Below are 72089 nucleotides of genomic sequence, written 5' to 3'. Positions count from 1 at the left end.
ATATCAATGGTATATCTGAGGTAGTTATCAAAGAAGTATCCAGTATTTTTAAGGGTGCCAGTACTTTAAGTAGGTGCCTGTGTCTCATGCCCTACACCAGGTACTTAGCGAACAGAGATCAATAAAATACTATCCCAAAGGCTTAAGAAGCTCCTAGTCTTCCAAGTCTCACACCCACTGAGCGGGTTCTGAACCGCGAGTAAAACTCTGTGCCTCCCGAAAGGTGATGAGGGCCTCTGAATCCAAAGAGGCAAGGACCTGCTATGGGAAACAGGCTCTAAGAAAAACAGGACTCTCTAGAAAATATAAAGGGGGTAGCAAAAGGCTAAGACAAACAGCTAGACAGAGAAAACAAGCATTCCTCTGAGAAGTCACTGTCAGCTGGCCCGTAAGCCTCACACACGAGTCTCCACCAGGCTGGAAAGAATGAGCCCCTGTCTCTTACTCCTCCTTCCTCCTCTCTGTCATCCCCACACACAGAGAAAGAGGAAAAGAGCGGAAGGCGGAGGAGCAGGGCAACCTTCACGCTAATCAGGCTGAGTTCCTGACTTCCCTCTGCTCCCGTGATGTAACGCTGGGTAGCTAAGAACTCTACTGAGGGCGATGCCTGGGGTCTAAGGCAGCAAGAACAGTTGCTGCTATGTTAGGAAATTGACCAGGCGGTGCGGGGAACCCAGCCATATCCACGTCCAGCACATAGGACGAAAAAACAGTGGCACTCACTACGAAATGATTCAGAATAGAACATTTGCTGACTTTCATCCTGAGATGACTGTGCATGGTGAGGCTGCACCTTCTCTAAGTTAGTAGTATACTTGCCTTTGATATGCACTTCAGCTATCTTAGCTCTCTTTTGCTTACAGAGGCATCCATCATCAGAGTCTGAGTCGATCACCATGTAGCTGAGTGATGAGACAGGGAAAAACAAAAGAGAAGCATGAATGCAACATTCTTCTTTTCATGGCATTTTCTACCTTTGCTCCAATGAGCATAATCACTTTGAAATGACTTGTTGGTTTCCCACAGTAACTCTGTTCCCCTTCTCTGGAACTACTCAATTGTTATTCCTGATTTTCCATCTTTCCAGTCTTCGTACCAAACCTTTCCATCTGTCTCAATCCTTTCAAAAGGAGGAATGTGTCAAGTACGGAGAGAGTGAAGTGGGCTGTCAGACGGTATGTGTTCAAATAGTTTTGGCGCAGGGGGAAATTGATTAAGGAAAGGTCTAGTTAATTGCCGTTTCTCTTTATCCACGTTGAGATCCCCCTGCCACAGATACAGAGAGGCAGCCTCGGCAGGGAGATTTCTCCTGGGCGCCACTCTTTGCAGCCCGAAGCCAGCACCGCCCTCTCTAATTGACGGACTGCTCTGGCAGGAGTCCAACTCAGCAGTATCCCTGTGCCACCCAGGATGCTGGTGGTGAGCACGCCTCTGGGACCATCGTTCTCAGCTGGCCCAGGTATTTGGGTCAGAGGTTCCAGAAGGCTGAAATTCTCCACCTTTCTGTATTTCCCAAACAGTGTACGATAAGTGTGATATACCTTTACGATGAGACAGAAAACTACTTAAAACACTGCTAGAGGACTTGTCTGCACCCGTTACAGGCACAAATCCATTCATCCATTTCCACCATATTCACCACTTTCAAGCTGCCAAGTCGATGGGCCTTTGCTCTCCTGTTAACCATTCATTCCATCCTTAAAATTCTCTCTTTTCTTGATTTCTGGGATACTGTTTGGTTTTGGTTCTCTTCTCACCTTTTTTGCCCACTCCTTCTCACTCAGTTCTCTTCCTCACTCATTCCCAGGCTTTATCCACACCCCTTTCATGCCAATCCAATTAATTCCTAAGGATTGGGTAAACATTATCCATCCGCCAGCCCAACATTGCTTTTGACTTCTCGCTCCACAGTGCCAGCTTCCTACCTGGATATCCTGTGGGGAGGGCCGGTTTTTAGTCAGTCTCCACAGGTACAGCCTCACCAACTGTTTTATTGATGGTGTCTATTCGAACCAGTCAGGCAGCCATCCTGACTAATCCCTGTCTGTATCTATTGGCTGTAAATGTTTTGAATATCAGCCCTGCCTAATAGGCCCCTCAATTTCAGCATACCCAAAACTGAACTCATCACCTTCCTCCCCAAATCCACCCTTCCTACAATATCCCATATATAGAAGCCTCCTGGGACTGGACCAAGATCTGTGGGCACTCCTGGGAGACCCGTTGAAATGGATTTTCTTTACATATTTGTTCAACATCTACCTAGTGGAGGCAGGAAGAAACCAATTTTTCTACTTAAAATTTGGATACTTTTAAATTTATTATCAAACAAGGGCTCTATAATGTATAATATTGTAAACCAGAATATTTCTAAGGATCCATGACATACCATTTAAAATGTAAGGGGCAGTGATGGAAATTCTGCATCTTTGACTGTGGTGATGGTTACACTACCATATACGTTTGTCAAAACTCATCAAACTGTATACCCAAAAAGGGTTAATTTTCCTGTATGTTAAGTCATTCCTCAATAAACCTAACTGTAAAAGTATAAATAATAAAACTGATAGTTTCTAACAGATAGCTTTATACAATGCATTATTCAGTTCTAGAATTTCAGCTAACTGCAACTGCAGACTTTAAATCACTTTCACACATTGGTGCCAAGCTTGGTGGCTTGCATGCTGCAAAAATAATCAACAGAGATAAATCAGAACTAGCTAGAAAAACATTTTCCCACTTGACAGCACTATTTCGCCTTGGGTGGGTGGGTGGGGGACAGGAATGATCAATTCATATTTCTACAGGAATTCAAGGAGTTGATGTGGAAACCACAGTTATTTCAGTTTTATTCCAGGAATTTTTTTTTTTTCTTAGCACTTCCTATAGTTTGGCACCTGGGCAACACCCCTTCATCTAGCAGAGGGCTCCTAAATAGGAAAAGTAGTAGACAATGCTGACAGTTAGGTTAGGGCCGGATCACAGAGGACTTTAACTACTGGGCTTACCAGTTTGATTTCCCTATGATAAGCAACTTGAATAGACAATTAATATGATCAAAGCAGTGTCTCAGGAGATTAATCTGGAAGTGGGATACAGACTGGATCAGAGGAGGAAGAAATCAGGGTTAGGAGCCCACTTTAAAAACTCTTGTACGGGGGCTTCCCTGGTGGCGCAGTGGTTAAGAATCCACCCGCCAATGCAAGGGACATGGGTTCGAGCCCTGGTCCAGGAAGATCCCACATGCTGCGGAGCAACTAAGCCCATGCGCCACAACTACCGAGCCTGCGCTCTAGAGCCTGTGAGCCACAACTGTTGAAGCCCGCGCAGCTAGAGCCCGTGCTCCGCAACAAGAGAAGCCACCGCCACGAGAAGCTTGCGCACCGCAACAAAGCGTAGCCTGCGCTCGCTGCAACTGGAGAAAGCCCGCGCACAGCAACGAAGACCCAACGCAGCCAAAAATAAATAAATAAAATAAATAAATTTATTAAAAAAAAAAAGAAAAAAGCTCCACACAGATACAAGAGTAAAAACTGATAAAGGCCTTAGTAGTGGAGACTGGAAGTTAAGGGATGGTTCAGAGAGACATTTTGAAGAAGAAACTGACCAATTAAATAATGGGCCAAGGATAAGAAATCTAATATTTTGAACCCAGTTGTGAGACCAAACACCCATTATGACCCTGAACATAGGATTCACAGAGAAAATGTGATGTTTATTCTTAAGTCATCTTACCAGGAACATCATTCCTTAAAAACGTCAAATTTCACTAATTCTCCTACCCACCTGATGTTCCCTTTCTGCACGTTCAGTCCAGACACAACTGAAACAGAGAAAGAAAGAGGGCATCAGAAAGCATCTGAAGCATGATCAAATCTGGTTACCCATGTCTTTAACTCCCTAAAACCAAAGTCCATAAATTAGAGCTGGTCAAAATTTATGGGGGACCCTTACATCTCCCATGAGAGAGAAGAAATAAAAGTAAGGAGACCTTGAATGAAAAAAGTAAAGGAAGCAAATTGGAAAAAAAGCACAAAGAACTTCCTCTGCTCCTCACAGTAGGGAAATAAACTTTGCTTTGCCAATCTAGAACGAGACCTAGAGGAGACAAACCTAGGACAGCTTACACCAAATGTCCCAAATCACATTTTAGTCATCTCTACGGAGACATGGCTAAATTATGCTTTAAATTGTAAATTACTGCTTTGAGGGGACTCTACTTACAGTAATCAAGTTCTTCATCACTGCTTGAGTCCACAGTAAGAATGGAACTGAAAAATAAAATACATTCTGTTTTAAAGGAAGGCTACTAACGTCATAAGCAACCAAATGTCAAAAACCTCAAATGAAAAGAACCATCAATCAGAGTTTCTGAAATGCAAAAAGGTTTTAAGGGCTTATGAAATGAAGATCACAATAGGGGAGGAGAAGAAAAATTAGAAGGCACAAGCTGCTCAGTCCGTACTGCACAAGAATGTTAGTTGAGTATCATTAGCTATCAGTGAGAAGCCTGTTTTCTGCCAAGTGGTATATTTCTATTTAAAGATATGAAAGTGAATTCTGAGAAAGGGACCACGGGGGAAAGGACTTGAGGATGCAGAGTTTACAGTTAAAAATCAAAAGGGCAAAAGAGCAAGGGGGACACCTTTTGGGGCTTTGCTGCTTGAAGAGGGTCTACTGATCGGGACTGCTACCTGAGTAAATGGACAAATGCTGAAGTCCGTTTCTTGGGGAGCAAACAGAGCGTGATTTCAAAGCTGCAACTGCTCCCTGCAGTGAACCTTGGTGTTGGGCCGCTTGCTTCTCTGCCTCGCAATTTGCCAGAGGCCCTAGTACTCATCCTACCCCCACCGGCGGCAGGCTAGTTGGCCTGTTGTTGTAGCTTGGCAGTATGGTCGGCCCTCCGTATCCACGGGTTCCACATTTGCTCATTCAATCAACGTCAGATGGAAAACATTCAGGAAAAAAAAAAAATCGGCAAGTTCCAAAAAGCAAAACCTAAATTTGCTGCATGCTGGCAACTATTTACAGAGCATTTCCATTGTATTAGGTATTATAAGTCATCTAGAGATGACTTAAAGTATACAGGAGGATGTACATAGGTTATATGCAATTACTACACCATTTTATATAAGAGACTTGAGCATCCAGGATTTTGGTATCCGAGAGGGGTCCTGGAACCAATCTCCCACGGATACTGAGGGAAAACTGTACTATCTGAGGTGACACCAAAACACATTGCAGCTGGGGATCCTTTTTTTTTTTAAATTTATTTATTTAATTTTTGGCTGCGTTGGGCCTTCGTCGCTGCACGCGGGCTTCGTCTAGTTGCGGCGAGTGGGGGCTACTCTTCGTTGTGGTGTGCGGGCTTCTCATTGCGGTGGCTTCTCTTGTTGAGGAGCATGGGCTCTAGGCACATGGGCTTCAGTAGTTGTGGCACGTGGGCTCAGTAGTTGTGGCTCACGGGCTTAGTTGCTCCGCGGCATGTGGGATCTGCCCGGATCAGGGATCGAACCCGTGTCCCCTGCATTGGCAGGCAGATTCTGCGCCACTGCGCCACCAGGGAAGCCCGCAGCTGGGGATCCTTTAGCTCACCAGGTAGCAGCTGACTGAACACTGTCAGCTATCTTGACTGGACTCAAGATCCAGCTCAGAAAAGTCATACTGCGATAAGCATCACTTCCATGCTGGAGCCAGGCTCCAGTTGTAGGACCTACCCATAGGTAATCTTATCATGAATTACTGTGACAATAGAGCTAACAGAGGAAACCAAAGTGCTGAAGAAAGCCTTATAATAGCTATAAGGCTTTACATATATTTATATGGTTTTATACACATAAGGTTTTACATAACATTTATAAGGTTTTACATATAAAAAGTTAGCCTTACCCACTTCTTGTGGACTTTTATTTTGGCCTTGAGGTTGATTACTGGATTGCTTATATACCTTTTATATACATTCTTTCAAGACACATGCTGGCTCACCCCCTTGATTAAGTTTCCTATTCATTTATTGATCACTGTACACTGGACTTATTCAGTAGTAGGCTTCAAGTCCCTTTCTTTTTTTTAATCAAGAAAGAAAACTCTTGGTTTCCTAGGTATGGGTCAAAACGTGACCTTGGTTATTTGAAACCTATTATCAATATATCGCACTATATATAAACTAAAACGTGGTTCATACTTCATTTATCTTTTTACATATTTTTGTGTTACACGCACACACTTTTTTTTTTTTTTTTAGAGGTCAGGCAAAAGGAATCAGGGATTGGAAACATGACACAAAAAGTTACACAACAGAGAGTCCCACTCTAATCCCGAAAGAGAAAATATCGAATTCCAGCCTGGCTAGTAACCAACAGGAAAAGTGAAAAGGTCCGAGGACAGCACTAAGGAAGAAATAGGAGGTCAAAAAGAAGGCAGACTTTAGACACCCTTCTCAAGTAAAGTTTACGACCAGGAATACAAGTCCCTAGACAGTGTTTCAAGACTCATGTCACTGATTTTTTTTTAATTTTTTATAAAATAAATTTATTTATTTATTTGTTTGTTTTTGGCTGCGTTGGGTCTTCGTTGCTTAACCAGAACTCTATCATGAAAGGACTAAGAAATCATATTAGGGGACTTCCCTGGTGGCACAGTGGTTAAGAATCCGCCTGCCAATGCAGGGGACACGGGTTTGAGCCCTGGTCTGGGAAGATCCCACATGCCACGGAGCAACTAAGCCCGTGCGCCACCACTACTGAGCCTGCGCTCTAGAGTCCGCGAGCCACAACTACTGAGCCCGCACACTACAACTACTGAAGCCCACGCACCTAGAGCCCATGCTCTGCAACAAGAGAAGCCACCTCAATGAGAAGCCCGTGCACCGCAACAAAGGGTAGCCCCTGCTCGCCACAACTAGGGAAAGCCCACACGCAGCAACGAAGACCCAACATAGTCATAAATTAATTAATTAATTAATTTTAAAAGAATGTAACATGGCCAACACAGATTTTTTCATTTTTTCCTTTCATCCTGTTCCTTTACAGTCTTACCCATCTCAGTCAATGGCACCACCATCCAACCAGAAATGCAAATCAAAAATTTAGGAGTCATCCTTGATTTTGCTCTCTCTCAACTCTCATGTCCAATCCAACAGCAAGACCTTTTGGCTCTACTTCTAGAGTGTATTTCATCTAACCTGATACATTATTATATGTACCTCTAAGAAAGGAAAAAACACTACTAAATGATGACATGCTATCAAACATACGATGCATCCCAATCTCAGAAATGTTAAAATGTGGGTAGTCTCTGAACTGATAATATATCCTACATTCATCCAAATCTCTCCAACTTCACTATCACCACTCTACTCTAAACCACCATCACTTCTCACCTAGATTTCTGTAAATGCAATTCTTAGGCCTCAGCTGTAAAAGAACCATTTATCTCATAGGGCTATTGTGAAAATTAAACAAGATCCTACAGGATCATGTACTTCTCCCCCATCATGGCATTTATCACACTATACTGTCATTGCCTGTTTACATGCTTCTATCTCCCATTCCAGACAGTAAGCTAGGCAAGGATTTGGAAGTGTATCTGTTTCATACTGTTCAGTACAAAGCCAGTACTTAATAAATATTTGTTGAATAAATGAATGAATCTCAAAAAGTGGTTCCCAGGACCCCTTTCATTATTTTCCACCCTCCCACCCACACCCCCATAGAACCTTGTTTTTGTTTTTTGTTTTTCTTTTAATTTTTATTTTTTTATTTATTTATTTATGGCCATGTTGGGTCTTCGTTTCTGTGCGAGGGCTTTCTCTAGTTGCAGCAAGCGGGGGCCACTCTTCATCGCGGTGCACGGGCCTCTCACTATCGTGGCCTCTCTTGTTGCAGAGCACAGGCTCCAGACACGCAGGCTCAGTAATTGTGGCTCACGGGCCCAGCTGCTCCGTGGCATGTGGGATCTTCCCAGACCAGGGCTCGAACCCGTGTCCCCTGCATCGGCAGGCAGACTCTCAAGCACTGCGCCACCAGGGAAGCCCAGAACCTTGTTTTTAAAGGATTTTTTTGCCCATTAGATCTCACTAAGTAATATTTTTCTCCACTTAAAAATTTAATTACACATATATGCCCATCTATGTGACAGTCTGAGGTACAGAGTCAGCCCAAAGTAAAAACAAACAAACAACTAACAATATTGTCTGCATTAATGAAAATACAGTGCCCGGATCCTGAGACATAATGGTCCTGACTTGCAACAAGTGCGGGTGGAGAGACTGGCAGTTCGTTGTCCAACCTCAAGAGCAATCTCCAAGCAGAAGTCCAGCATCTGGGCTTTGCATCTGTAGCTTCAGGAATTCAGGTTTCTCAATTCTTCATCAAATGTTAGAGGAGTGACTCCTATTAACCAAGTTTGCAAGGGGCTGACTTATAACGCAGAATATACCTGCTTACTTCTCAGGAGAACTAATGCCAACCAAGTGCCCTGGGCACTCCCTATGTGGGGCAAGTGACTGAGGGTCATTGAGAGAGCTCGGACTTTACCTTGTGCATTTTTGATCACATATACATTACTTTGATCCTTTAGTTGAATGCTGCAAATAGCATCTTTGTGCATTTAATTACTTTCATAAATTGGATTTTCCTAGGATTGATTTCCAGAAGTCAAATTACTCAGTCAAAAGTATGACCAATTTTATAGCTCTTGGTACATTTCCCTAATTGTTACCAAAGCGTTGTACTAGTTTACAGTGTCAGGAATATTACTATAATAGGACTAAATATTTAAAATGTGCTAATTTAAGAGGTAAATCATTCTTAAATTAGCATTTCTTTTTATTACTTCTTAAGATGTATGTTTTCCAAACGTTTGCTGCATTCTTTTGCTAATCTTCCCCACTTTACTGACTATCATGAAATAATGTTTACCAGACAGTTTTGTGACTGATTAAAACACACTAAAAAGAGGAGTAAGGAAGAGGAACACTTTGTCCCTGTTCTTCCAACAGTCCCACTCCCCAGCGATAAACAATGTTTCGTATTTATTCTTTTAGAAAGTTCTTAAGCATAAAGCACATACCAGCACAAGTCAAGTGCACAAAGCTTTTCTTCTTATAAATGGTATTATGCTATATGGATTGTTCTACAGGTTGCAGTTTTTGACTTTATATACCTTAGTATTTCCCCTATCAGCACATATAGCTCTTATCACTTTGTTCTGGATGAACCGTAATTTATTCAAATACACCCTTCGGGCATTTAAACTCCTTCCAAATTTGTGCTATTACAAACAGTGTTGCAATGAACATCCTCGTATGCATTTCTCTGTGCGCTAGTAATTAATCATACATCCTTCATCCACAGAACTGAACAAAGACCAAAACAACCTGTGTATGTCTGTATATGATCTAATGAGCATGAGTTACAGGGAGAAGGGACAAGGGGGAAAGGAAGGAGAAGGGGAAAAGGAGTCAAGAGAAAATAAGAGTGAACTACAAAAAGAACATGTATGATGCAACCACATTTTTGCACTTATGTATATGTGAGTATATGTATACAGAAATTAAATAAAATTGTCCTAAAAATGAAAGAAAAAGTCCTAGTAGTGAAATTACTGGGCCAAAGGACATGGGCATTTAAAATTTTGACATTGCCAGATTGCCCTCCAAAAAAGGTTGCACCAATTTATAGTCCCACCATGACTGTATGAAATTTCCCTACAAATTTGCCAACACTGGGTATTATCAAAATTTTTTTTTAATCTTTGCCAATCTGATATATGAAAAATGGTATCTCACTCATTTAAAATTCTTTCATTTCTTTAAATAAAATTAAAAGTTGAATAAATTTTAATGTCTATGGGCCATTTGTATTTTTTTCCCTGAGAACTACCTTCTAAAACTTTTGCTCATTTTCTGCTTGTTCACCTTTTTTAATTGTTGCTTTTATTTAGTTAGTTTTTGGCTACACCACGTGGCTTGCGGGATCTCAGTTCCCCGATCAGGGATTGAACCCCAGCCGTGGCAGTGAAAGCCCGGAATCCTAACCGCTAGGCCACCTGGGAACTCCCTAATTGTTGCTTTTAAAAGTTCTTTGTAGATTAAGGAAGATAGCCTTTTATCATAAGTAATACAAATATTTTTCCAGTTTGTTGTCATTTTTATGCTTTTGTTAGATATCAAATTTAGAAAGACCTTCTCCACTCCAAAATTACTGGAAATGAAATCCAGCTATATTTTCTAGCATTTTTAATGGTTTCATTTTTTTATTTTTTTTAATAAATTTATTTATTTTATTTATTTATTTTTCGCTGTGTTGAGTCTTCATTGCTGTGCGCGGGCTTTCTCTGTTGCAGCGAGCAGGGGCTACTCTTCATTGCGGTGTGCGGGCTTCTCATTGCAGTGGCTTCTCTTGTTACGGAGCACAGGCTCTAGAGCGCAGGCTTAGTAGTTGTGGCTCACGGGCTTAGTTGCTCCGTGGCATGTGGGATCTTCCCGGACCAGGGCTCAAACCCGTGTCCCCTGCATTGGCAGGCGGATTCTCAACCACTGCGCCACCAGGGAAGCCCCATTTTTTTATTTTTAAATATTTTATCCAAGTGTAATTTATTTTGGTATAAGGAGTGATGAGGTAAGAATCCAATTCTTATTGTTTCCCGAATGGTCAACCAATTATCTTCAAATTATTTTTCAATGAATCTATCTTTTCCCCACTGATTTGAAATGTCATTTTTTTCATCATGAACTAAAGTTTCATATGTATTTGGGTCTATTTCCAGACTCTCTATTCTATGGTCTCTACTTTCTCCCATACCAGACACTTGTCTGTATGCTTATCTTACCTGTGAAGGAGGAAAACAGAGCAGTGTTCTGGGAGAATGAAGACTTGGAGGAGATGAGGCAACTATCTTAAAATGCCTATCCCAGAGAAGAAAAATACTTCACCTGTGTACCTCAAGAGGGCAGCACTGCGAACACTGGGAGTAACAAAAGGACAGATTTGAAATTCATCAGAATGAAGAACTTTCTAGAAATTACACATATTCAACACTGCATTGTGTTGCTTCATGAAGTTGTACACTCCTGGCCACTAAAAGAGCTGTTATACAGAGGATTCATGCATTGGAGAGAAGCTGGACTCCCATGATTCTAAGCTCTCTTTTCACAATTCTCATTTTATGACTAACCAAATTATACACTCTGTAGACTCTAAGTGACATAAACATACACTTTTTGAGAAAGTCGTTTTGCCAACAGAGTAAGACTAAACTAAGAGAAAAGAGAATTTTTCAAATCTCACCAATCATCATCCCGTATCTTCCAATGCACATCCTCTGCTTCAGACATGTCCACGTCTGTAGTCAGGACAAGGATATATGTTTGAAAGGAAACCAGAACCAGTTAGATGTTTCTACATTCTGCATTTACCTTTGAGCAGCTTCTTCACCCTAACTTAAAGCCAAAACTTTGCTCTATGAAATGAGAAGTATTTAAATTTGTTTATTGCCGATCTTTCTCCGACCTTGCCCCACCAAGGGTTCTTCGTTGATCCGTCAGAAAGCCCAAAGCCCATAGCGGCCCCTGATGTTAAGCCGCCTCAACCGCCATCTGTTACAGAGATGTGCAGGGAGGACAATCGTTCATTTATCAGCCCCCAGATCAATTTTCTCCCCATTGTAAGGCTTTAGCATGTACTACTCCGTCCCCGACCCAATGCTCTTCTGACCCCAAATGTATTCCCACGCCCCCCTACATCGCCACCGGCCCTCCCCTCTCCCCACATCTTCATTCCCCCTACTTCCGCCTCATGCCCCAAGGAAGTCTTCCATCAGGCTTTCACACGCTCCCCCCCCCACCCCGCCACCCCCGTACCCTCCACCACCTCCCTACTCCTGCTCGTAGCCAGTCTTACACAGACCAGGCCACACCCCGACACACACCTCAATCCAACTCACACTCTCCCCATCCCCCTACTCGCACGGGGAATCACGTCACCGTCCCCCCACGCCTCCACCTTCTGCCCCAGCAGGGCCTCAAACCCTCCGCTTACCATCACACTCCGCACTCCGCCTCCCCGCCTCCCCCGCCCCCCCACACCCCCCCCCCGCCAGCTTTGCACCAATCAAGCCTAGACCCCTCTTCCCTCTTGCACATCAGACCTCAACACCTCCACTCACCCCCCCCCCCACACACACACCCCTCCATCCCCTTGCTCCCGCCTCCTCTCCCCAGGAGGTCTTACACCAACAGGCCTAGACCCTTCCCCCACTCCCGCCTGGAACCAGTTTTGCACCACGAGGTCTAGGCCCCTCCCCCACCTCAGCGCCCCCAGCCAGCCTTGCACCAATCAAGTCTCGACTCCTCCACTCCCCCCCCCCCACTCTCGCCTTCTCTCCCCACGAGGTCTTACACCAACAGGCCTCGACCCCTCCCCACTCCTGGCAGCTTTGCACCATGTCCTAGACCCATCCCCCCACCTCACCTCCCAGCGCCCCCAGCCGGCCTTGCACCAATCAGGCCTTGACTCCTCCGCTCCCCCCTCCCATGCCCGTCTCTCGCCCCTAGCTGATCAGGCATCGACCACCCCCCCCCCACGCACACCCCTACCCACCCTCCACCTGCCCCTACTTCCACACGTTACTCCAACCTCTATCAGCCGGCTGGCCTTCCACCACTCAGGCCTAGAGTGCCCCCTACAACTGTACGCCACCTCCCAGGCCTCTACTCCCTCATGCACCAACTGGTATCTCTGCCCCCCATCCCCCACCTTTCTTTTGCGGAGTTAATATCACTAACACACACAAAAAAATTCCTTCTTCCAAAAGCTTTAAGTGGAAATGGGCAAAATATTTTGCCAAAATCTCAGTCTCAAGGCTCATGGACAGTGTCCAGAAGTCAGCTCAACTAGGACGAGGGTGAAGATGGTGAAGATTGTTTCCGCTTCGGTACTCTCCCTTCACCTACCTGCTTCTGCGGCCTCTGGCCCGATCGAATCGCCGCCGCTCTCCTCAGACTAGAAGTGGAATGTGTGCAAGGTCCCGAGCAACTGTGAAACACGTCAAACGCGAGCGCTTTTATAGAGCCCAGGCTCAGCGGGGGGGGGGGGGGGGGAGTAGGAACTGACGTATTCCCGCCCTCCCTGTACCCACCTATCAGAGTGCGGTAACCAGGAGATTTTGCGGCTATGAACTCAAACTTGGCGCCCAGTTATAGTGCTTCCGGAATCAAGCTTATCACTTCCACGAGGTATCGCTAATATTTCCGGAACGTACCATTTCACGCACAGGGTACAAGCTCATTTCTGTAGTTCGGCGATCCCTAAATTAATTTTTGGGGCGACAGGGAAAAACCGAGTCGAATCCTCCCGAACAAAGTTTCATCCTTGTGAGGACTTGGATAAGCGAGCCCCATTCCTTGCTTGAATTGTCCAACGAAGACCCTTAGCCTCCCTCCGAACGTTAGCCTCCCTCCAAACAACGCGGAGGCTCGGGAGGAGGGTGGGGGGAGGGGTCAGACCCCTTGATAAGAGTGAGGCAGCAACCCAAAAGTGCCAGGCAACACTGAACTATGATGTTTGCTTCCAGACCCCTCCAAACTCCGGAGATAAAGAGAAATTAGTTACTTGAAGCATTCTGGCACTCACTCCCGACACACCAAGCAAAACAAACGGGGGCAGCAAAGGCTTTCTAGATTGTGCCCGTTTCTCTGGCAAAAACCCATACGTCTCATAATTTAAGCATTTGGCCAACAGAATACATATAAAACGTCCCTGCATTTAAAAACATTAATGACATTGAGCTTATTTCATGCTAGGCTCTGTTCCAAGTGTTTTTATATGGATTTAATCCTTACGACACTTTAAAAAAGTAGGCAGTGTTAGCACTCTCATTTTACAGAGATCACACGGCTAAAAAGTGGCAGGGAGCTAGAATGCAAATTCCAGCAGCACTAGTTAGTCTTAAGCACCAAACTGCCTACATATAAAAAGGTACTTTCTGAGTTGATAGGGAATGGAATAAGAAGGGCTTATCATTATAACCTTATCACTTACAACAAACTTGCAAGTTTACCTCTACAAGCCTATTCCATAAAAATGGGGATTACATAACTGTGTGCCTCAGAGGTTTGGGCAAAGAATCTGAACATTAGCTGTAGTTAATATTAAGAGGCATGTGCTTCAAGTAAAGAGTGGGTTTAGGATTGGAATCAAATGGTAAGTTACACAAGTTTATTCAAGGTGCACAAGCAACTCCTTTAGACTGAAGGCAGGAGGAGCTGAAGTAGACTGGAAATAACTGATGCAGATTCCTAATAAACAGAAGAGGGTGGGGGTAAGAACTTATTTATGGGGACTTCCCTGGTGGTCCAGTGGTTAAGAATCCGCCTTCCAATGCAGAGGACGCATGTTCGATCCCTGGTAGGGGGACTAAGATCCCACATGCCGTGGGGCAACTAAACCTGCACGCCGCAACTCTAGAGCCCACGCACTCTAGAGCCCGCGCGCCACAACTAGAGAAGCCCATGCGCCACAACGAAAAGACCCCGCAAGCCACAACGAAAAGACCCCGCATGCCGCAACTAACACCCGATGCAGTCAAATAAACAGATATTAGGAAAAAAAAAAAAAAAAGAACTTATGACTAATCTACTGGACATCTTTCTTGCCCCATCTTCCAAGAAACAAACACTAACCCACATTAGGGCTTTGAGGGTCTCAATCCACAGAACTTGGGAGGTAAATTACCTAACATTTTATTGAAAAAAAAATTGGTTATATCTCTGAGAAAACAGGCAGCTAAACAGCCTGTTCTGGTCCCTGATGCATGGATATCCTCCTCCCTCATACTGGTGGTTGAGTTCAATCACCATACAGAGTGGGAAGGAATAGTCCACATAAAGAATGAGACTACAAGGGTAGATGAAGAAGCCAGAATGGTTATACGCTGAACAGGAACAAACACAAATGCGTGTGCTGGGAGTCTCAGGCTTTGTTAAGTCTTAATGGATCGTACACCAACCTGACCCATGCTCCACCACACTTGGCTGAGAAAACAAAACAATTCTTACTATCATAGCTGCACTGTAGGGAAATCTGGTCCTTTTGTTGTTTGGAGCTGTTCAAATATAGATTTCATCACTGGAGGACCCTATTATTCCATCCAATGCTCAATTTAACAGAACACAAAATACATCAGCCATATTAAGGGCAAATCATTCATTTATTGTTTAAAGATTGCAAGACAACATCTGAATTTCTGTAGCACAATGTAAATGTTTTACTTTTTTGATAAAGCAGAGTATAATAGAAAAAACAATTAGTCTCCAGTAATATCTATATCTCTATTCAGAATTAAGTCTTCCACAGACATGTTACCTGGAAACAAAAGCCTGTTACAATAAGCAAAGCTTCAACCAGAGCGGCTACTTTTCAGGCCAGGGAAAGGTTCATCCCTATAGGAGGATGATGTGCTATGTAAAATGGCTGCAAGGTCACAGCCTTGAGGGCGTTGGAAGTCTATTATCCTATTCCACATTAAGTAGTTTGGTGAACTTCAAACGTCCGTTCATCTGCAACCAAGCTGGCAACCTTTAACTGATTATTTCAAGCAGGTAAAAAATAAATTAAAAGAAATCCCTACACTCATGTTCCTTGATTTACACTGTTAAATCGTTCATTAACATGTAATTCTGGCCAAGAATTACATTTGAGACTCCTTGCTCAGATTTTGGTTAACAGTACAAATCTTTCAGAAATTCAAGTTCTTATTAATCAATAATTTGTCAGCTAGGATACATTCAGGCATCAGCTGCAACTACAGAATAGGTGCACTGCCTCAGCGCTTTGGAAAGACAGAATCTAGAACACTACTAGCAGACAAAATATCTGTTACTAGACAGCATATGTGCAGTACAGCAAGACAAAAACATATATTCATATGTTGGCTTGTTTAAGCCTCAAGCCCTCAATCCTTTGTTGAAATACAATAATTTCATTCCTATGGTTTTCAATACCAAAAACTCAACCTTCAGGAGGGCTAAAGTCTAATTTATACTCCAAACCAAGTAGTGCAGTTCGCTACTACTGAGGCTGATTCCATAAAGACTTCAAGACCACGTCCAGAAGACAAGTTATTATATATAATACCCTAGAAGGTCTGAAACATAATAATCATATACATAGCTGGTCCTCCAGAGCTTTTTACCTATAACATGTTTTTTGATGAAAGTTATTTAATGTACTGGAGATAACTGTGACTTACTAATCAAATATTTGAATACTTATACTTACCTGGGATTTCATTTCTGCTGAAAGAAAAAGGAAGAACAGGACTCACTTAAAAAAAAAAAAAACTTTAGAAGTGAAAGTAAAAATCTTATCACACACTATCACTTTTGGAAGCAGCATAGAGGGGCAGTCAACGGTAAAACACTGGTGAAATAGGTCAAAACTCTAGGCCAAAAATCCATTATTATTATCATCAGTGACAGTACCACAACTGTGCCCTTCATAACTAATAGTCACTCCTAAGAATCTTCATTTGGCACCAGATGATGTGTTTAAGAGAAACACTCTGGGAGGTTTTGAATCAGACTTGGTTTTTTGTTAGCCAAGTTACAGGAAAATTTTTAAAGTGGGGGGAAGGGAAGAAGGAAACGGACCAGAAAAAGAATTTAAGCCATAAATCAACAAAGCACTGATAGTTCCAAACATGTCAGACACTAAAATGACTGATATAGGCTCAAGTGGTTTATAAAACCTATAAAAAGACTACACCAGCAAAGTCCCCATTATCTATAGAGTTCAGAAACTAAAACAAGGAATATTTTAGCTTAAAACCTTATCTCAAGAGAATCATATACACTTCACATGAATAAAAATACCTGAAACCATTTTTAAAAGCTCCAATACCCAAAATAAAGAAAAAAATAAATTCAGAAGACTCAATCAACCCATGATAATCACAAAACGGCTGGGCAATCTCTATCTCCCCTCCACACTAACCATCCATCCCATGGAAGACCAAGGGAGATCAGACCTTCCAGACTTATGCAACACCTGGCTGCTGCAAAATTCTATGGAGACTCCTTGTGGAACAGCAGTTTCCCATCTCTTGTGTCTCTCCCTATCATGATCATGCAGGAAGCAAGTCTGGCTGTGCTATTTGTTATCATTGTCTGTCACCCATCTGTAACATGATATTGTACAGATAAGTACAAAGTAATGTATCTAGTTCCCTTTCCCCCAGAAGGTTGAGGCTCAGGTACAGGGGTAATTCTCCTGTGCACACAGTCATTATTTAGGCCGACTCAGTGACTTCAACAGGCTTAATCATGTGATCAGGTTTGTTGCCAGCTGCATAATGCTCCCACATCTGTAGATAGAGCCGCTCTAGTTCCATTGTGTATTGTTTGGTGTTGAACAGAGGGCTAGATATTCTCTGCTTCCAGACTTTGCCACGAATTCTCTTCAGGCTGAATAATAAAAAGAGATCCAAGTTTACAAATCAGAGCAGAAACTCAGAACTAGCCCCCATAAACACCTAGACACCTTTATGGTAAATTACATGACCAAACTTTCTCTTCTGATTGGCCCTCCCTTACCTCAATGCTAAAAAAGTGAAAGGTCACAGCTAACATAATGTTGAACACTTATAATGGAGTTCACCTCCACGTCTCCTGAAAAAACTGTTCTTTCCTAAATAAGCATATCCAAGAGACACCATGCTTTCTCCACTTCATCTTATTTCTACCTATAAAATAAAAATAAGACTTGGCAATGACACGTCTATTCCTACGTACTACTGTTTACCCTTTTAATAAGCAACTTAGCATGTGTCTATTAGAACCATAAATGTTCATAACCCTATGACCTATCAATAACACTTTTAAATCTATTCAACAGAAATATTCAAAGATGCAGACATACTTGACCATGCAAAGATGTTCACTGAAGCATCATTTACAATAGCTAAGGCACAAACATAAGACGGAAGTATTCATTTTATGAATGTTTTAATGAAATAGGAAAACACTCAAGGGGAAAAACTGCAGTATGTCTACTGCTTTAATTTTCCCCTTGTACATGAACTGAGTTGTTTATTTAGATATAAAAAAAAAAGGGTTCCTAATATCACCAAGACTATGGTTCTGTTCAGAAACAGGAAAAAAAAGCAATCAATTCTTCTGGGGAAAGAGGATAGAATTCTCTCTCTCCTCCTGTTGTGAATATATCATTTGTCATGAGACTATTCTTATACAGAGAGAATTATTACTTTAGAACCAGAAGCTGGAATACTCCTGTGCATTTTTAAAAACAATTAAAAAAAAGGTTATTCTAATGTTTTATTGTGCCGGAACTAGTAAAACAGCTATGCATATCTGTTGGCCTCAACCCAACCATGACCATATTAATGTTATCTTCCAAATAAAAATACCTTTGTGTTTTTTTTTTGAAGTTCTGTATGTCGGCTTCCCTGGTGGTGCAGTGGTTAAGAATCCGCCTGCCAATGCAGGGGACACGGGTTCGAGCCCTGGTCCAGGAAGATCCCACATGCCACGGAGGAACTAAGCCTGTGCGCCACAACTACTGAGCCTGCGCTCTAGAGCCTACAAGCCACAACTACTGAGCCCGTGTGCCACAACTACTGAAGCCTGTGCACCTAGAGCCCGTGCTCCGCAACAAGAGAAGCCACCGCAATGAGAAGCCCGCGCACCGCAACGAAGAGCAGCCCCAGCTCACCGCAACTAGAGAAAGCCCGCGCGCAGCAATGAAGACCCAAAGCGCCCAAAAATAAATAAATAAATAAAATAAATTTTTAAATAAATAAATAAATAAAGTTCTGTATATCAATAGAATGGTTAAACTGTGGTGCATCCATACACTGAAATACTACTCAGCAATAAAAGGGAATGAACTACTGATACGAGCCAACAACATGGATGAATCTCAAAACATTATCCTGAGTGAAAGAAGCCTTCAGAGTACATGCTGTATGATTCCATTTGTATAAGGTTCTAGAAAGGCAAGACTAAATAAATTATGGTGCAAAAAAAATTCAGAACAGTGGTTGTCTCTGAGGGTTGGTGAGGAGGACCAACTGAGAAGGGGTGTGAAGGAACTTTCTGGAGTGATGGTAATGTTCTACATGCTGTTGGAGGCCTGGGTTATAAAGGTATTTCTCAAAACTCACTTAAGATTTGTGTATTCCAGTTTGGGATTAGCAGGTACAAACTACTGTAGATAAAGTAAACAACAAGGTCCTACTGTACAGCACAGAGAACTATATTCAATATAATAAACCATAATGGAAAAGAATATGAAAAAGAATATACACGTGTATAATATATATATAATTATATATATAATGTATATAATTATATAAATATAATATATATAATATATATTATATATAATATATATATAATATATATTATATATAATCATATATATAATATATAATTATATATAATATATAATATATAATTATATATTATATATATAATATATATTATATTATATATAATATATAATTATATATTATATACATACATATATATATATATATATATATATAACTGAATCAACTTTGCTGTACACCAGAAATGCTGTAAATCAACTATACTTCAACGAAAAGTAAAATTCAATTAAAAAAAGATTTGTCTATACACTGTATATAAATTCTGCCTCAAAAGACAAAAGAAACAAATATTAAACTCTAATGATGGCCATTCTGAAGTATTTACAGAGAAGAATACTGATATCTGCAATTTACTTTAAATAAGATAGATTTCTAAATGGATATAGGAATAAACAGATGGAATCAATGTGATAAAAGTACAGTAAAATTATCAGTGGCGGAAGCTAGGTGGTAGGTATATAAGTGTTTATTATAAAATTGAACTTTTTCATAACAAAATGTTGGGAAAAAGTATTGTATGAAATCAACTAAGTTCCAAAAAAAAAAAAAATACACTAAATTATTTACTGTAGTTATCTCTGGGATGATGGACATAAATCTTAATTGTTTAATGCCTGGGCTCAAAGTTTTCACTAGTTTTTCTTAGCTGTATATGATGTTCAGGGGAGAAAATTTTGAAAATGATAAATAAATGCTTAACATACATCTGTTGAATGCTTACTATGTACCAAGAACTGTTGTTAAGTGCTGCACGTGAAATGCTTCTTTTCTATTTTTAAACATCCTTATTGGAGTATAATTGCTTCACAATGTTGTGTTAGTTTCTGCTGTATAACAAAGTGAATCAGCTATACGTATACATGTATCCCCATATCCCCTCCCTCTTGCGTTTCCCTCCCACCCTCCCTATCCCACCCCTCTAGGTGGTCACAAAGCATCGAGCTGATCTCCCCCTGTGCTATGCGGCTGCTTCCCACTAGCTATCTATTTTACATTTGGTAGTGTATCTATGTCAATGCTACTCTCTCACTTCGTCCCAGCTTACCCTTCCTTCCCCCTCCCCGTGTCCTCAAGTCCACTCTCTACGTCTGCATCTTTATTCCTGTCCTGTCCCTTAGGTTCTTCAGAACCTTTTTTTTTTAAGATTCCATATGTGTGTTAGCATACGGTATTTGTAGAATTTCTCTTTCTGACTTCACTCTGTATGACAGTCTCTAGGTCCATCCACCTCACTACAAATAACTCAATTTTGTTTCTTTTCATGGCTGAGTAATATTCCATTGTATATATGTGCCACATCTTCTTTACCCATTCATCTGTCAATGGACACCTAGGTTGCTTCCATGTCCTGGCTATTGTATATAGAGCTGCAGTGAACATTGTGGTACATGTCTCTTTTTGAATTATGGTTTTCTCAGGCTATATGCCCAGGAGTGGGATTGCTGGGTCATACAGTAGTTCTATTTTTAGTTTTTTAAGGAACCGCCATACTGTTCTCCATAGTGGCTGTATCAATTTACATTCCCACCAACAGTGCAAGAGGGTCCCCTTTTGTCCACACCCTCTCCAGCATTTACTGTTTGTAGATTTTTTGATGATGGCCATTCTGACCGGGAACACTTTTTTTTAATCCTCACATCTCTGCAAGGTAGGTACTATCATTCATCCCCATTTTGCAGATGGAAAAACCAAGGCACATAGAGACTAACTTGTCCAAAGTCACAAAGCTTGTGAGAGAGCCTGGATTCAAACCCAGGAAGTCTGACTCAAAGAGGGTGCTTCTTTAAACTTCTACATAATATGCTACTTGTCAGAAAACACAAAGAAAAAAAAAATCACACGTAATACCCAAAGAAAAATCTCATTTAAGAGATAAACACTATTTTATTGTATGGATAAAGCATCATTTATCTAAGCATCATCTCTCTAATTCCCACCCATTTGGGGGCATTTAAGTCGTGCCCAAATATTATTATAAGGATATTCTTAGGGTCAAAGGTCTAGCTTTTTTTTTTTTTTTTTTTTTTTAGGGCTCTGAAAGGACTACCAATTTACTCACCAATGTATGAAAAGGTCAGCACCTCAATGCTCCCTCATCATTGGTATCATATTAAAAATCTTGTATTTTATTGGTAAATAATGGGTATACCTCAATGTTATTTTAATTTATTTCTACTAGGGAATTCCCTGGTGGTCCAGTGGTTAGGACTCCACGCTTTCACTGCCGAGGGCGTGGGTTCAATCCCTGATCAGGGAACTAAAATCCCACAAGGCGGGTGGCAAGGCCAATAAATTAAAAAATAAATATTTATTTCTACTACAGAGGTTGAAACTTTCTTGTTAACCATTTGTATTTCTACTTTAGTCAGCTGTCATTTCTTTGCTTACTTTCCTATTAAGGGATTTAAAATGTAAATATTCTTCAGTCTTTATATAGCCAGGCTATTAATATTTGACATTAAGGAACAGATTTTTTTCCCTCTTGTTTGCCTTTTAATTTTCTTTTTTTTTTGATTGAAGTATAGCTAGTTTACATCTTTTAATTCTCTTGACTTACTTTTATTCAGCCACTTACTCTTTACATAGTGAAACCTAATGATCACTTCATTTATGAAAGTTTAAAAAGTTCTTCTCAGGACTCCCCTCGTGGTCCAGTGGTTAAGACTCCATGCTGCCACTGCAGGGAGCACAGGTTCGATCCCTGGTCGGGGAAGTAAGTTCCCGCACGCCGCGTGGCGCGGCCATAAAAATAAATAACAAGTTAAATTAAATTAAAAAATAAAATAATAAAAAGTCCTTCTCCCATCCAGAGAGCATACAACTAATTCATTTATTTTATATTACCCTTATTTTATGATTTCACTTCATAACACCTATATTCTCTCTAAATTTTTCTTGTTTCCTTCACCTCACCATATAATTTGTTCATGGAAAAGTTTACTTACTATTCTAGATCAGTTCCCAGTTTCACAGCTATGTCTTCATATTCTTGTCTATTTTTAGCAATAAGCTCAAGACAGCCTAAACAAGTGAGCTGGGAAGCTGCAACTCGGGAAGCAAGAGTCTCTCCTGCAATAAGAAAGATAACAACTGCACATCTGAGAATGCAAATAGCACACAGTTATTAATGTTGTTTATGTTAAATATCCACACAATGCAGATGAGGAGTGTCCAGACTTGAACAAGTCTCATTTTCAATCATCTTGCCCTAAATGTTGCTTCTAGTACAATACGATTTCACCTGGAAGTGTCTCTCCCAAGGAGATTTTAAAAAGAACAAGGAAGCAACTCACCTGGCATAGTCACCATGGGTGTCCCTGCCCAAAGGACATCCATCCCTGTGGTGTGTCCATTACAGAGTGGAGTGTCCAAGCAGACATCAGCCAGCTGGCCTCTCCGAACATGTTCCTCTTTAGGAGCAACAGGTGAAAAAATGATACGGTTCTGGGGAAGGCCCATATTTTGTGCGTACTGTTGAATATTAGGTTCTCCTACTGCTGGAAAACGCAACAGCCACAGTACACTATTGGGAACACGCTTCAGAATCTAAAATAGGGAAAACAAGAGCAAGTATTAATAGCAGCTCTGCCCTTCTCAAGAAAGGCTCCCATAAATTTCTAGTAATTCTACCATACTCTATTCTTTTCACCCAGATAAGCAGCCTACCGTGCACTTAAGTCTTTCTTTCACATAGATGAATTAGATCAACTGAATTATAGGTTCCTGTTCTGCTTAGCTGTCCCCAAAGACAGTTCAAAGAAAGAGGAGATTAATGCAAGAAGACACAAAACAAGTTACTAATTGGCAAAATCTGAGGCAGCTATGTCCTGTGGGAATTGATACTAGGAGTGGTTTTTGTCCATGAGATAGGAATTTTCCATTTCAAATTTTAAATCCCCCACCATGGTACAACAAATAAAGTTAGTTCACACTTGCCAAACTTTATTTGCCTAATCTAGATCAGGGGTCGGCAGACATTTTCTGTAAAGGACCAGAGAGCAAATACTTTTGCCTTTGACGCCAACGTGGACTGTGTCATAACTATTCAATTCTGCCCTTGTCACTGGAAAGTAGCCATAGACAATATGTAAGTAGGCATGGCTGTGTGTCAATAAAATTTTATTTACAAAAACAAGCAGCTGGGACTTCCCTGGTGGTCCAGTGGTTAGGACTCCGTGCTTCCACTGCAGGGGACTCAGGTTCGATCCCTGGTCAGGGAACTAAGATTCCGCATGCCACACTGCCAAAATAAAAAAAACAAACAAAAAAACAAGCAGTGGACTGGATTTGGCTCATCGGCCATAGTTTGCCAACCCGATTTAGACCTACATCTACTCAATGTATCATACAAGTTCACCATCCCGTCTCTGAAAGCCATGAGAACAGATGGATTTCAGAATTTAGAATATTTCAGATTTTTAAAAAGTAGTACAGTATATATAAATTACGTAACACTCTCAGCGGCAACTCCCTGCAAACCAACATATTAGTATCTCTGCATCAAGATGTAGGAATATTCATACTAAATGGAATAAAGAAAGAACCATAAATAGCCTAACATCAGTTCAGGCAGTGTGGCTGCCAACCAAATAAATTTACCACAAACTTATGAAGATGCTTTTGGTTTTCAGGTTTTTTGAAATGGGGAAGTGAAGATTAAGGGATAGTAAACCTGTACTCATCTGTTTCCTCTTCTCCACCCTCCCTCCTCCTTTAAAAAAAGAAAACAGACCAAAAAACCCAGGTATTAATCAGAAAAAAAGTCAACCAAGAATTATCTCCATTTTAGCTCTATGGAAAAAGAGGCAGATATGGATAGCAAAGTTTAGAACCTTCAGAGGTCCTGCTTATGCAAACTGGTATGATGAAATGGCTGAGAAGTAATGGCATAAGCCAACTCCTTCCTGGTTCTAACTCTACAATATTGCAAGAATGATGTAAAATGTGGATGAGTATACGTAACAGCTTTGCTATCAGCTTAGACCATGGGTTGGCAAACTATAGCCTATGAGCCAAATCTGGCATATTGCCTGTTTTTGTAAATAAAAACTTATTGGAACATACCTATACTCATTCATTTATATAATGAGTATGATGTTTTCTTGCTACAATGGCAGAATTGAGTAGGTGTGACAGAGTATGGACTGCAAAACCAAAAATATTTACCACCTGGCCTTTTAAGAAAAAGTTTGCTGATTCCTGCGTTTGAACACATAAATTTTAAAAGTTCATAATATGATATTTAGACACTTGAAGGACAAATCAAAAATTGCTGAAATCTACAGCTCTTTTGAAGATTATCACAATAATCTAGCACAATAGCTCCTGAATGGGAGGATTGGGGGGCAGCCTCAGCAAGACGACCTATATACAGAATCTTTACTAGAATCTCTAGACATTAATAATGAATCTACACACACTCACATTTGCCCACATCTGCAAAGTAGATGGGTCAATTTTATATAACTGATTAAAGTTACAGTACACAATGGCATCTTCTGGTAACCCGTACTGAGAACGTGTGGTTACAATAATGGTACGGGGAACCTCCTCTCCAGTGGCAGCCTTATTGTTGATCTAAAACAAGAAAAAATATACGATTATATTTAAAGTAAACATGGTCCGATATTTTCCTTTTCTTTTCAATATTTGTTTATTTATTTGGCTGCTTCAGGTCTTAGTTGCGGCACGCAGGATCTTCGTTGCACCATTGCAGCATGCGGGGTCTTTAGTTGCGGCATGCGGGATCTAGTTCCCTGACCAGGGATCGAACCCAGGTCCCCTGCATTGGGAGTGTGGAGTCTTAACCACTGGACCACCAGGGAAGTCCCCAATCTGATATTTTTCAATCAATAAACAATCCTTACGATGCAAAGTGGTATAACCATTAAAAGTCATGTCACTGAACTATAATGAGAATATATTCATGACACATTAAGTTAAAGGATAAAAGTTAGAGCATTATCTTAATTTGGGGGGGACTGCACTATGAAACATTTCACTCTAGCCAAAAAGTTCTCTTCAAAACCCTATTAGTCCAACAGCAAGCTTTTGCTCACTCTTTTCTCCATGTATGAAATATCCTTTTCTAAATCACACCCACCTTTCAAGACTAAACTTAAATTACTAAACAATCTCTACTAAGACTGCCTCTCCTCACATTGCTCAGCACTATTTCTGAGCATCTACATACACAATTACAGTCTTATCTTAAAATTCCCACACATCTGGGTACTGCCTTACCTTGTTATGCAACTATTCCAGGTGTGATAGACATCTCATACATTACGGGCATTGTGTTCTACACTCAAAATTCTTTGTACCTGTGCACTTCAAGAAGTATACTTTTTTTTCCTTAAGTCAAGCATGTCTGCCCTATTGTTTCAAAGGACAGTTCAGGCCCAATACACATTACGGGTGATTAATTCCTTTACCTGAATTCATTTCAAGCATTCTTTGTATAAACTGCTATACCACTAAAACTGTTAACTCCTAAAGAGGTCAGAGATCCTTGCCTTATGATCTCTTGACAGAGCTACATATTCACTTATTCAAGTATGCAATATATACTATTGGGTTGGCCAAAAAGTTCATTCGGATTTTTCATATGCGCTTACAAAAAAAAACCTGAAGGAACTTTTTGGCCAACCCAATATTTACTCAGCACGTACTTCAATATTGTGGCTAAGACACGGACCCTAAAGTAATTCAATTCAGTGGAGAATACATACAAACCCAGGGAATTATAATGTGTTGTGCTGGACGTAAAGATATATCCCAAATACTACAAGAACAGAGAATACAGGTACCAATGGAGCAGGGAAGGAGAGGTCAGGGATATGGACAGAAACAGATTCCTGGCGGAGTTGTCTGAACTGAAAGTCTTAAAGATGAGTAAGATTTAACTGGGGAAAGGATGAGTTACAGAAGCAAGACACTGTATGATGCCTACAGACAGTTCACCGTTGATAAGAGTAAAGCCACAGGCAGGGAATAACAAGGTATTAACACAGAAGACTCTCATTAAGTAACCTGCTGGCTGAATCCAAGAGACTTTTAAAATCAAACAAACCTATATAAGATGCCAATTTCCACTGAATTCATTTCCTCATCTATAAAACAGGAGTAATGATGCTTACCACCTAGAGTTATGAGATGTAAAGAAGATAAATGTATACTTGGTGGTAGATAGTATGTTCTATTATTCTCTTCTCACCTGGGTAGTTGCCAGTCCATTGCTAATACTGAATCCATTAATTGTTATCTGAATTTGTCCTCTGTTAATCATTTCAATAACTGCTTCTGCAATCGTATTCATAGGAATGACAGGCATATTAAGAGCTATATTACTGCTGTCTGCGTTGTCTCCTCCATCAGGACATTTCATCTTAAAATAATTACACAAAATACATCATTAGGGAAAAGATCCCAAATGCAGATAACAATTTCAATGACAGTATTGACCAGGTTCTGACCTTGACAATTTTCACATCTGGTAGACTATCAAGAAATGCTTTGAGGTCGATGCCATTCAGCACAATCCGATTGTCATAAATGTGCCCATTGGACTTAAAATCGATGACTGCTTTTTTCTAATCGAAAAAAAAGTTTCAGACATATCTTTTAGGATGCACAGGGACAGCAGCAAGGAAATAAATGACTACAGTTCTTTGCAATTCCCCTATAGTACTGTTTTTCTACCTACCTTCAGGTGAGGGAACATATTAGCATGATCACCAATAAAGAAAGTATGGGGCATATAAGCCAGTTTCTCAGAATACTGCTCAGCAACTTCAGCAGGTGAAGTTTCCTGATCAGTGATGATATAATCCATGAAAAGCGCGCCACTAGTCCCAGGGTACCCCAGCCACATTGCCTAAAAGAAAAAGAAAAATCAGACCAAAAACTGACTAGGAACCTTCAGCAAAATGGTCTAAAATTAAATAAGTAAACAAACAACAAAGGAGGGTGGACTTCTTTAGCCAAGAGCAATCAAGTAATATTTTAGACTAACCTTCTAAGTGCTAAACCGTTTTTCCAATTTACAAGACAGAACAACTGTTTACATCCAGCTATGAATTGCACGTCTCCATATACATGTACCTGTGGGCACTGTGTTCTCACTCAAAATTCTTTGTCCCTGTGCATTTTCAAGAACTACACTTCTTTTTCATTAACTCAAGCATGTCTGTCCTATTGTTTCAAAGGACAGTTAACCAAAGAGGGAAAAAACCTATCACTGTCTTCTTAGCCCAATAAACACTGTGAATAATTATCATTATTTCCTTTACCTGAATAGGAGCTGGCCTGAGAGCAAAGAGTTCATTTCGAGCACCCTTGGTATAACCATTCATATTTACAAGGATGTGTATACCATCTTGATGGATGCGATCAGCTGCTTTTCCATTGCATGGAATCTATGGAATAAAAAAATAAGAACTCATACTATGTATAACCTAAGACTGATTCAACTAGTCTTAATGGCATTGAACAGAATTCAAATTCCCAGATGCAAAAGTGGTAACAACACAAATTACATTAACGCAGGGTAAAAATATGGTTAAGTACCATTAAAATGGGCCCACGGCATTACACGAACAGGATACAGAGGAAGGAGAGTTTACCTCTAGACTGAATGTATGAACAACTAGGCTTGGGACTTCCCTGGTGGCTCAGTGGTTAAGAAACCGCCTGCCAATGCAGGGGACACAGGTTCGAGCCCTGGTCCGGGAAGATCCCACACACTGCGGGGCAACTAAGCCCATGTGCCACAACTACTGAAGCCTACATGCCTACAGCCCGTGCTTTGCAACAAGAGAAGCCACCGCAATGAGAAGCCCACGCACCGCAACGAAGAGTAGCCCCCGCTTGCCACAACAAGAGAAAGCCCGCGCGCACCAACAAAGACCCAACGCAACCAAAAAAAAAAAAAAAAACAAAACTAGGCTTCATAGGGGAGTTGATATTTGAAATGGGCTTCAAAGGTGGATAGCAGGACTTCCCTGGTGGCGCAGTCATTAAGAATCCACCTGCCAATGCAAGGGACACGGGTTCGAGCCCTGGTCCGGGAAGATCCCACACACTGCGGGGCAACTAAGCCCATGTGCCACAACTACTGAAGCCCGCGTGCCTACAGCCCATGCTCCACAACAAGAGAAGCCACCGCAATGAGAAGCCCACGCACCCCAACAAAGAGTAGCCCCCGCTCGCCACAACTAGAGAAAGCCCGCACACAGCAACAAAGACCCAATGCAGCCATAAATAAATAAATTAATTAATTAACTTTAAAAAAAGATGGATAGGAGTTTGAGGGAGTTGGACAGAATACAATCTCGACAGAGAACTGTATGAATAAAGAACCAGAGTAAAGTGCATGGTAGGTTTAAAAAATGGGTAGATCACTTCTACTTGGTATAGGGTATAACTGAGGGCTAATGATGGATGAAAAGCACTGGCAAACAAGGTTGTTTGTTTAGAAAGGTTGTGAAGGCCACACTGAAGAGCTTGGACTTCATATAGGCACACCAATGTTCACTGCAGCACTATTTACAATTGCCAAGATATGGAAGTAACCTAAGTGTTCATCGATGGATGAATGGATAAAGAAGATGTGGTATACATACACAATGGACTATTCCTCAGCCATTTAAAAGTTGCCAGAGGGAAGGGAGGGAGTGGGGCAAAATAGGTGAACAGGATTAAGTAGTACAAACCTCCAGATATAAAACAAGCAAGCCACAGGGATATAACATACAACATGAGGAGTATGGTCAGTAATACTGTAATAACTTTGTATGGGGACAGATAGTTACTAGACTTATCATGGTGATTTCATAATGTATGCAAATGTCAATTAACTATGTAGTACACCTGAAACCAACATAACCTTGTATGTCAACTACATTTCAATTTATATATATATATATATATATATATATATATATATATATATAAAATTAATAAATATATATTTTTAAAGAGTTTAGACTTCAGTCAATAAGCAGTGAATCCTAAAAGGTCTCAGAGGTGGAGGGCCATATTCTTCTTGGTCACAGAGAGTCCAACCCTACATCAAAAATGGTCAGGTATATTTCCAAAGCAACAGCTATAACGCAAAAGACGTTGGTAGAAATTATTTATGAAATGACAAGAGTCTCACAATCCTTCTGCTAGGACTTCAATGATTCATATATATGAATTACTGGATATACCATATGTACCTCTGTTAGTGACCAAAGTGGCCAACAGCGTCTATAAAAAAAACTCTAGTCCATACCTTCAGCAAATTCACTCCCTCACAGGTTTCAATCTTAATTTATCATAAAACGTTTGCTCCTAGAGGAAACAGCAATGCAGCAAGTAAAGAAATAAAGAAAACCAAAGGCAAAGGCCCTTTCAATGACCTATTTGTTCTTCTTCCAAGCCACCATTTTGTTCAATTTATTCAGGTAATTAGTATCTACTGTCACAAGTGCTAGCTCAATCCCCAGAGAAGTTCTACGTCCAAGCACAAATACACCATATTTCTATTTCATTTGCAAACTCAGCAAAAATCCATGCTGATTATAAATGCAATGTAATAAATGTAAACAATCAAGGAAATAAGGTCAAAGCAATTGACCACAGGTATGTAGTAGCTGATGTTAAATATCTGCCACGAAAAATATTGAGGATATGGGCTTCCCTGGTGGCGCAGTGGTTAAGAATCGGCCTGTCAATGCAGGGAACACAGGTTTGAGCCCTGGTCCAGGAAGATCCCATATGCCACAGAGCAACTAAGCCCGTGTGCCACAACTACTGAGCCTGCGCTCTAGAGCTCGTGAGCCACAACTACTGAGCCCACGTGCCACAACTACTGAAGCCCACGCACCTAGAGCCCATGCTCCGCAACAAGAGAAGCCACCGCAATGAGAAGCACGCGCACTGCAACAAAGAGCAGCCCCCACTCGCCGCAACTAGAGAAAGCCCACGGGCAGCAATGAAGACGCAAAGCGGCCAAAAATAAATAAGTTAATTAAATTAAAAAAAGAAAATTGAGGATACAAGCTACACACCAACAGTTTTATTCACTATTCGCTCAAAATAAAAAGTTGGCAGTACAAGCCTCTTAGATAGACTCATCCACCAGAGGGCAGACAGCAGAAGCAAGAATCCTGCAGCGTGCGGAACAAAAACCACATTCACAGAAAGATAGACAAGATGAAAAGGCAGAGGGCTATGTACCAGATGAAGGAACAAGAAAAAACCCCAGAGAAACAACTAAATGAAGTGGAAATAGGCAACCTTCCAGAGAAAGAATTTAGAATAATGATAGTGAAGATGATCCAGGACCTCGGAATAAGAATGGAGGCAAAGATTGAGAAGATGCAAGAAATGATTAACAAAGACCTAGAAGAATTAAAGAACAAACAAACAGAGATGACCAGTACAATAACTGAAATGAAAACTACACTAGAAGGAATCAATAGCAGAATAACTGAGGCAGAAGAACGGATAAGTGACCTGGAAGACAGAATGGTGGAATTCACTGCTGCAGAACAGAATAAAGAAAAAAGAATGAAAACAAATGACAGCCTAAGAGACGTCTGGGACAACGTTAAACGCAACAACATTGGCATTATAGGGGTCCCAGAAGGAGAAGAGAGAGAGAAAGGACCTGAGAAAATATTTGAAGAGATTATAGTCGAAAACTTCCCTAACATGGGAAAGGAAATAACCACCCAAGTCCATGAAGCGCAGAGAGTCCCATACAGGGTAAACCCAAGGAGAAACATGCCGAGACACATAGTAATCAAATTGGCAAAAATTAAAGACAAAGAAAAATTATTGAAAGCAGCAAGGGAAAGATGACAAATAACATACAAGGGAACTCCCATAAGGTTAACAGCTGCTTTCTCAGCAGAAACTCTACAAGCCAGAAGGGAGTGGCATGACATACTTAAAGTGATGAAAGGGAAGAACCGACAACCACGATTACTCTACCTGGCAAGAATCTCATTCAGATTTGATGGAGAAATCAAAAGCTTTAGAGACAAACAAAAGCTAAGAGAATTCAGCACCACCAAACCAGCTCTACAACAAATACTAAAGGAACTTCTCTAAGTGGGAAACACAAGAGAAGAAAAGGACCTACAAAAACAAACCCAAAATAATTAAGAAAATGGTCACAGGAACATACATATCGATAATTACCTTAAACGTGAATGGATTAAATGCTCCAACCAAAAGACACAGGCTCGCTGAGTGGATACAAAAACAAGACCCATATATATGCTGTCTAGAAGAGACCCACTTCAGACCTAGGGACACATACAGACTGAAAGTGAGGGGATGGAAAAAGATATTCCATGCAAATGGAAATCAAAAGAAAGCTGGAGTAGCTATACTCATATCAGATAAAATAGACTTTAAAATGAATAATGTTATAAGAGACAAGGAAGGACACTACAAAATGATCAAGGGACCAATCCAAAAAGAATATATAACAATTATAAATATATATGCACCCAACATAGGAGCACCTCAATACATAAGGCAACTGCTAACAGCTATAAAAGAGAAAATCGACAGCAACACAATAATAGCGGGGAACTTTAACACCTCACTTACACCAATGGACAGATCATCCAAAATGAAAATTAATAAGGAAACACAAGCTTTAAATGACACAACAGACCAGATAGATTTAAATGATATTTATAGGACATTCCATCCAAAAACAGCAGATAACACGTTCTTCTCAAGTGCGCACAGAACATTCTCCAGGATAGATCACATCTTGGGTCACAAATCAAGCCTCAGTAAATTTAAGAAAATTGAAATCATATCAAGCAACTTTTCTGACCGCAACACTATGAGATTAGAAATCAATTACAGGGAAAAAAATGTAAAAAACACAAACACATGGAGGCTAAACAATACGTTACTAAATAGCCAAGAGATCACTGAAGAAATCAAAGAGGAAATCGAAAAATACCTAGAGATAAATGATAATGAAAACACAATGATCCAAAACCTATGGGATGCAGCAAAAGCAGTTCTAAGAGAGAAGTTTATAGCTACAATCCTACCTCAAGAAACAAGAAAAGCCTCAAATAAATAATCTAACCTTACACCTAAAGGAACTAGAGAAAGAAGAAGAAACAAAATCCGAAGTTAGTAGAAGGAAAGAAATCATAAAGATCAGAGCAGAAGAAAATGAAATAGAAACAAAGAAAACAATAGCAAAGAACAATAAAACTAAAAGCTGGTTCTTGGAAAAGATAAACAAAATTGATAAACCATTAGCCAGACTCATCAAGAAAAAGAGGGAGAGGACTCAAAAAAATAAAAAAGTTGGAAGTATAAGAGTTTCACCTACCTGAGAAAGATCAATGAAATGATTGGCTTCTGCCATCACCTTCACTCGGAAGTTTGTGCCATCATCTGGGCTCAGGGCATAACAGAATACCTGAAAGGCAGCACATAGTATATTTAATAACCTTGGCTCAAATCTTTCCAAAAGACACTGGGCTTAACACCTAAAGGTGACTATAAAGCTACCACTGTGGGTTTGTTTGGTTTTATAAATAGTGACTCTAGAGCAACACTAGTCTTACCTCAAATTTATCAGGATTGTGCATGCCTGGAATAGACTGCATAAGATGAGAAGTAGGATGATTCCCAAAGTCAGAACTCACGTATCCTACACGCAGCCGACCATCACTGAGCTTCAAGTCTTTTGGATGTTCATACGGTGGTTTATGAAGGACATTTATCTACCAATGGAATTCAGTGCTTGTTAGTAAAGTTGAGTCTATATGTAAATTTTCATCTAGGAAAACTGACTAGAAGCATACCTGTTAGGAATGGTATGCCCAGAATACTTCTTTAATTCATATAACCAGTCTAATACAACCTTAGCAATTTGTATAATATGCTTCATACTTTGACCTGTTCCTGAGGCCTATGAAGTAGCCCAAGCAAGTTAAAGTTGTAGGAAGGAAGCAGAGTGGAAAGAGCATGACAAACCCTGCATTTTAGAAAATTCTGTAGGGAAGCATTTTTTTAAAAACAGAATTACACCTAGCACTCTGCTCTATTCTGCTGAGAAAATTCCCACCTTTGATCAAGTACTGCTCTAGTTCTCAAAGGTGAGTAGAAAATACCAAACACTTTATTAAAAACTATGGTTTCAAAATTAAAGGAAACACCATCAGCCTACTGCTAAGTACTTCAGTTAAGGATTCCACCTTATAGAATGGAAGGGGTTATGATCAAGACAGGACACAATGGGAGGGGGGCTTCTGGGCTGGCTCACGAAGCTTCATTTCTCAACTTGGGTGGTAAACACCGTATGATAACTCATTAAGCCATAAATTTGATTCATGTAGTTTTCTGTATCTGTGTTTTACTTTACAACGAAAAGATTAAAACGAAAGACTCGCACCTTATCCAGGCAGAGGTTCCCATGCCTCTCAGCAATAGCCTTCCTGAAGCCATGAGAAAGAGGATATAGCATACTATGATGAGGATGCACAGAAGGCAACCTATTCTTCTCTAACTGGTCAGCCACAATGCTGACCAACTTCTTCATTCGTTCATCATAGTCTGTCCAATCACAGACAATCTAGAGGAGGCAAAAAGAAGTTATTATCCAGAAAACCTTACTCCAAGACTTAACATCTTATGTGTCTTTGGCCTAAAGTAATGTCAGATAACCCAATAAAAAACACTGTCTCCAGCCAAGCTTGGATTAATATGGCACATAACAACTAAAAAGTGATTACAACCCTGAAAGCCAATTACTGGCCCGTTATTCTTTACCTGCAGGCAATGAGCCAGATTACAATAAGCGTCAGGAAAATCAGGTTTAAGCTTCAGAGCAGTGCGATAAGAAGCAATTGCTTCTGGAATATTCCCTGAATCCTGGAAATAAATAAAGTGGGATGGTTAACATTTTTCCTAAAAACATTAGGTGCTAAGATGCATATATTGTAATAAAATATATATAAAAAATAGTACCTTGTGAATGGAAGCCAGATTGCTGTGGGCATCCGCAAATGCAGGGTTAATCTGAATGGCACGAGTATAACACTGCAAGGCTCCCTGAACATCCTGCATCTCCTTTAGAGTGTTTCCCATATTAGAGTAGGCATCAGCAAAGGTAGGACTGATTCTAAAGGAGAGGACAAAGATTTTATTTCTCTAGTACAAAAACCTTTAACCCCCTGTAATATTAATTTAGTCTGCTATTATTAAAAGTCCCACATACCAAATGTGCCAAATGCCAAACCTTTAAAAACTTAGAAGAAAAAAATAAGGCTGTGAGTCTCTTACCGAATAGCCTCCTTATAATGCATCAGAGCTTCCTGCAGTTTTCCCTGCTGCTGCAATACACTTGCTAAATTTGAATGGGCAGCAGCAAACTCTGGGAAGACCTATAAAGATTCAAGATGATAACCGAGGTTTAAAAAAGAAATAACTGCTAAAACAGCAGTAATAACTTACCACAACAAGAACTTTGCTCAAGCACCTTTATATCCCTACACTTCTCTCCACCTTCTCCAAGTCTACTCATTCTTCAAAGCCAAGTAGTTCAAATTCTACCTCTTCCTTTATTTTATACCTCTCCGTGTTTCAAAACATGAGGTAGACCTCTCCTCATCTTAGTTTATGCTGGTAACTCTAGCATCTCTCTCTTCAAAACTCCTACCACACCTACCAACCAACATTACAGCCGTCAGGTACTGAAATTATATATTTACTGGTAACTCTTCTTGAACTCTAGCTTACTGTTTAAATTTTTTGCGCCGATCTTATCTACCCATAAAATAACAAACTCAATGTTAAGGATTTTCTTGAATGTCACACAGGACCTCACTCATACCTTAGGTACTCAATTACTGGTTCAACGAATGATTCACCCACTATCTATTTTTAAAAAAGAGGTGGATGACATGGCAAACTTAATTGCCTTCCCTCTACTATCACACAGACAAAATACCCAGCCACACCACCCTCAACATACTTCTAATGCTTTACGATACAAGCGAACTGCCTCTTCAATGTTTCCCTGTTCTCGTTTGATATTGGCTAGGTTATTCAGAGAGTCTGCATGGGTGGGACACAGCCGGAGAGCTGTATTATAACAATCTTCTGCTTCGGCAACCTAAAAAACAAAACAAACTATTCAAAAACCTATATAGAGGAATCACAGAGCCACCACTGATATTATTCTAACAATTGCTTAGTTAAGCCTAATGGCTGGTAATATTCCAGAAAAACAGGTATTTTTGCTATTCTTCCTCTCATCTACAACCCCGAAATTAAACAATTTACCACCTCAATATTTAATGACAATATGTACAAAAATGACTTTTTTTTAATCCCATCAGGTAACAAAGAAAGAGACTGAATAAAAATCCTTACACTGCCCTTCTCTTTGAGAGCGTTGGCTAGGTTGCAGTAAGCATCAGGGAAATGTGGTTGCAATTCAATAGCTCGCCTGTAGGTGTCTATTGCCAGATCTATCAGGCCTTGCTCATAGTATACACAAGCCAGGTTGCCATGTACCACTGCATGATTTGGACTCAAGCTTAGGGCACGAAGGTAAGCTGCCACAGCTCTATAAACAGAAACACACACACACACACACAACGCAACTAACTTTTAATGAATGCTTTGTTACAATTATTTCATTCTATACTATATCAAAGTATATCAATTGTAACTAGTTACAATTAATTCATGCCATACTACACTTAACCTCAAAAATCAAAATTGCACCTTTATAAAATGTATTTTTACACTGAAAAATTTTCTATACCCCCATAAGAAACAGACTTTCCTTTGACAACAGCAACAAAAAGTTAAAAGTCAGGATTTACTTAGCTTTCTGAATCAGATAGAAGGAATAATTTAGTCTAAAAGATAACCATTTCAATAGTTTTACAATAAAGGAAATTTCAACTAAACTCCTAGCGAAAGGATAATGGCTTTGTGAAAAGCCAACAATGAAGTCAGGCAACAATAAACCTATAATAAAAGGTAATACAGCAGACCTGAGCAGGGGAAAGCAACATAGTAGAAAAGGAAAGTGTATTTCAATGACCCACTGTGATAATTTCAGTCTAAACTCTCAAGTGTTGATACAACAAAAACTCCAAATAGAACATTCCCTCACCTGTCAAAAATCCGTGCCTCTTTCAAGACATTTCCTAAATTGATATAAGCATCCAGAAAATTGGGGTCAAGGGTGACAGCCTAAAAATTGCAAGACAGTTACTTAGAGCAAGTTAGAATTTCAGATTAACTTCCCAATTACAATTTTTTAGTCTGAGGTAATTTTAGACCTCCAATTACATTTTCTAGTATAATTAAATCTTATTTCTTTCATTTTTAAAACCCAATTATTTTAGTACCCACTCATTATTCACAAATCTCAGTGTTATCAAAATAACTTCCCATGTAATATAAGAGCAAAATGTGTCCTGAAGGGAAAAATTTTAAATTGGGTCTGCTCCAATTTTATTGAGCTGAACACTTCTCATGGTTGGCCCCATTTTATTCTCAATTAATCAGCCTAGCTCTTCTAGAAAATAATGGCAGGAAGAAGCAGCAAGCTCTAACTGAAAAAGGAAATACATACCTCAGTAACTACAACTGTATACTCAGACCTTAGTAAGATATGTAATTAGAGCTGTATACTCAGTAAGATACATTACTTCAAGGGGATACTAACCATTAAATGGTTCATTCAAATAGTTCTGAAGCTGTCTTAAAATATGACCAGATATATCTACAGCAGTAATTCTCAACCCTGGCAGTATATTAGAATTCACCTCCTAAATGGAGCCTGGGTTCCAACACAGGCCAGTTAAATCAGACCCTCTGAAAACGGGGCCAGGATACCCATATCTTTTACAAGCTCCTCATGTGCAACCAAGGAGAACCACAGAGCAAGAGAGTAGGTACTACTATAGTGTAATGAATGGAAACCTGAACTGAAATACTGAAAAGGTAAAGGTAATGAGTAACTGTGAATGTATTTAAGATTCATTAAGAACATTCCTCTTCACTTAGATGGCAACTCTGCTGCACTTAACTTACTTAGATTGTCTATAGTAATAGATGTCCACCCCCAAAATTTAACTTTTTATTATGGAAAATTTCGAATATATACAAAAGCAGAGGAATATAACAAACCCTCAAGTCTCCATTACCCAGCTTCAACAATTAAAAAATCATATTCAATTTTATTTAATCTATATTCCAACCTAACTCACCCTCTTCCCAGATCATTCTGAAGCTAATCCCAGACATATCAGTTCATTCGAAAATATTTCAAAATATATTTTAGGGACAATACAGGAATACTTTTTCCTTCTAACATAACCACAATACCAATATCACACCTAAAAAAGTGACAGCAATTCCTTAATATCAAATATCCATTCAGTGGTCCAATTTCTGGTTAACTTTGATTGAGGATCCAAATAAGACCCATACAATTAACATGTCTTTGTGAGTTTCTTTAAATCTTTTAAATTAAAAGTTTAATTTAAATCTCCATTTTTATTCCTGTAATTTGTTGAAGAAATCAGATCACTGTCCTATACAGCTTCCCATAGTTTGAATTTGCTGACTGCACCCCTATGGTGTCCTTTAACATGCTTATTATATTTCCCTGTCCCATGTATTTCCTGTAAATTGGTAGAACTACAAGCGTAATCAGATTTGGGTTCTTTTCTCTTTTTGCAAGGCTACTTCACTGGTTGGAAGTACTTACTTCTGTCACAAGGTACAAAATGTGGTTTTGTCTCTTTTTTTTGCCACTGATAAATGCCTAAATTTATTATTGGTGATACTCTGATTCTATCATTCCTACTTCATTTATTAGCTGGAACACTTGTATAAAGAGAAACTTCCCCCATCAACTACTGGGTTACCCTGATGTCCAGTTCATACAGGAGAGAGAGGACAATTGTTTAACCAGTTCTCAAAATGAGTTGCTCCTTATCTTCCAAAGATGACCCATGAATTTCTTCTTAGTATAATTATACTCATGAACTTAAATGTATTTGATAAGTTTCAATGTATTTCAGTTATTATTCCCATTGATGCTCAACTTCCATCTTTAGCCAGTAGGAGCCTCTTCCAGTTGCCTCCTGAGTCCTTTTGACATAAATATATCAAAACTTCCTTGCTTTCTGGCACAACAAGGCACTCCAGATTATTTTTGTACATTTCCTGCCCCAGATCTGGAATCAGTCTTTTCACCAAGAAACACTGCTTCTTTACAGTAAAGCTGCCCGTTTAAAAAAAGAATTTTTAATTACTAAAGTACATTTTCAATGCTAAACTGGAAACTGCCATGTACCATCCAGCAAATGCTGCAATACTGTCAGAGAAACAAAGATATTATGTGACTAATTAAGTAAAGGCCTATTATTTAGTTCTAGTAGAAACACCCTGCATACATAAGCACTTCAAAAATACCAATTATTAATTTAACGACTAACCTTTTCAAAGTGATGAATTGCAAGCCAAATCTCCCCTTGTGCATTGAAAACACAGCCAAGATTACTCCAAGCTACTGCAAAGTTCGGTTGCGTCTCAATTGCTTTCAAATAACATGCCTTAGGAGGGGTTAATGAAAGAAGATGGGAGGGGAAGGAGGTAAAGGGAAGGGGGAAAATTTATAAAGGGAAAAAAAAAAGATTGGGGGAGGGGGGAAGAAGGTGATATCATTATTCCTTCTCTGACCAGCCAAAAGTGACCCTGCAGCATAGGCTCGCTTGCGCCAAAACTAATGCGCTGCCACAGCTGGCTGCTCCTGCGCCTGCGCCACCAGAACCCAGGTGCAAACCACCATGTTCAGTTCTGCCAACCAATGACCAACCCTTACACTGGAACTTAACCGGAAAGTCAGTTGCCTTAAGACTCTATGCTGGACTTCCCTCATCTGAACACCTAAGGGCTCTTGCTACCGTTTTCAAGTGGTATCTGGAAGGCGCCACTTAAGGCTAAGTTCCTCCCCCCCTCCCCCACCCAAGTTTCCCAAAGTCTGTTCTACGATGTGTTAATAGTTATCACTGGAAAAAAGGATTTCACGATCAAATAAATTAGGAAAACAGAAAACAGGTTTCTTGACTACAGGACTTCCCTAAGCCTTTAATAGTATATACACGGTTCCCTGAACTTAGTTGACCATGGAACTCTTCTTTCATTGGACATTTTATGAGAATACCTATAAAACACATTTTGGGAAATGCTGCTCTAAATAAACAATAATGTTCCTCACTAACATCAAAACTATGCTCTAAATAAACAATAATGTTCCTCACTAACATCAAAACTATGCTACTGAGGAGGAAAATGCTTTTCTGACAAGCCAGATATCATAAGGCCAGGCTATAAGTCACATCCTCACAATGCCCATCTCCCAAGGGGGACTGAAGCTGAAACCTCATATGACAGGACTGCACCTAGGTTGAGGTCCCTGTAATGCGAGCGCAAACATCGCTTGCGCAACCTAACAGCATCGCACTGCGCAATCGCTGCGAACTGCTGCGCTACATAGAACACCCCTAGACGCAGCAAACGGCCAACCAGATCCATTAATCTACTAGACAGGCCCATAGACAATATTTGTTTAATGAGATTAGTTGGACTCGAGGTATGTTAAAACCCAATTTTATCCAAAAAGGCTACAAAATAGGACTGAGGGAGCCAGTCAATCAGATTACTCATCTAGTCAACCGTTCACAGGGGCTCATTCGCACGCATTGCGCATTAACGCTGCGCAGCCTTTGCGCTACTGCAGGGTCACAGCGCATCATCAGAAGAGCAGAATGCTGCAATCCAAACAAAGAAGAAAAAAGGAAAAAATGAACAACAAGAAGAGTTAGAAGCTTTTACTAGTAAATTATCTCTAATAATTTTTAATATCAATTAACTTTTACTTATCTTTGACAGAATTGTGGCTATAGTATAAAACATTCTCTTACATAACTTGCTTGTAAATAAAATTATTTTAAGCTGTTTCTGAAGCCACAAGACAGAAGATTCAGGCATGGAGGCAAATTGTTTTGCTGTGGCAGTTACAAACCCGTTACCATATTTCTCATCATGTGACTTTTCGGTGCGTTCCTTGCTGGAAGAGGAGGAGGTGTGTGTCTGCCCTAGATCCAGGCCTCGAGCTCCCTTCAGCGAGGCACCTTACGCATGGAATAGGAGGTTTCACCCACCTGAAACCTTCTAAATACAATATCAATGGTGAAAAACCAAAAACAAGAGAGAAAATAAAAACAAGATCATTAGTAAAAGTTCAACAAAGCAATTGAAATTCTTTGGATGTCTATTACATATGGGAATGAGGACAGTCTCAAGTCTGTAATATGGGAAACATGCAGAAGGGAGAGGGTTAATCAGGGCTATTGCATACAGCAGGGATTTTTGCTGGAAGAAAGGCTCTTCATTTTCTACAAAGACAACTTAATTTTGCTTCCATCTACTAGGAATATGCTGGCTTGAATTTTCAAATGCACTGATTACAAAAGAAATACATTGCATTTCACTCAAGAGTATTTTCTTGTTCACTAAGTTCTCACAAAAACAGAATAACATTTTTCAAACTAGGTGTCTCCAGAGCTCTGAAATAAAGAAGTCAGCAACCTAAGGCAGGCGCAATGTCTCAGCCTAAACCGATCTCTAAAGCTGCAGTGAAGTGCAATTCATGTTAGCTGTCCGCTTGGTGGGGTGACAATTAATAGAAGCTTATCAAATATTTGTTCTATAAATTACCAATTAGATTTATCAGCTAAGGTTGAAATCAATCACAATTCATTAGCTGGAAACCTACATAAGGTTAATCCAAAGTGTCAGCAGAATTTATGAGCTATGCACTTAAAACTAGTGCCTTTTAACATCAGATGGTGCTGAAAAGCCTTCTCCCTCCCTGGATGAAGCAGTCAAACAGACAGCTACGCTGCGCATACACTCCACGTATTAGCATGCGCGTGGGGCTCAGAGCAACAGGTGGGAGTTTCAGAAGCATTCTGGTTTCTCCCCACTCCTCACCCCTGCAGCGCGGTTGCGTAAGGTGGCTTGTAACAAGACAATTTCATTTATAAATTTAATTTAAAATTATACCAAAAGCTTTAATAACCCAACCTGGTGTTCAAATTCATTATTTGGAAACACAGAATGCTAAAAGCCACCTTTCCACTTGGGCAAGTTTTCTTTCGATCAGTCCATTTCCCAAACAAACCAGCTTTGTCCTTCTGACTTTTTTTTTAAAGGAGGTGGGATGGGGAGGAATAAAAGAAGGAAGTAAGGAAGAAAAGAAGGTAGACAACTAGGATTGGAAAAGAGGAAACAGGAACTTGGGGAAGGGAGTGAGGACAAGAAGGGGCAGGATGTTCCAATTATTAATTTGCAATCATTTAACAGCCTTTCTTCCACTGTAAAAAGGGTGAGGAAGATGAAGGGAGGAAGGTTAAATAAGAATTTTAAATGCCAGTATTACAGGGTAACATTTGGATGAAATTCTTCTCCACTTACAAGCCACAAAGGACTTAGAAGAGCAGCATTTTCAATGGCACCTGCATCATATAGGAGTCTTGAGCCAAATCACAGGCGCTCTGCTTGTCACCAGCAGGCAAGCCTCAGATTTGAAGGAATGTTATTTATTCCCACATAAGATCATGATGGAGCCCATTGTTATAAAGATGATCTAGCTCAGCAGAAAGGCTCCAAAATGTTCAGGTTCTTGCTTTACCCCCAGATTTAGAACAGATATGCCAAATCCTGGCCCTGCTCTAGTCTGAGGCGATTCATGCCGTCAGTTTTCCTCAGTTTCATAGGACTGTTTTGTGAAGATAGCTCAATGAAGAGTTGAAGACTTGGCAAAAAGTACAAGTATCCATAACACTGATGTTTAAATGTGTTCTATCAAACACCTACCTTGGCTTCTTCCAAGCGACCCAGGGCTTTGAGCAGGTTCCCCAGGTCACTGCGAACACAGTACAAATCCTAGAAACCCAGAGATACTCTGTCATTAATTATACTCTGCTTTGTCAACCAAAGATATCTTGAAATTACTTTTACGTATCTAGCTCCATCATTTTATTGTCAACTAGAGATACTGCTTGACAAATTTAAGAACAGGAACACAATCCCCTCATCCTCAATTCCAAATTCCAAAAAATTTTAAAAACTCATTTGATGATTAAATCTGACTTGAACTGGCATGAAGTTATTTACAGAATTTATTGATCACACTTAAGGTGAATATGCATACCTTTTGCTGCAGAAATATAAATGTGTTTTACTAGAAGGTGCTGCTCCAGACACACCTGGGAGTCATATATGGTATTATCATCTTTCTAAAATCCTAAAAACTCTGAATTTTAAGACGCATTTGATCCCACCAGTTTCAGATAGAAGACTATGGGCCTTGCTATAGCGTCTCCTCTCCCCAAATGTTAGTCACGTTAAAAAAAAAAAAAAAAGCATCAAATGTTTGTTCAACTATTTTGTTCAAGGTTATGATGAACCACTACTACATTGAGGGTCAAAAATTTTCCATAGTGGAAAAAAGGATTTAGCTGTGATTAGTTATTGGCAAACCTACCCTTAGGCTGCCAGAGTATGTAGAAAACTTGACTTCATTTCACTATTAGACAAAAGGATTACCATCCAACCGAAGCTTTAATCCTGGCACCTGGCACTAGATTACTCATTAGTATTAACTGCCATTAGAGTTGAGTGGGCGAATAATGAAAAGCAGTCGACTCGGCTTTTTATTAGCAGCACAATTGTGTTGCTAGTCATCTGACTCACCAGTCCGTTCATCAGTATGAAAGACACATCAGAACAGTGAGCTTAAATTTTTATTTGTCCTTGGTTTGCCTTGTCAGTCAACAAGCAAAGACAATGGCAATAAGGAGTAAGCTTATCATTCCAAACTGTTCCACGTGTGGAAGAGCCTGACACTAAGCCCTAGAAAGTGAAATTTTGTCAACTGTGCCAAGGTATCATCATATATACTACTCTATGTGCAACTGTATTATGGTTTCCACAATCAGGTGATAATTTTACTGATAAACAGCTTTTGTGATTGTATATTATCATCCATCAAGTGAACAAAAAGTCAGCCAGCAAAGAATAGGCTGCCACAGAACACCCTTATGGTTGGCCATACTGAGTCAGTTCCATGAGCTACCTGATCTGTCTGTCCATGGAGCAATGACTAGTGTTTTGGGAGAAAATGGTGGTCTCCCGTGACCTCAAGCACAAAAGGCTAATACTAATCCTCATAGGTATCATTAATCTTATTACAGACTTAGCATCCTCTCATGAGTCTTAAGTATTTTTCAACCCTATTTATACTCTCAGAAGTAATGAATTCTATAATCTTGCTATCTACTTTGTATGATTTTTTTCCCCCTAAACTTTAAGGGCTACCGTTATGTTTTGGCAGACCATGACTGAACAATCCAATCTGTTCAAACAAATTCCTTCTACTGTATCTCATTATCGTGGTTATACATCTTTGGACTTTTACCAATTCCTATTTCTTTTCTGAGCCATAATAATCAGAAGTCTTGCAATAATTCTCCAACAATGACCCTAATGGGCTATACATCTTAGCCAACTGTTGCATAATTTTACCCTCTAGTTTCTATAAACTCTTGGATGCGTGCCATCCAAGTACTGACAGTGTATGTACCTATATTTAGTTATATCATCTAGACCCATTACAGCATACTAAATCAAGTTAACACAATGCCCACAGTTAAAAATAGATTATCTTCAAGATCACTATAAAATAATCAATAAGGCAGTTTTAGAAAAAGGTAAAACATATCATATTAAATATAATAGTGAAATCCAATTCTCCCATTGGAAATCTAAACCTTCATGCATGAATAACTAATTTCCAGAAAATTCAAGGATACCACTATTCTCCCCAAAGTTCAAAACCTAAGACATCAGTTCCGCTTCATTAGTCACATTGAAACAATATCTGCTAAGAGAATCACAATTCTCAAACCCAGCCCATTGTGTCCATTCCTAGGTTAATATCTTCTATGCAAACCTTTATTCAATTCAACAATATGCCTGGAACTGTAGGGAAATAAATTAATAGAATCCTTATCTTCAAAGGGCTTACAATCTATGTGGAAAGACAAAACACATACATATTAAACAGCCACATAGTGGTAAAGAAATGAACTCAAAGAAGAAATTTTAAGCCAGGCCTTGAAGGATGAGTACGGTTTTAACAGACAAAGGAGGAGGACATTGCAGACAAGGGAAAATACTATGAATAAAGGTAAGGAGACGGAAATGAGTAAGAATCTGCTGTATAACAACCCTTCCTGAGATAGCATTTATTTCCCGCCTTTCCTCCTAGAGCCCCCCCCACCCCCACCCACAACATCTATATACACACGAAATAAAATCAGGTTGATTAAAGCCTACAGTAGTTCTCAATTGCCTCTCAAATTAAATTCAAACTCCTCAGCCTCTATTCTTTCTCAATCTTCCAATTGACTCTCCTCTACTACACTCACTTCTTGTTACTACTTGACTCACCACTTCAGCCAAGGAAGTCTACTTGCTATTTACCTTCCTACAGAATGCTTAGATTATAAGCATCCACTCGAGAAAATCTTCTGATTAATACTCCCTAAGAATAATCATCTGAGGAGCTTACACCTTTTTTCCTTTATGGGTCAGGTCCTGTCTCATATTATAATCCACAACTCCCCCCGCAACACATCTCCCCAATTCCTAACAAAGCACTGTACACACAATAAGCACTCAAGTATTTAAATGTGACATTTGCACAGCAAACTTACAAAAAGCAGAGCAGAGAGGGACAGAAATACAGTTGACCCTCTGCATCTGCAGATGCAGAAACTGTGGACTCTTGAGGGCCAACTGTACTACACCACTGTTTATAAGGGGCTTGAGCACCCACAGATTTTGGTATCCGTGGGGGGTCCTAGAACCAATCCCCCACGGATACCTAGGGATGACTGTATAAGGTTTTCTACAGTTTAGCTGTATGACTGAGACTCGCAACAGTAACAAATAACATGACAGTAACACGTGATGGTCAGGATGCCAGTAGCTCTCAGTGCTATGCATCCACAATCAAAACAGAAGCAATGGTTCAAAAACCTATAGACTCAGAAACAGAGTTCCTTAGAGCAACTCAGTATTATAGCCATCTTACAAAGAACATTTTATACATAATTCATAAAAGGGATTGCCAAGCATGGGCAACTCTAGTGAGTTATCATGTGAAAGATTACCAGCTGCAACAGCACCTTCAAATACAATGGACTAATATTTTAGTGAAATTATTAAATCACCCAATATTACAGAAGCCAATTCAGAATGTAAAAATATGAAACAGCTCTACTTCTTAAAAGTAATTTCTATAATCAAGTCACAGAATAACTTCTAAACTGACATACCATTAACTTAAAAAGACAAACACTATTGAAAACAGGTTGCCAAGACCACCACCTTAACATTTTACTTTTTCACTACTGCAAAACCAAAATAACCTGAGTTTCTTTAACTATTTTTCATAGAATGCCAACTACATCTGTGATTCAGGCCAGCAATGCACTGCCAACAAGAGCACAATCTAGGAACAGACTCAAGATTCTCTGTCAGTACTGAATTGACACAGGCATTTGACAGTAAGCTTAAATCTAGTTAAGACTAGATACCCTGAAATGAATTAAAACATGATCACTACGGTATATTTAGGTGAAATCAAGGCAGTAGGCACAGTCCCTTTTTCATTCTTACTGGTAAAGACAGAAATAAAGCAGCACCTTCCACTAAAAGAAACAGAGCCAGATGGGAATGCATAGCTGTTCAATGCCTTCAAGGGGTAGTCCCATGATTTATTTTAGTATTATCTTACTTCTTTGGTAGGGCACAATGATAAGCTTCCTGTTAACAGGTTAGATATTGAAAAGCATGGTTCTGTCTCCCACTTTAGCTTTCCCTTCTCATCATACTCCTACAGTTTGGTATACTGTCAGCAGCAATGACTGCTCTGCGATACATGTAGGCAACTGGAAACCTGAGCAAAGGGGATCAGAGTTCCAAGGTGTTTGGGCCCACGGCTGTGTAAGAGGGCACAAGTGAATGTATACGCAATCAACAAGTGAAGGATGGAACCAACCTTAATTAATAAAGGGAAAGAATTTACTGTGACAATTAGGTACACAAGTGAGCCCTGAGCCTTGGCAAGAACAAGGTGCAAGCCCCAGTGGCAGCACATACAGGGTTCCCTAAAACTTTCTGTAACTAGCTAGATGGTACTGCAATAAAAATTACAAAAAAGTCACTCAAATTTACATATATATGCATTGAGTATCTCCAAAAGGATACATAAGAAATTAGTTTCATCAGCTACCTCCAAGAAGGGTAGCTGGGAGACTTTTCACTGTATCCATACAAAACGCAATAAATGAAATTTAAAATTTTACAATCAAAATTAACGGAAAAAACAACTGTTCATAGATATGATAAAAAGTGATTTCAGATCTTTGCATAAACTACTATATTAAGCTTCAGTTTCCCACCTGTAAAATAAGGATTAAGGGACAGCAGAATGGTTTTCAAACTGTGCTCAAGGGCTGCCTTGAGGGGTGGATGCCCTCTGGGTACCCAGATAAAAAGGGTTTCCTTTATTTCTTCTCTCTACAATGTTTGCTTTCAAGATATTCAGACTCAGCTTTTAATATCCACTTCACCATTACTAGCTGTTTGATCCCAAGAAAGTTAACATAACCCCTGAGTCTGTTTTTAAGTGGTAAAATTGGAACAGATACCATCTACTTTGAAGGATCATTGTGAGCATTAAGAAAGACCAACGTCTGAATGGCACAATGTCTGAGCACATAGTAGACTTTCAATAAATGGTAGCTATAATAGTTAATTATTAACCACTTCAAGGGTTGGTGCAAAGCTAAATGTTGATGACGTAGCTCAGAAACATATTCTTAAATGTTTTCTGCATTCCTATAATCTCCCTCTTTATCACTTTCCTGTTATGTCTATCTTATTTCCCTAACTACATCAAAAGTTCTAAGGGCAAGTCTTACTTTTTCTGTGTACCTTTCAGAAACCTTAACACATTGTGAACTTAATGTCTGCCAACTGGGCCTCACTTGTTCCCCGGAAAACATCTGCAATTTAGACAAAAAAATTTTTAGAACTAATCAAAAGCCTGGTGTGCATACTATCACCTCTATTCTACCACTTCTAATTATGTAGAAAGAAAAGAGAATAGGATATTGAGGAAAAAAGTTTGCAGCCTAGTTTTCATGTCACGGATCCATATACTGACATCTTAACTATTCTATATTACAGATTAAGGCCCTTCTTCCATTATTCCTTGAAAATCAATTAACTGTTGCAAACATGTTATAGCAGAAGTTACCCAAATTTAATCAAAAGAGCCCAAAGAAACAATGTCATGTGTTCTGTACTTTTACGGGCATTATAAAGACAGACGTAGAGTTTCTTGCAATAAGGATAATTTTTATGCTCTCAAATAACTTGCTAGATAAAATAATTTTTTTTAAAACATAACACAGACCTGAGTCAAAGCAATTTCACCATTTTAAGTAGACAAAACATTTCCAAACTCTTGACTTTTTTCCATGCAAAAACCTATTTTAGTGTCTAAAGTATCAAACTGTTTCTTTCAGGGCTTTTGTGAAGGGAAAATAATAACCATTAAAATTATACTCACAGGATTGTACTGAAGAGCAGAGACGTAAGCTTGTACTGCCCCTTCCATGTCGCCTGCTGCTACCAAAGCGGCTGCCAGGTTAATATAACCATCGATGAAATCTGGTTTGAGACGCAATGCATGCCGGTAATGCTCAATTGCTTCCTGCAACTGCCCTCTTTCCTTGTACACATTCCCCAAATTCGAATAGGCTTCTGCCAGAAGAGGGTTCTGTTTAATTGCCAGAGTACTAAAGTGGGCAGATCTGGAAAAGGGGAAAAGTATTCATGCATGGGTATGCATGTTACAGAAAGAAGGTATGGCCCATATGCAACTCAAACAGTTTCTGAAGATCCTGTGTATTGCTCATTATATAATAATACATTATCTTTTAACTAGCGCATAGTAGGAAAAATTTTGGAAATCAAAGTTTTTCTGAAGTGGAGGAATTCCAGATTTCAAATTGGAACACTCTTTTTTCTTATGAGATAAAATTCTTAACTAGAGTCTCATTACCAAACTGCCTCATTGTAAACCATGATCGTTAAGATCAAGAATAAAAATGCTATGTGCGTGAGTCTCATTTTCCATTTCTTGAAAAGATTCAATGACGCACACCTTTAAATATCTAAATAAGCCAAAATGACAATTTATTAAAAGGATAAGAACACAGATTCTTCCCTTCTGATTAATTCAACTGATTAGCTAAAAGTAGCACATCATAATGACTTGATGGCATCTGCAACTTGAACCACATATGCACCTCCTACCACAGCATATACACCTTCATCTCTGAGCATTTCTGTCCCTCAAGCTGACACATCTTACAAAGGTAAGAGTGGATGCTCAGATGTATACTAAGAATAATTACCTGAATAGAGTTTTAAAAAAGCAGCAGACGTAGGTGGAAAGAACTAGAAAAGGTCCCTAGTCATACTGATAATATAACCACCACCACAAAAGGAGGGAGGAAAAACTGGCAGCTGGGCATGTCACAAGTGGGCAAGAGAGCAGATGTGCGTTGGTGGCTCCAGGTGAAACCCAGTACTGGAAAAATTTCAAGTTCAAATATTTAAGTATCATTTTTCAAGCTTAGCACCCAGAGGCAGCAATCACCAGCATCACCCCCACATCTCCTACCTGTCCAGCCTTCGACACTGGAAGTGTATAGATGAAAGTAATAAAAGTACACCAGTATTGTCTGGCTCTTGTCTCCAGAGCTGCATGCAGTGTCTCTCAGCTGCCTCAAAATCTCCTGCCTGATATTCTCGATGTGCCAACTCTGCTAACCCTTGGAAGGAAAGCATACGTTTCGTTGGTTCTGGAGAATCATCAAAACATTTGAGGGAAGGGGGGGGGGGAAACAAAAAGTTAGAAATGCAAACAAAAAAATGTAAAAATATGGTATATTAAACTTAAAGATGAAAATGCTTGAAACTATGTAAAGCACTAGAGTGTTCTGCACGTTACTGATACCCCCAAGTTAATATCAAGTGCAGAATTAGCATTTTTAGAATTCGCCCATTAACTTTCTTTCCCAGACCAGACAGAAATATTTACTTCCAAAGGAGATTACATAATGACAAAAAATACTTCGTATTTTTAAGTTACAAATCAGAAGTAGCATCTAAAGAGTCACGAAACATTATTCCTCATACCTTAGTTAACACAGAAAAACAAAATATAAAACATGTGATTTGCAAGGTCACATAGATTTAATAATGTCAGAATAACCTACTGGGAAACTTAATACTTTGTCCCATGTTCTAGGTTGGATCTGTGGGGGGTGGAGTACTGGTAACAATCTCTCTCTTAACCTGGATTGGGGGCACCAGATGCGTGGTGAACTCAATTATATTGTTTCTTTTGTATATTTCACAACTTAATTTTTTAATTACTTTAAGGGCAACACTAGAAACAAGCATACGGAAAAAAAAACTAAAAGTCAAGGTGCTATTTTTAAAACAGCTGATAAACAAGATGAATTCATCTGTCAAGAGCCAAAATATTTAAAGCGATCATCAAACATTTTAAATAAAGACCCAAGATTACCTTGCTCCTCTACCATCCCAAACTCACACTGAGACCAAATTAGCTAAATCCCACCCACGCTGGTTTAACACTAGCATTTTCCAAAGACCTCGGATACTGACTGAAGGATTAAGACACTGCAAACAACCCTGTGTAAACCAAGCAGTTACCTACAACTGCAATGGTTTTTTAAAAGAATGGGAAAACACTAAAATATAAAACCATTCGATAAAGCACAACAGAATAACAAATGAAAGCACTTTGCTGTGTGTAAGTGACTTCGTTCAGATATATAAAGATAAAGGGTATACATCTAAAGCCCAGAGAGGGAAAACAACAACAAGCTACCTAAGTATCAATTGTAGATACTTACTTAATAATACATTACTGGGAATTTGACCACACCACTTTAACTAGATAGCGTGGGAAACATTGTACAAATTACTTAAATTCTACCAAGGTCAGAGTGACAAGCTCAAATTTGAGCCTAGACCCCCAATCATTAGAGCTGGTGAGTGAACTGTATTCACGGGAACGCAAAGTAAATTTCCTAACAGAATGCACAGCTAGCTGACCACTAACATAAGAGCAGAGAGACCTGCATCCAACTCTGGGGGCGGTTATATCTCTGAGAAAAACTAGAAAATCACATTTTAGACAAGCCTCTAGAACTTCCTAGCTCCTTATTTTAAGACATTATTAACTTTTCAAGGCCGCCTGCTATTTTAACGCTCGAAATGACAACTTCCTCAAATAAAATAACACGTAGAAAAGGGCAAGCTAGTACAGGAGAATCTAGGACAGAATCTTAAATCTTTAAAAATCCCTGAGAGGGAGGGGAACACTGACTAATAACTAATCCCACTACCTACAATCATGGATAAGACAATTGAAGATTCACTTCTTAGTGCGCAATGTTCAAAAACAATAAAATCCTTGACACATCTCAACTGAGAAATCAACAAAAAAATAACCTCGTGGGAAACCTTAGAACCGCAGCCCAATCCCCCCCTCCCTCCCGCCCCAAATAGCCTCAATATGGAAAGGCAGCTGAAGGACACTCCTATAATTTGGTTGTTTCCTTATTTTTAGTACCAAATACTCTCGACTAATTGTCTAAAAGGGCAACCGCCTTGTACTTGTGCAGCTACACTCCAGTTGCTTTACAAACTCTTCAAGCAGGGATGAAAACTTAAAAAAAATACACCCCCTATGAATAAAGAGATACCGGGCTAAAGAATGGGGATGGAAGACCCAGAGGCGGCGGCGGAGGAATACAGGGAGAAAGTAACACAAAGCGAGAAACTGGCGGGCAGGATGGTCAACGCCAAAGCCCCAACACCAGGGTGGTTTCTCCCCAAGGGTAGGAAGTGGACCGCAGGGCTGGCAACCTCGCGAAGGAAAGGGTGTGGCTCCCTGCGGGAGGGGAGGGAGGAGGACTGGGTGGGAAATCCAGGCTGGGGGCAGCGAGTGGAATTGAGCGATGGCAAAAGGAACCCCTGGAAATTTCCAATCGAAACCGGGGCCACTCAACCGAAGACACAGCAGAAAGGCGCTGCCCGGCGGGGTGCTGCTTACAAATCCTCTCTTGTCGAGGTTACTCGAAGCACACCCAGGAGCTTGTGCTCGTCCTTGGGGTGATACAAAGTGAGGATACGATTACCTCGGAACGGCACCCCCGCCCTCGATTGACAGAGGACCACCAAATCGGGCTAAGGGGAGCTGGGTGGAGGGGGACGTGGAGGGGGAAGAGGAGGGGGCGGTGAGCTGAATTAGGAGAGAATACGGCGGCGAAGGCAAGTGAAAGGCAGCGAGAAGGGCAGGGATTCCAATGCACTCCATTCCGAGACATCCTAAGCGCGCACGTGTGGAAGAAGCGTCCCGAGAGAGTAGAAGGCTAGAAAATGCATAGGATTACAAAGCAAGAAAGGAAGCAAAAAACAAGCAAGCGAGAGGAAATGTTTAAGGAACGGACGACAGCAGAAACCCCGATCGGATGCCGGTAGACGACGAAAAGCTCAGCGATGCCACTGATGTAATGGGGATGGCTAGAGGGAAGGGAGTGATGAGAGGCAGAGGACGGCGCGAGACCCCAAGGGGGCGTCTGCCAAGGTAGAACAGACACCGGTACCTGTGCTGTCGGCCACGTTGCCCACGGAAGACGCCATCTGGAGCTTCTGGAGGGAGTGCGAAAAGGGGGTAATCGAGTCCCGCTGCCGCCACTACTGGCAAGAATGTTTCTAGAGGTAGCAAATACAAGGGCAGCAGCCGTACCACTGCTTTGGCAGGCTTAAGCGGCGGCAACAGTTACATACACTGAACCTTAGGAACTCTGGTCGGCTATCTATCTCTCACGGTCTTGAAATGGCGGCGACGGCTCCTCGGCCGAGACAACACGGACCGGAACTACTTTCTGTTACAATCAAGTACCAGCGCGGAAGTAGCGCGGTAACCACTTACGTCAAAATGACTATAATCAAAGTCACTCTTTCCTATGTAGCCTTCCGCACAGGGCCCATTGCGACAAACACGATTTGTGTCGAGAGCGCATGCGAGCAACCCTGTCAACCCGACTCGCGGCTAGGGCACTGTCTGGGGCAGGACCGTCCAAGTTTTCTACTAGCGAAGCGGAAGGTGAAAAAGAAACATACACATGATGGCTACATTTTTGCCAGAGTGGTAAAGTATATAGGCTACTACCTAGCCAAGAACGTAGATTTTAATAGAAATGCCAAAGGCATCTACAAAAGTTTCATCAACTTTATTTGTACAAAAAAGGATAGTTACAAGGTTGATGAATCAATTCTGAGCAAGTAAATTTAAATGGTTATATTTCAAAGGCGGGATTCAAAACGATGGCGGAGAGGGTTCCAATTAGAACACATCTTAATTCTGATTCCAGCCATTGATTTAAGCACTTTGATGAAAAAGATTGAGAGTTTCACAGGACCAAGTGAACCCAAGCATCTCAGATTTGGGCCATATGGCCCGAAATTTCCAAATCCTTTTGGTGTTCAGGATAGTTTTGCCCACAGTATTATGGCAAATGCTTCATAACTCGGGGACATGCTGAGAGTTTGCACTCCAAAGGCAGCAGCCATAAAAATGTTAAAGACGATTCATATTCGTCAAAATCCATGACCCTTCTGAGTTGTGACTTCATTTCCACCACGTAGCTCTGCAGAACGTTACAATCGGTGATATCATTTAACTCAAGGCAGCTCTACAATGATAAGTGGATTAATTTGCCATCTACCTAAACCACACGTCGAGATTGAAGCTAAGTTGCCTCCACTTATTGAACACATCAGTACTTTATGATCCTCCTGCAGTTTCAAGTCCACTGTTCAGACATTTTGTCACATTGGTATTAATTTATATCTCATCTCTTGTTCCAGGAAGGATTTAAGGTAGCTTGCCACATCAGCAAGAAATTATAAACCAATGGAGGCAACAAGTTGTGTCTCTCGGAGCCTTCTTTTTTCCAAAAGAAATAAAAAAGTCCTTGATCTAAGAAAACAAGTCGGTGAATTTCTTCAAAATGTTTCTACTACCTAGCCAACTGACTACACACACACACACCCTTAAGTCCTCAAATTTTGCTTCAATTTCTTTGAGACAGTTCACATACTGTTAATTATGGATATGGGCACAGAGGAAATTTGTAATATTGATCATTTCTTCTATCACATCCATAATTACGAGTCAGATGCAGTGAAAAAGACAAAGTTCACTACACAAACTCTCCTGGAAATTGGGCACCAACCTCTTCTCTTAATTTGATTTAACTGGTAAAACCTTTTTCTCCCCGCTCCCCCCCCCCAACCCCGGCAGAAGTGCTCCATCTGTGGTGAATAAAATCAGCTTTTCAACTTTTAGAACGGACTTCTCAGATTCCACTGGCAGATGTTTAGGCCTTACTGATTAGTGGGTGCTAGCTAATTAAGTAAAACTCTTCTTCTTGTTAAATGCCAGATTATGTTCCCAGCCAGGCAGGCTATTTGGCCCATCCATACTTGTGGTCTAAGTTTCCTTATCCTGAGAGGAGTCAAAGGACGCTGCTGTGGAAAGCTGGGTGGTGGGGCTCACAGTGATTCAATAAGGAAAAACTCCTGTTGGAGTCTCAAGAACCCCCTCCAGGTACCTTCCAGCAGTAGCACCTGGAGGGTTTAGTTGGAAGGACTTATCAGATAAACGCATCTTCTTTGGCCAATCAAGTAACATTTACTAGAGTGCAAGGCACTGTGGGAGACACAAAAATCAGCAAGACAAGATCTTTGCCCTCAAGGAAATTGAAGCCCAGTTACGTAGACACAAAAAGCCACTAGAGCATAAAACAGAAGAGTATTATTAAGGTGATAAAATACATCACTGTCTATAAATATCTGAGGAGGGAACAGTCACTTCAGGCTGGAGGAGGGTGACCAAGAAGGCCTGACCTGGGCATTGATGGGGGTGCTTTTGTGTGTTCTCTTTCACACTGATTTCTGTTTGTTTTTCTCCCTTTTATGGGCAGCAATTCTAAATTCAGAATCACCTAAAATAAACCAGGCGCTTCTTCCACCGCAATCCCAAACTTTGACACCGTAATAATACCGCTAATGGTGTATTCGTTTTCTGTTACTGTCTCGCAAATTGCCCACCAATTTAGCGGCTTGAAACAACGCACACTTCAGAGCAGTCGCGCCAGCGCTCGGCGAGGGAGCCGGAGACACGCTCTGGCCGCCGCCGCCGCCGCCGCCGCCGCCGCCGCCGCGCAGTTGCCGCTGGAAAATGGCTCCAAAGGTTCAATGAAGCTGGAAAAATACATAGATGTAGCGCCGCAGGCTCTCCAGATGTTTGGGGATAATATTCCAGAGAGAGATCGACCCCCACCCCCCGGAGTAGCTAACCATTCATAACGAAGAAAATTCGTTTTAAAACCTTCCGGAAATCTTTGAGCTCGAATAAAAGTAAAGAAACTGATTTCATGGTAGCACAGCAACCATCACTAGCCAGTGAGTTTGGAAAAAATGATTCCTTATTTGGTAGCTGCTATGGTAAAGACATGGCCAGCTGTGATATCAACAGGGAAGATGAAAAAGGTAGAACAAAATAGATCAAAGACTGAAAGCCTAATGGGTACATTAAAAAGGCGGCTTTCTGCAGAACAAAAGCAGAAAAGCAAGGGGAGCACACCCTCTGGGAGCTCTGCCAGATGAGGATAGGTTTTCCTCTCCTCAGCACCAATAGTCTTTAAAGATGCGAGAGCTCAAAAAACCAATAAGGTCCACTTTCCTCGTCAATCATCACTATAGTCCTACCCCTTAGTCTCTTGACCTACAAACTCTGAGGAGCGGTGTATCAAAATGGAGGAAGTGAGATTCAAAGCCCTGTTTCTTTCTTCCAATCCAAATCCAACACGGAAGGATGTCTGAAAAGATTTTCACAGTCTTCAGCCTGAAACTGTGTGCCGAGAACAAAATAATTCATTAAAGAGTTCAGGGGCTTCCCTGGTGGCGCAGTGGTTGAGAATATGCCTGCCAATGCAGGGCACACGGGTTCGAGCCCTGGTCTGGGAAGATCCCACATGCCGCAGAGCAACTGGGCCCGTGAGCCACAATTACTGAGCCTGCGCGCCTGGAGCCCGTGCTCCGCAACAAGAGAGGCCGTGATAGTGAGAGGCCCGCGCACCGTGATGAAGAGTGGCCCCTGCTTGCCACAACTAGAGAAAGCCCTCGCACAGAAACGAAGACCCAACACAGCCATAAATAAATAAATAAATAGATTTTTTTAAAAAAAGAGTTCAGAATCTCGGAATGGAGATTTGCGTCTTCACCACAATGAACACGTGCCTGTAGTTATTGGACTTACCCGTCAAGACTGCGTTTGGTATTCTGTGCCTAGAAATGAGGGGGATGTATGCTTTGGAAGGATCGCCTATTGTCTGGACAGTTTTCCCATGGAAGTTTCTGCAGTTCCTTCTCAAGCGGGAGAGAACTCTTTCTCCAAAAATAAAAACGAGGGCCTAGTCATTGCCCCAGAGATCTTTGTGGACAAGTCTGTGTATGGCTTGTTCATTGGCACCTCAGGTGTCACACTGCAAAGCCCAAGAGTGAGTCATGATGATGTCCCTCCACACTCACCATTGCCACCTCCAATGCAGAAAAATCAAATCCAAAGTTACGTCGGTGGACTTACCAGCACAGATGTCCATGCGTCTGAAAGTATACGTGCTATCATTTGAATTTTGATCCTGACTCTGCTCCTGTGGTTGCAAGAGTTTCTTTCTTTTTTTTAATTTATTCATTTTTAAAATTGATTTATTTTTGGCTTCATTGGGTCTTCATTGCTGCATGCAGGCTTTCTCTAGTTGCAGCGAGTGGGGCTACTCTTTGTTGTGGTGCACGGGCTTCTCATTGCGGTGGCTTCTCTTGTTGTGGAGCACCGGCTCTAGGCACACGAGCCTCAGCAGTTGTGGCTCACAGGTCAGTAGTTGTGGCTCGCGGGCTCTAGCTCTAGAGCGCAGGCTCAGTAGTTGTGGCACACGGGCTTAGCTGCTCGGTGGCACGTGGGATCTTCCTGGACCAGGGCTCAAACCCATGTCCCCTGCATTGGCAGGCAGATTCTCAGCCACTGCGCCACTAGGGAAGCCCAAGAGTTTGTGACTCAGTGGAAAGTAGTGGTCTTATGGTTGTGACAAGCTTTGCAGAGAAGCTGAGAAAACTTGTGAAATAAGGATAGTGCTGGGGACAAATCACATGCTGGGAGACAGAAGGAAATCTAGCAAATGTGCCAGATGGTTCTTTTCTTGCTCCGGCTAGTTCTGATGACTGTTATCTTTTAAGCTCCAGCTTTCGCTTCCATGGTAAACACTTCACACTAGAATTGAGCACTCAAATGTTAGGTTTTGCTTTTATGAACAACCAGATGTGGATGGACAATTTGCTGATCTAATTAAACATTCAACCAGGGACTCTGAAAATGGAGCTTTTTGTTATTCAAGGTCTCGGTTGCCTGGATATGCAATTTACCCTGTCAGACTGACCAAACAAGTATCACAATTCCTGCAGGTGCTATTTTGTTATATGTCAGTATATCAGAATAGACTTATTTCAAAAACTGCCTTTGCCAAACAAAATGAAGAATTATTGACAGGAGAAGCACTACTGAAAGATTAGGAGAACCCTGCATCATGCACTTTGGGTTCCAGAAAAAGAGATTGAAATATAATTTACAAACTTTCATTACTATCAAAATCTTTTGCTGCAATAACTGTTAAAGATTTAGGTGAAAAGAGTAATCAATTTGTTTAGGGGTGGGGCAGTATTGCCAACGTGTCTTGAGTTTATTTTTGGTTCTTTAAAAAGGAAAGTCTTGAGGTTTGAGAAGTGTGAATTGTCTTCCATTGTATGCAAAATAATCACAATGTAAATTATCAAATTCTCCTTAATCTGTGCCTCCCCTCAAGTCCTTTGCTGCTATCCATTGTGATTTTTAGACATTAAGAACACATTTCACATGTATGCAACCCAAAGTAAAGTTGAATGAAACTTTTAGAATAAAAATGGTGGTCTCTTTAAATGGCCTATTTTCAAAAGATAGTGTTGAAGAAACATACCCATGTGATAAAATGCAGAATTTATATATACACTAAAAATGATTTTTAATCTCATACTGTAGAAAGATTTAGAATTATGAATTGACCTAGCTTGGGTAATAGAATGCAGATCTGCAGTATATCTTTTACAACATTCTTTTCTAAATTATTTTTAAGGTTGTGCTAATTTTTTGGTTATGAAAAGTTGAATTTTTCTGTTGCCTTCATTTTCATCTAGTGGTTTGTATATTTTGTAAAAATGGCCTTAGAGGCCAGACACTATAAAACTCTTAGAGGAAAACATAGGCAGAACACTCTATGACATAAGTCACAGCAAGATCCTTTTTGACCCACCTCCTAGAGAAATGGAAATAAAAAACAGAAATAAACAAATGGGACCTAATGAAACTTAAAAACTTTTGCACACCAAAGGAAGCCATAAACAAGACGAAAAGACAACCCTCAGAATGGGAGATAATATTTGCAAATGAAGCAACTGACAAAGGATCAATCTCCAAAATTTACAAGCAGCTCATGCAGCTCAGTATCAAAAAAACAAACAACCCAATCCAAAAATGGGCAGAAGACCTAAACAGACATTTCTCCAAAGAAGATATACAGATTGCCAACAAACACATGAAAGAATGCTCAACATCACTAACCATTAGAGAAAGGCAAATCAAAACTACAATGAGGTATCACCTCACACCAGTCAGAATGGCCATCATCAAAAAATCTACAAACAATAAATGCTGGAGAGGGTGTGCAGAAAAGGGAACCCTCTTGCACTGTTGGTGGGAATGTAAATTGATACAGCCACTATGGAGAACAGTATGGAGGTTCCTTAAAAAACTAAAAATAGAACTACCATATGACCCAGCAATCCCACTACTGGGCATATACCCTGAGAAAACCATAATTCAAAAAGGGTCATGTACCACAATGTTCACTGCAGCTGTATGTACAATAGCCAGGACATGGAAGCAACCTAAGTGTCCATCGACAGATGAATGGATAAAGAAGATGTGGCACATATATACAATGGAATATTACCCAGCCATAAAAAGAAACGAAATTGAGTTATTTGTCGTGAGGTGGATGGACCTAGAGTCTGTCCTACAGAGTGAAGTAAGTCAGAAAGAGAAAAACAAATAATGTATGCTAACACATATATACAGAATCTAAAAACAAAAAAAGGTTATGAAGAACCTAGGGGCAAGGCGGGAATAAAGATGCAGACCTACTAGAGAATGGACTTGAGGATACGGGGAGGGGGAAGGGTAAGCTGGGACAAAGTGAGAGAGTGACATGGACATATATACACTACCAAATGTAAAATAGATAGCTAGTGGGAAGCAGCCCCATAGCACAGGGGGAGGTCAGCTCGGTGCTTTGTGACCACCTAGCGGGGTGGGATAGGGAGGGTAGGAGGGACACGCAAGAGGGAGGGAATATGGGGATATATGTATACGTATAGCTGATTCACTTCGTTATACAGCAGAAACTAAAACACCATTGTAAAGCAATTATACTCTAATAAAGATGTTAAAAGAAAATGGCCTTACATTAAAAAATCTTGAAGAAATGTAGCCCACCAATTTAGAAATTGTTGCCTTTTCTGCCTTTAAACTCTGATACAAATTGGCATAATATATAAAGACCTATGGAACTAGAACTATTATTAAAGAAATATTACATGAACTTAGATTCCTATGATAGCAATTTTCTGCATCTATACTTTCCTCTGGCAAACGCTTTACCTCAGTTTCTTCAGTTTAGTCACATTTTCTTGGGTAGAACTTGACTGTACCACTAATTTGCATAAATGGATTGGCGGATTCTCTTGCAACATTCAAATTTACATTAGGTTTTGAGTTGACTTAGATAAAAAGAAAACATTGTTTTGCAGTTGGATTTATATTTTTCTTTAATGTAGTCACTAGTAAAATGTGCTAGATTTGACCCCTGCCCCCACCAAAGACTCTAGCTGGAAAAAAATGTGGAAATTGTGAAGCATTATGTGAGAAAAATATTAAACCATATCAGATATATGGAAGTCTTATTGCCTACCATAGGTACTGCCATTTTTTTAAGTTTTTTATTTGTTTATTTTAAATTTAGCTAAGTCTTGAGTAATTTGGAATCATTAGTTAAGCATTTTATGTCTGATTCAGTAGTCATGGGGGTGGTTATCCCTAATATTTTTTAGTTATTTTGAAATGCAGAGTGTTTATTCATTGCACAATGCTGTAATGTAGTGCTTTGGGATTGTCCTGACCAGAAGATGTTTCCAGTTACACAAGAAAACTCTTTCTATCTAAGATGAAACCTGTAATTCGAGGTGTTTCTTCCTTTGTCACTTAGTTTTCCCTACCCTCATTTAAACACAAGGGGAAAAGTCCTAAGTAAGTCAAACTTAATGGCTTTGTCATTCAAACGTAACTGTATCCCCACTTTTTTCTCTATTTGTTTTTTAGGGTCAGAATTGAGATATTACCAAGAAAAGGCACAAAGCCACGATATCATGGCACTATTTCTTTTGACTTAAAGGGGAAAAAGTACTGAATTCTGGCCGATGTTGATCGTACCTTGTTGTGGAGACTCCTCTCATTTTCTGATATGTTTTCACCTAATAAGAAGATGGAGAATATGGAGAATATTGTAATAATATCATTTGTGTTCACTATAAGCTATTTGGATTTAGAATTATTACAGAGTTTTAAGCTTGTTATCAAATTAATGTAATACATTTAAACTACTCTTTTGCAAAGTTATTTATTTTTAAACAATTTAAAATATATCTAGGGTGAGTTAAAAGTCTTGTGCATCTATATTAGATGGCAGGTATTGTTAGAGAGCCACTGTATATTAATAATAAGTGTTGAAATGACTTTTCCATGTTTCTAAAAGCATTTACAAGTGCTTTGTGTGAAACCATGGTGCACAGAGATCTTTGGACTGCCCTGAAACCCATTTTATCACGTGTGCGTAGCTTGTTCCCCACGTTTTCCTCATGTGATACTATGTGTGTAAGATCTAACTATTCAGTGTCAAGTTCAGATTATTCTGATTTTCATCTAAATGTTTTAAAACTTAAAAAAATTTTCACACAGTGAGCTTTTATTTTTATTTTTTTATTTTTTCATTTTTATTTATTTTTTTAATAAATTTATTTATTTATTATATTTGGCTGCATTGGGTCTTCGTTGCTGCGCACGGGCTTTCTCTAGTTGCGGCAAGCGGGGGCTACTCTTTGTTGTGGTGTGCGGGCTTCTCACTGCGGTGGCTTCTCTTGTTGTGGAGCATGGACTCTAGGCATGCAGGCTTCAGTAGTTGCAGCATGCGGGCTCAGTTGTTGTGGCTCGAGGGCTCTAGAGTGCAGGCTCAGTAGTTGTGGCGCACGGGCTTAGTTGCTCCGCAGCATGTGGGATCTTCCCGGACCAGGGCTGGAACCCGTGTCCCCTGCATTGGCAGGCGGATTCTTAACCACTGTGCCACCAGGGAAGCCCTATTTTTATTTTATTTTACTATTTTTTATTGAGGTATAGTTGATGTACAATATTATATAGGGTTTCAGGTGTACAATATAGTGATTCACAATTTTTAAAAGTTACATTCCATTTATAGTTATTATAAAATATTGGCTATATTCTCTTGCTGTACGATATATCCTTGTAGCTTATTTATTTTATACATAGTACTCTGTATCTCTTAATCCCCTACCTGTATCTTGCCTCTCCCCTGTCCCTCTCCCCAGTAGTAACCACTAGTTTGTTCTCTATATCTGTGAGTCTGTTTCTGTTTTGTTATGTTCATTTATTTGTTTTATTTTTAAGATCCCACATATAAATGATAACATGCAGTATTTGTCTTTCTATCTCTGACTTATTTCACTAAGCATAATAGCCTCCAGGTCCATCCATGTTGTCGCAAACGGCAAAATTTCATTCTTTTTTTATGGCTGAGTAGTATTCCATTGTATATCTATATACCACATCTTCTTTATCCATTCCTCTGTAGATGGACACTTAGGTTGCTTCCATATCTTGGCAATTGTAAATAGTGCTGCTATGAACATTGGGTGCACGTATCTTTTCGAATTAGTGTTTTCATTGTCCTCAGATATCTACCCAGGATTGGAATTTCTGGATCATATAGTAGTTCTATTTTTAGTTTTTTGAGAAACCTCCATACTATTTTCCACAGTGGCTTCACCAATTTACATTCCCACCAACAGTGTAACATTCTCTTTTCTCCACATCCTTGCCAACATTTATTTGTGTTCTTTTTGATGACAGCCATCCTGACAGGTGTGAGGTGATATCTCATTGTGGTTTTAATTTGCATTTCCCTGATGATTAATGATGTTGAGTGTCTTTTCATGTGCCTGTTAGCCATCCGTTTGTCTTCTTTGGAAAAATGTCTATTCAGGTCTTCTGCCCATTTTTTAAATGGTTTGTTTGTTTAAATGTTTAAAAATTTTATTTTGTGTCATTTTAGAGGGCAAATGTTAATACTGTTCTATTCAGAAAGACAATTTTAATGTGCCTTTGTGTAGCCATATTATAAAATACCTTAAAGAAATATGCCCTGTTATAATGCAGTCTGAAATTAAGTTCTGATTGTATATCAATAAAAATAAAAGTATTTGCCAAAAAATTAATTAAATGTATAAACAGAAAGAAGGAGGTATTGCAATATTTTCTACTTTTGTATATAAAGAGAGCCATTAGACATAGGTAGCACAACCTAATGTGAAAGGTTAATTTTATATGATACTCAAAGAGTCTAGTTAAAAATGGAAGGTAGGGAATTCCCTGGAGGTCCAGTGGTTGGGACACTGTGCTCTCACTGCCGAGGGCCCAGATTCAATCCCTGGTTGGGGAACTAAGATCCCACAAGCTGTGCAGGGCGCAGCCAAGAAAAAAAATGGAAGGGGAAAAAGAGAGATAAAACTTTAACCCCTAGTTTGGCCTAAATAATTTTGATCATATTTTTGGATTCTATTAAATGGTAACTTAAATGACATTTGGGAAAACCTGTACTTGCTTTTAAAAATATGTGCTTCTAAAAATCTGAGCTCAAGGCAAAAAAAGGAAAACAGGAAAGCTGTGTCCACTTGCCATACTAAATGGATCAAAGTGGTTTTTGTCAAATGTTTCATCACAAAACGTGATGAAGGCCAGAGCTATTGTCAGGCTTATTAGGACTCTACTATGAATTTTTACAAATAATAAGAAAGCTATAGAAAGAATTTGGAAATTTTCTGTGTGTCCCTGATTCTGTCTCTCAATCTAAGAAAAACTGTTCTCTTTCTACTTGGAGCCATAATCTGAAAATGTGGAAGGTCAAAATATCTATTGCAGGAGATGATCATAGAACTAAAAAATAGGTTTTAAGGAAACCAGCTACACAGGGCAACCATCTTGCTCTTAAAGAAAACCATGTGCCAAAAGCCGTGCAGCCAAACAAACAAAAAAACAGTATACATTATAATTTGAGCCAGCATTCAAAACTGGATAAAGAGATAAAAGTTACTAAAATCTTAAATAGGTTATGTGCAATGTCTCTGCTAAAGCTGTAAGTCTAAACATTTTGTTTAAAATGCCTTCAGAAATTGCGATTTTAATTATTATACATTTCACGTGAGAGATATTGCTTTATGAATGATTCAAAATACCTATTATATATATTTAAATCATAATGGCTTTTCATCAAATGTGAATTTTTTTTTCTTTATTGGCCTCACCACGCGGCTTGCGGGATCTCAGTTTCCTGACCAGGGATTGAACCCAGGCCCTCGTCAGTGAAAGCCCAGAATCCTAACCACTAGGTCACCAGGGGACTCCCTGAATTCTTTTTTTTTAATTGAAGTATAGTTGATTTACAATGTTGTGTTAGTTAGTTTCAGCTGTACAGCAAAGTGATTCAGTTATACATATATATACATATATATATTCTTTTTCAGATTCTTTCCCATTATAGGTTATTACAAGATATTGAATATAGTTCCTTGTGCTATACAGTAGGTCCTTGTTTTTCAAATGTGAATTCTTAATTTGAAAATGAAATCATACTATCAGCAATAGACAGTTTTGTTGAATAGTCTAATAAGGAACAATTGCCAGTTCCATAAATAACTTTATATTTCTAAAATAAAGTGTTGGTACACTAGTAATCACAAATTTAGTTTCTTTTAATACTTTTTTAATCCTGTAAAGAAAGTTTTTTTATAATCATCCTTTTTATTAATCAATCATGACATGGCAAAATGTTTAGTTGCTGTTTCTGGAAAGTGTTACAAACTCTACATCTAGAGATGATGAAAAATTCTTATAGAATTTGTGATAAGTATACATGTTGGGTTAGAAATTTTATAGTCGTGTTGGAGTGTCATGAGATTAATACTTGCAGTCCAGACTGCTGTAGTTTATACTTTTTCTGTACGTTTCAATCAGGTATGTAAAACCATTTGTACTTAGAAGCTCACTTGAATCATCCCAAGTCCACTGATTGTAATATGTGGTTTGGTTTGTAAACAAATAATAGCAATGTCTTGCACATTTCTGGAAATAAATTGTACAAGAATTTATGTATCTACTTCTATATACAGTGTATAAATAAAATTTTCGTTTAAAAACACATACCAAACACACACACACACACACACACACACTCACACACACGTTTATTTTCTCACCGTTTCCATGGACCAGAAATCCAGGCACAGGTTACCTGGGTCCTCTGCTCAGGGTCTCACCAGCTGAAATGAAGGTGTCAGGCTGCAGACTCACCTGAGGCTTAGGATACTCTTCCAAACTCATGTGGTTGTCGCAGAATTTAGTTCCTCGTGGTCATAGGACCGAGGTTTCCACATCTTTGATGTCAGTCAGCTGGAGGCCACTCTCAGCTCGTAGAGGCAACCCACATTACTTGCCACATGGCCCCCTCCATCTACAAAGTCAGCGATGGAGAATCTCCCTCGTGTCAAATTCCTCTCACACTTTGAATCTCACCAGAAAGAGCCCAGTCCCTCCCACTTTTTAAAAACTGTGATAAAAAATAACATAAAATGTACCATCTTAACCATTTTAAGTGTACAGTTTGGTACTGTTAAGTATATTCACACTGTTGTGCAACAGATCTCCAGAACTTTTTCATCTTGCAAAACTGAAACTCTAGGGACTTCCCTGGTGGCACAGTGGTTAAGAATCCGCCTGGCAATGCAGGGGACACGGGTTCGAGCCCTGGTCCGGGAAGATCCCACATGCTGCGGAGCAACTAAGCCCATGTGCCACAACTACTGAGCCCACATGCCACAACTACTGAAGCCCACGCGCCTAGAGCCCATGCTCCGCAAAAAGAGAAGCCACCGCAATACGCCGCAACAAAGAGTAGCCCCACTCGCCGCAACTAGAGAAAGCCCGTGCGCAACGAAGACCCAACACAGCCAAAATTATTAATTAATTAATTAATTAATTTAAAAAAAACACTGAAACTCTAGATTCATTAAACAACTCCCCATTTCCCCCTCCTACAGCACCTGGTAACTGCCATTTTACTTTCTGTCTCTATGAATTTGACTACTTTATTTTTTTTAATAAATTTATTTATTTATTTATTTATTTTATTTTTGGCTGTGGTGGGTCTTCGTTGCTGCGCGCGGGCTTTCTCTACTTGCGGTGAGCGGGGGCTACTCTTCGTTGCGGTGCGTGGGCTCCTCATTGTGGTGGCTTCTCTTGTTGCGGAGCATGGGCTCTAGGCACACGGGCTTCAGTAGTTGTGGCTCGTGGGCTCCAGGGCACAGGCTCCGTAGTTACAGTGCACAGGCCCAGCTGCCCCGCGGCATGTGGGATCTTCCCAGACCAGGGTTTGAACCTGTGTCCCCTGCATTGGCAGGTGGATTCTTAACCACTGCGTCACCAGGGAAGCCCTTGACTACTTTAGATATGAGTGAAATCATACAGCATTTGTCTTTTTGTGACTGAAGAGCCCAATCCCTTTTAAGAGCCCAGCTGTTTAGGTCAGCTCCCTTAGGATAATCTCTATTTTTTAAAGTTAGCTGATTTGGGATCTGAATTACATCTGCACAATCCCTTCACAGCAGCACCTACATTAGTTTTTGAGTAAAGAACTGGGAGAAGGTGTGTATTCACCAGGTGGGCAGGAATCCTGGGGGCCATGTTAGAATTCTGCCTACCACAAATGGCAGAGTAACCCTGAAAAGGAGGCAGAGTACTAACTAGGGCCTGTCAGCCAGCTTCACATACTGAGTTCAACTCTCATATACTGTACTAGCCCTTCCAATTTGCCACATGTGTGCTCCAGGCAACAGAGCACTGAAAAAGAGTGAAACAGCCTGATCCCATAATGTTCAAGATATCAAATTCTTGCCTCAGACTAACTGAAGGATTTGGTAGAGCGGGAAAAAAGCAAGTAAAGACAAGTAAATTAGCTGAGACCAAAAGCCTTTGATAAGTGCATCCCCTGCCCTATCCAGTGGGCAAAGTGGAGATGTAACTGATAAGGATCCCATTCTCAAAGGTCCGCTTCTGGGGTGAAGAGCTGGGCCATAAAAGCATAAACTGAAAGGATAAAGCTACCAGGCTTCATACTGCATATGCTGAAAATAGGTGAAACGGTATAGAGCTACAAAAACACGTGTGATATCAAAATAGCTCTGGAATTCATCTTCCACCTCCTCTGCCAGTGCCACTTCCCTGGTATTGGCCCAGGCAACTGCGAGAGCCCTCTAACTGGTTTCTAACCCTACCTGACTCTAGTTTTCCACAGTTAACCTTAGAAAATCTGAAATAGAAATCAGAATGATGTCTATGCTCTACTTAAGACCTCTCAGTGGCTGTGCCTCCGATGTCAGTTCCACCTGCTAATCCAGCCTCATCTGCTGGCACATCCCTGTGCTCACACTCATACTGGTTTCAGTTCCCTGAAAAGATCAGGCTGTTTCACACATCCAACCATGCCTTTCCCCAATCTGTTCTATCTTGAATGGTCATCCCTCCATCCCAGTCTGCCTAGAAAATTCTTATATATCCTTCACTCCTCCCTCCTTAAGTAAGGATACTGGCACCCAGCCCATGACTTCCCACTCCACCCTAATTCCTGGTGCTCATACTAGGGGATCTCATTGTCCATGGAGATGACACAACCAGCAACTTCTGGGTCCCATGACTCTCTCAATTACCTTCTCTATTCCGTTTCAGCCACCTGCACTCAAAGCACCACACCTTGAACTTTACTGAGGCCCAGAATTGCTTACCTCTAACATTGAACCCTTCGGTATTCCATTTTGAGACAAGCTCCTCTCCTACCTGCTTCCTCAGGAGTAAGGGCCTCACAGGACACTGGTTCTTTTACCTCATATGGACCCCTTCAGTCCTTTGAGCCCTCCATTTGCTCCCAGTCTCCCAGCCCCTCCTGGCCTCTTTTCCTTCCCTTCCCAACCTTTCTTAATGCCATACTTGATCACCAGAACTACTCTCTCACCAGCAGCCACAATTCCCTTTGTGTTCCTGTCTGCCAAACCAGCCCCACAAACCTCTCACCCTGTGTTAGTACTACCAACCACCCTTCTCCCCTCCTTCACCTGGTTGTTTCCACCAGGTGTCTAATCTCTTCTACAAACAAAGCTACATTCACACTCATCCTTGTCTCCATTCCATCTTCCTGTTCAAGATCCACCCATCCACTTGGGCCCTATGTGCCATCTTTTTCAATCATCTCCTTTAGAAACTTGCTCCATCAATTAACCCTTCTCTCTTTGATTTCAATCCGTGGTGCCTCTTCTCCTTAAACATGCTTAGGTCTCTCCTGTTTAAAAAAACAGAAAACAAAAAAAAACTCTCTCTTGACCCTGAATCTTCATCAGGTGCCAGTTTCTCTCCTTACTTTCTCAGCTTAAGCTTCCCCAAATAGTAGTAGTCTATGTTTGCTGCCTCTACTTCCTCAAATCCATTCATGCCTCAAACTACTGAAAAATATCTCCATTGAAATTTCTTTCGGCAAAAGTCACCAGTGACTTCCAAACTGCCAAAGCTTTTTGGTCTTGATGTTATTGGACTTCCCTATGCATTTTTAAAAATACTTATTTGTTTATTTGGTTGCACCGGGTCTTAGTTGCAGCAGGGGGGCTCCTTAGTTGCGGCTCACCGGCTCCTTAGTTGCAGCACGTGGGCTCCTTAGTTTGGCATGCGAACTCTTAGTTGCATCATGCACGTGGGATCTAGTTCCCTGACCAGGGATTGAACCCGGGCTCCCTGAATTGGGAGTGCAAAGTCTTATCCACTGTGCCACCAGGGAACTCCTGGACTTCCCTCTGCATTTGACACTGCAAATAATTGCCACCCCCTTGAAACGTTCCTGTTCCTAGGTTTCCATCACATTGAATTCATTCAGTTTCCTGGTTATTCTGTACTTCTTTGAGCATTCCTTTTTTTTTTTCTTTTTTTTTAAATCAGTTCACTGTTTTTAATTTATTTTTATTTATTTATTTATTTATTTATTTATTTATTGGCTGTGTTGGGTCTTCGTTGCTGCATGAGCGCTTTCTCTAGTTGTGGCGAGCAGGGGGCTACTCTTCATTGCAGTGCACGGGCTTCTCATTGCGGTCGCTTCTCTTGTTGTGGAGCATGGGCTTCTAGGCATGTGGGCTTCAGTAGTTGTGGTGCGCAGGCTTCAGTAGTTGTGGCACATGGGCTCTAGAGCGCAGGCTCAGTAGTTGTGGCGCACGGGCTTAGTTGCTCTGCGGCATGTGGGATCTTCCCGGACCAGGGCTCAAACCCGTGTCCCCTGCATTGGCAGGCAGATTCTTCACCACTGCGCCACCAAGGAAGTCCCTCTCTGAGCATTCCTGTTTGTTCTTTTTATTTTATATTTTTGTAGGCAATTTTATTTGTTCTCTTTCTTTGCTTAAATTTTAAATTTATTTTTATTTTTACTTTTAAATTTAAGTAGATTTACAATATCGTGTTAGTTTCAAGCATACAGCACAGTGATTCAGTTATAAATATAAATATATGTATATATATTCCTTTTCAGATTCTTTTCCCTTATAGGCTAGTAAAAAATATTGAGTATAGTTCCCTATCCTATACAGTTGGTCCTTGTTTTTGTAGGTAATTTTCATTTTATTTTCATGCATTTTCTTTTCTTTACAAATTTTTTTTGAAGTATAGTTGAGTTACAATGTTGTGATAGTTTCAGGTGTACAGCAAAGTGATTCAGTTATACATACATATATATATATATGTTCTTTTTAAAATTCTTTTCTATTACAGATTATTACAAGATATTGAATATATTGCCGTGTGCTATACAGTAGGTCCTCGTTGTTTACTTTATATATAGTAGTGTGTATCCGTTAATCTCAAACTCCTAATTTATTCCCCCCTCCTTTCCCTTTTGGTGACCATAAATTTGTTTTCTATGTCTGTGAGTCTATTTCTGTTTTGTAAATAAGTTGTTCATTTGTATCATTTTTTAAGGTTCTACCTATAAGTGTTATCATATATTTGTCTTTCTGTAACTTCACTTAGTATAATCATCTCTAGGTCCATCCATGCTTCTGCAAATGGCATTATTTCATTTGTTCTTTTTAATTTTTTTAATTTTTGGCCGCACTGCGTGGCATGCGGGACCTTAGTTCCCCAACCAGGGATCAAACCCATGCCCCCTGCAGTGGAAGCGTGGAGTCTGAACCACTGGAACGCCAGGGAAGTCCCCTGTTCTCTCTTTTTAAAATCTCTTCCTCCTTCCACCATTTAAATGTTCATGTTTCCCAATGTTTTGTCAAGAGCTGAAAGGGGTCTGAGATGTTACCCCACTTGCACAGTTATGTACATTATACGTATGGATACTAAAGAAACACGAGACACCTGGCTCAGGGAAAAGAGGGTTTTTTTTAATTAATACTCACAACAAGATCAACAGCCAGAGTAATATTGCCATGTTGGTCCCCCACACCCAGACCCACAGGTGACAGGGTGAGAACTGATGGAAACTTTCTATGTGAGTGGCAGGTTTCACCCCAAAGATGAGAGATAGAGAACAGTGGATTTTCTCCATTTATATCTGGGAGACAGCCATCCTGCTCCCCTCCGAAAGGAGAGAGAAAAAGCTTTGCTCCTCGGAGAGGGGCTGGAAAGGATCCCGGTTCTTACACCAACCTTTTGTAATGTTAACATGTCCTTCCAAGAGCCAGATAAATCCTGTGTCTCCAGCTTTTACAGCCTAGAGATGCCTCCAAAGTCTGGGCTTTATCCCTTTTGAAGTGTTAATACTTAGGGAAATAGTACTCAGTCTTCCTGGAATCTTGGGTGCTTCACCTGGGGACCTGGTCTCGGCTGTAACCATTTGGAGCTCTTGGAGAGATAAGAAAAGTTTTATTATCCCTTTGGATCAGAGCAGTGAGCTAGACAAATGACTGGAGATATCCTCATGGTATGTGAAAAGTGAAATGCAGGGGAAGTGAAAGCAAACATTCTCCATCTTTATATTGTGTATATCCCCGTGTCCCAGGTGGCTGGGGCTTTTTACAGGAGCACTGAGAAATTCAGGAAGTTTTATTTTCCACACCAGGACTCTACCTTCTGTCTTCTTCTGATCTCACTCTACATGCTCTCCCTGGACCATCCCACCTCCTCTTGTTGTTTTAACTGCTACCTCTACGCTAGGACCTTCAAATATCCCACCACCTTCCAGACATCTATATGTGAGTGTTCTAACCCCACATGTTCGAAATGGAACTCATCACCCTGCCCCCAAACTCTTGTATCCTCTACGTCAGTTGGCAGCAGCACCATCTGTGTCATACTTGCGGCTGCCCTCATTATTGGAATAACCTTTCTATACACGGAAGATTTTCCATGTTATGAGCTCCGCCCCCATCGTGTAAGAGTCAGAACTATCTGCCGGCCTCCCTCGTAGCTAGAACACGGTCCCAGGACTTCGGCTCCTCCACTCAGACACACCTGCATGAGACTGATTCGGAACTGAGCACCATGAGGAAACCAGCTCTACGCAGAGCTTCCATTTTTTGCTATCAGGGAATTCCCACTGTTTTCAAGGTTGACTTCTTGCAGCAGCAGCGGTAGCAGTGTCCTCTTGGGCTCTGGCTGGGGGCACCTGTAGCATCCGGCCGCTTCTGCAATGGTTTGGGGCACTGTTCCCAGAAACTTAGCTTTCAAGGTCTTTCTCCAGCCTTCCCAACAATTGTGGCAGCTCCTCAATACCCTTTTCTTCTTTTTATGTAAATGTATTTATTTATTTTTGGCTGCATTGGGTCTTTGTTGCTGCGTGCCAGCTTTCTCCAGTTGCGACGAGCGGGGGCCACTCTTTGCCGTGGTGTGCAGGCTTCTCGTTGCAGTGGTCTCTCCTGTTGTGGAGCACGGGCTCCAGGCGCGCGGGCTTCAACTACACAGGCTCAGTAGTTGTGGCACACGGGCGCTAGAGCGCAGGCTCAGTAGTGGTGGTGCACAGGCTCAGCTACTCCGCAGCACATGGGATCTTCCTGGACTAGGGCTCGAACCCGTGTCCCCTGCATTTGCAGGCGGATTCCTAACCACTGCGCCACCAGGGAAGTCCCTCAATATACCCTTTTGTAAAAAATGACTTTTCTGTTTAGTCAACTGGAGTCAGCCTCTATTGCTATCAACTGATATCTCTGACAAATACACACCCCATCACACAAAACAGAAGCCTGGAGTCGTTCTTGACTCTCCCTCACCAACAACATCCACTCAGTCCTCGAATCTTGTTAATTTTATCTACTAAGCATTTCTTGATTCTGACCCTTCCTCTTTATCCCAGTTACCTCTTCTCTGGCTCAGGCCCTGGTAATTTTTCATCCAGACTATGGCAACAGCCTCCTACTAGTCTGCCTGCCTCCAGTCTCGTCCCCTTCCAATCCCAGCCTCCACACTGTAAATAGAGTGGAGGCTGGGATCTAAAACATAAGCCTGGCTGTCATTCTCTTGCTTTAAATTTCATTACCTGCCACTTCCTATTTTGAAAAATGTTGCTATTACAACACGGAACCACTTGTAATTACTCCCCAGGCATGCGCGCGCATACACACACACACACACACACACACACACACACACACACACACACACAACACACACACACACACACACCCCTTCTATCTCTTGGTTCCATGCCTTTGCTTGTGCTGTTCTCTCTAAAATGACTTTCCTTCCCCCTCTTCACTTGGCCACTACCTGCCTATCCTTTCAAATACGCCAAGGGTGTGATAGGTGGTCTCTTCCTTGTTTCCATAATACCTTGTGCACA

At 40.4% G+C, this 72089-nt stretch overlaps 2 protein-coding genes and 1 pseudogene across 3 annotated transcripts in view; 1 reads left to right on the top strand and 2 right to left on the bottom strand.

Annotated features, from left to right (window-relative positions):
* GCNA (germ cell nuclear acidic peptidase) overlaps positions 1-11338 on the bottom strand; it is a 22877-nt gene extending 11539 nt beyond the window's left edge. The window contains exons 1-2 of the mRNA XM_068532624.1: positions 11292-11338; positions 724-902 (exon numbers count right to left, since the gene is read on the bottom strand). Coding sequence (XP_068388725.1) covers positions 724-902; positions 11292-11338 — 226 coding nt within the window. The remainder of the gene's footprint in view (positions 1-723; positions 903-11291) is intronic.
* Positions 11339-15191: 3853 nt separating this feature from the next.
* On the bottom strand, positions 15192-52583 carry OGT (O-linked N-acetylglucosamine (GlcNAc) transferase). 2 transcript variants are annotated; one of them, XM_068532839.1, is made up of 22 exons: positions 52329-52583; positions 49307-49487; positions 48188-48431; positions 42358-42426; positions 38913-39029; positions 36575-36654; positions 35821-36016; positions 35420-35560; positions 34729-34829; positions 34414-34567; positions 34216-34317; positions 33839-34018; positions 33009-33167; positions 32771-32860; positions 27702-27827; positions 27116-27286; positions 26886-27002; positions 26627-26797; positions 24835-24987; positions 22704-22956; positions 22356-22479; positions 15192-17464 (listed from the first exon to the last, which is right to left on the bottom strand). In XM_068532839.1, exons 1-22 carry the CDS (start codon positions 52363-52365, stop codon positions 17290-17292), a joined length of 3141 nt encoding a protein of 1046 aa, XP_068388940.1. In that variant the 5' UTR covers positions 52366-52583; the 3' UTR covers positions 15192-17289. The 2 variants fall into 2 exon arrangements, with proteins under 2 accessions (XP_068388940.1, XP_068388941.1); XM_068532840.1 differs by having other exon boundaries at positions 49307-49457.
* LOC137756326 (suppressor of cytokine signaling 6-like) lies at positions 52562-57349 on the top strand (annotated as a pseudogene).
* The last annotated feature ends 14740 nt before the right edge of the window (positions 57350-72089 follow it).

The sequence above is a fragment of the Eschrichtius robustus genome, chromosome X (genome assembly GCF_028021215.1).
Source record: "Eschrichtius robustus isolate mEscRob2 chromosome X, mEscRob2.pri, whole genome shotgun sequence".
NCBI lineage: Eukaryota > Metazoa > Chordata > Mammalia > Artiodactyla > Eschrichtiidae > Eschrichtius > Eschrichtius robustus.
Note: the sequence above shows the minus strand (reverse complement) of the source record. Positions and strands in the feature narration are given on the sequence as shown.

Coding starts and splice junctions, on each gene's coding strand:
- OGT (XM_068532839.1), bottom strand. CDS start 52,365: ATGGCGTCTTCCGTGGGCAACGTGGCCGACAGCACAG. Junction 36,017..36,574: donor GAGGCACGGATTTTTGACAG/GTGAGGGAATGT, acceptor TTCTGTTTATAG/AGCTGTGGCAGCTTACCTTC. Junction 34,318..34,413: donor ATCTGGCTTCCATTCACAAG/GTACTATTTTTT, acceptor ATTTATTTCCAG/GATTCAGGGAATATTCCAGA.